The sequence below is a fragment of the Lactuca sativa genome, chromosome 4, assembly GCF_002870075.4.
Source record: "Lactuca sativa cultivar Salinas chromosome 4, Lsat_Salinas_v11, whole genome shotgun sequence".
NCBI classification, from domain to species: domain Eukaryota; kingdom Viridiplantae; phylum Streptophyta; class Magnoliopsida; order Asterales; family Asteraceae; genus Lactuca; species Lactuca sativa.
In genome coordinates this window covers 29,333,686-29,405,774 of record NC_056626.2, presented here as the reverse complement: position 1 = coordinate 29,405,774, position 72,089 = coordinate 29,333,686, and the positions used below count along the sequence as shown (strand labels likewise).

The 72,089-nt window shown below is 37.0% G+C and overlaps 1 protein-coding gene across 1 annotated transcript; it reads right to left on the bottom strand.

Annotated features, from left to right (window-relative positions):
• Positions 1-60,593: 60,593 nt before the first annotated feature.
• LOC111894408 (uncharacterized) lies at positions 60,594-62,864 on the bottom strand. Its single transcript, XM_023890481.2, has one exon. The coding sequence runs from the start codon at positions 62,862-62,864 to the stop codon at positions 60,594-60,596; it is 2,271 nt and encodes a 756-aa protein (XP_023746249.2).
• Positions 62,865-72,089: the final 9,225 nt, after the last annotated feature.

Sequence of the window (72,089 nt, the reverse complement as noted above, 5' to 3'; positions counted from 1 at the left end):
GTTTTACATCTGTGAGCATGACGGCAGAGACTTCGAATACGAGGAAGTTTGGAAGGTTGTTAGAGATAAACAGTATTTCAAGTAGACCGCTCTAATTTGTGTTAAGAATAACCCATGGACTTGTGTTTTACGTTAATGCTTTGTTCGTATTATGTCGTTGTTTTTCATGTAATTGTTGTGATGTTTTTAATGGTTCATGGAATCCTTGTTACTAATGTATTCTAATATATTGTGATAACTAATGCAATGGTCATTTATTAACTCAAGTTAATGATACGAGTTGCTCACATAATAAACTAAAATAGATTTTAAACAAACGAAATACATACGAAATACATCAGAAAAACATGAAAATAACCTAGTACTCAAATAATAAACTAAAATAGATTTTAAACAAACGGGATATATTTCAAGATATTCCAAGGGGCTTCAAACTGGAATTCCAACCCGTTACTTAATGACTTGTATTCCTCCTTAGCAGCTTCCAAGATGATATCCTCAGTAGCATTTAAACGTGTGTCGTCAATTTTGGTATAAAGATCGTTGAATAATAGAACTTCAGTTTTCATTTCATACCATCTTGCTAAGATGTCTAGTTCGTCACGATCGTTTCTTGTAGCCATTCGGTTTTCAGCATTGAAAATATTTGTTAAACGGCTCCAAAACATTGGATCGTTCAACTTGCTTGTCTCGTACACATGAATATAAGCATGTGTAAGAACCAAGAACTCTTCATTGCTCCATGATATAGAAGTCATTTGGATTGAAACAAAGAGAGTAGAATCTAAAAAACAATATTTGAACAACTATATTGGTTAATTTAATAAAGTATTGCATGTAACTTAAGGTCAATTTATAGTAGTTTCTACACAAAATCGCAGTCCAATCTTCTAATATGTCTGCAATTCATAGTCAAAATTAACTGACGAATGCAGTGTACTATACTTATAACACAACAGATCACTGTTCGAGTTGACAATTCATCCCCGGTTGAATGACAACACAATACATTGCTGTTTGAGTTGACAAGTCATTGCACCAGGAAAGTAACGAGTCGTTATAAATAGATTTCAATATCCATTGTAACTGTATTCTATTACTTCCCTCCTTGCAATTATGGACTCACCACGTATATGGAGGAACGCAGAGGAGGTCGCTTTGGTTCAAGCTTGGATTACAACTGTAGAAGTGGATTTTCCACCGGGTCCCCCACAAGTTCGTGCTGGATCATTTTGGTCTCGTGTCTGTCATTTGTTTCACCATTTAATGAACCGCACTCAATATCGAAGAAGAAGAGATGTCAAAGCGAAGTTTCTGGATATGAAAATGAAGGTGAAACAATTTCAACGTATTTATAACGAGTTGGATAACGAACATGCAAATACGGATGAAGACATTCTACGGCAGGTGGCTTTGGAACTATACCGTTTTCAATATGATGGTAGCGAGTTTACCCACTTAGATGCATGAAATCTTTTAAAGAATGTCCCTTATTTTTAATATGCATGTTGGTTAAGTTAATTGTTTTTCGTTATTTAAGTTGTTTGTTGTTGTATGTGTCTAGTCGTTACTATTTAATAAACGTCCATTTCTTTTAATGTATGTTGTTTCCTCAATAGCCAATATTTAGAACGCAATAAAAAATAAATGGGGTACATAAATAACTAACACATAATACGACATAAAAAATAAACTGGGTACATGGATAACTAATACGTAACACAGCACTAAAATAAAAACGGGGTACATAAAAAACTAATACATAATACTACATAAAACATAAAGGTGCTACATGAATAACTACTGCATTGAGGGAGGTAACAGGACCACCGTTTCATTTGGTATTTCCCAATGCTCATATGATGGTATACCATTCACCAACTCAGATCCATATGCAACTCGATACACATAATTAGTGAACTTGTAATCAACCATTCTCTGAATGGACTCAGATGTACGGGTTCTTAGACATGCTATAGCGTGGCCACATGGTATACCGCTTTTTTGCCATTTACCACAACTACATACCCTTCGTTCAAGTTGTACGTTGCTGGTGGCAAAAGTGTCATCGACTTCAAATGTATCCCCATACAAACGTCTTGCATTACAATTATAAGACTTGTTTAGACTTTTTTGAACCTTACTCTCAACGTAAGGGGTCAACCCACCAGACAACCTCCCTGTAAAATTTGATATTTTAATAAAAATAGCAGCACAATAAAAAAACAAAATATAACAATCTCCCTTACCAGCCAGTTCGGCCCGTTCAGCATACTTTGATTTTATCGACGTGGTGGTTAACTCAATTATCGTTGTTATAGGAAACTCACGTGAGGATATAATTTGCAAAATTTCAGGGACGTCAATCGATTTAACATTGTAACGTATTTTTGGGAAAAATGCTCTTGTCCATTTTGAAATCGGTATATCGTCAAGCCAGTAAATTGAACTCATAAGCAAGGTGCAGAAAGGTGGTTGCCTACATGTACTTTGCAACCTTTCCAAACACAATTAAAAATCATCAACGCTATATGCATTACATGACTTCCAAAACAACGATTCGACTTCCGTATTGTTATGTCCGACAGACTCACGTATCTTTCGAGCTATATCTTTAGGACAATATCCATGATAGGAATCCGGGTAGGCACTCTCAACACCAAAGTCTATGTTACCACACAGGTTGCTTATGAAACCAACCTCTATGTCCTCACCTAAACAATCTCTTAACCTCATCATGAACCATCTCCATGATTCTTCACACTGTAAGGTTCCCAAACCAATTGCTAAGAGTAGTGGTTCATGATTTCCATCTAAAGCCACTGCAAAGTACATTGTTGTCAGAAAGCTCCCAAGAAGGGGTAAATAACCCACATATATCAGCGGTATCATGCACCTAAGGAAGGTACAAATCTACATAAAAACGAACACATATTAGTGATAAGTAACAAGTAATCGAGATACATTACCATGAAATATTGTATAACTCAATAAAAGAAGTATGTTATACCACGCAACCTAAAGCCACAAAACAGAATTGAAAGCGGTTGGTATCGGTTTTCTTAATGGCTGTGAAGGTATTAGGATTTGTTCTTTGAAGGTTATGCAAGAAAATTGGTAGTTGAGAAAAGGTTCTTTCGCTGTAACTACTCATTTTCAATACCGATGATTGTCCTCTACAATGATCACACAAATGCAATTATAAATAGAAAATATTGTATCTCTACTGATCAAAATTCATAGTTTAACCTTTTAAATTCATAGTTGAACATTTTGAATTCATAGTCAAACCAGTTCATTTCATAGTCAAATTTCACTGACCGACATGACAATACTACAGAATGTACTTGTCTGCATTTCATAGTTGAACTTTTTGAATTCATAGTCAAACCAGTTCATTTCATAGTCAAATTTCACTGACCGACATGACAATACTACAGAATGTACTTGTCTGCATTTCATAGTTGAACTTTTTGAATTCATAGTCAAACCAGTTCATTTCATAGTCAAAAAGAATTGTCGGTAATATGATTTATTCTATAAATGGGTGTCACTCATTATGAAAAAATTTAACTGAGAAAGTAACTCCGATTTAAAAGAATAAGAAGGCTAATGGCATACTGCAATTGCGGAGGAGAACGTATCCTTAGGATTTCGGGTACAGCTAAAAACCCAGGAAGATTGTTTTACGCTTGCCCGTATTTGGTATCATGTTCTTACCATCATTCAAATTTAAACCCTCGTGTTTACATCACACAAATTTATTTTCTTACTGTGAATATTAAATTTAACAGGGACCAAAATGCGGGTTTATCAGTTGGGTTGATGAAGAGAAGGACCAATCTTCTATGGTAATAGCTAAAGTAGCTAACTCTAATAAGCTCTTTCAATCAGAAAATAAGAAGTTAAAGATAGCGTTGGTTTGTAGTTGGGTGTTGTTCTTGGCAGTTCTTGTTTACAAGTTGTAAGCTTTTCAATATTGTTTTTATGGTTTTGAAGTTGTTAGGTCAATAAATTGTTGTATTTGTAACGTTAAAACAAATGTTGTAGTCGTTCTTATGTTGTATGTATTGATAAGTAATTAGTAGGTCATTAAATTGTTGTAATTGTCGTAACGTTATATTTTTTGTCATCCGTTGAGTAAACTCTAAAAATAAACTAATAATGAAATCCAACATTAATTTGTATATACATTTATATAATCCAACTACATAGGAGCAAGACTAGACCCCCAAATAATTTTTGCCATCCGGAGACGGAACTCTAAAGCTGCATTCTTTGGGTCAATAAGAACACGTATTGATTGACCTGAAACCAATTGCTCCATAAACATACAAAGAAAACACCGCAATCTCCCAAATGACTACTTTGTTGGGGAACGTTTTCTTCATAAATGAATTGCATATTCAATGGAATCCTTGGGATGTTCCTCCGGGCCCAATACTTAATCTTGTCCAAATAATTTGCCACCCGACGTTCAAATTTGGAAAAGATTCCTTCGGATTGGAATTTTTCATAAGCACCTCTACCAAGACTGACATAAATATGCACTTCCATTGACGCTAATCGTAGTTCCCCAAATAGTCAATGATTAGGGGATGAATGAATCGGCAATAAGACCTGTATAAGGATCAGAAAATAAAATTATGTTTATTTACATCACAATACAAAAACATAACAAAAAAACGATATTATTTTCAATATAAACTATTAAGTTTACCGTATCAACATCCCACCAAGCAACCATGAAGTTGGGGTACGTAGCAATACCAGCAATAAACGCCCTCCAGTCCTGTCCTTCTTCCAAAGCATGAGAAACAAAAAAATTTGGAGGCATTATTGTATGTCGGTCGCTCTCAAACAGTCTCTCCATCAAAAGTCGGTACCAAATGGTTATATGTTGCACACATGATACTTTTGTTATTGACTAAAAAACAATTAACTTTTAAAAGAATTAATTAACAATTTATTTACCGCTGACTCCAACCATCCGTCGTGTGTATGCCCAAACAATGAGCTCCAAAAATCTCTATCTAACACGAAATTAAACAAACGATGCTGCACATCATATGAATGCAATACATAATTTTGGATGACATCCTCACCGCCTGCTACGTAAGGTTGCAGGCGCAACATGGAGAAGTCATGAGCAACACCAAAAACTGGAGGAGGAACGGGGCTTGTTGATTTCATATCAATCTTCTTTTTTGTTCTTCTTTTTTGCTTCGGTGTCGTGTGCAACTAAAAACAATATTCAAATGTTTAAATCTATATCTTTCAGATAATTCACATAAACATAAAATCATCAGTTTATAAATAAAACGAATACCTCGGTGTAAGGAGGGCACAAATATTGTGATGGTTTTCGACTCCTCGGTTTATCGGGTGTAACTTCTTTGTCATCATCATCATCATGAAAATAATCTACATTTCCCGTTATTATTAGTTCGTCTTCGTCCGGCACATCATCATCAAATTTGTTCCCTGCATTGTCATTCCTCTCCTCCCACTCCTACATTAAAAATAATATTTTATACTTAATAACGAAATACACATAATTTAATAAGCAATAATATCTAAATAAACAAAATATTTATATTAATGTAACTATAATAACCTCTTTAACTTCACTATAATCGTTTACATCAAACACATCATCATCAAATTTGTTCCCCGCATACTGATTACTCTCCTCCAACACCTACATTAAAAATATAACTTTTTACTTAATAACGAAAGACACTTTATTAAAAAGTAATTATTAAAATCGTAAAGGTAACATCTATAACAACCTTGTCGTCTTGAGTATCACCAAAAACATTTTGAGTTGTATTGTTTTTATTCATCACTTCATCTTGCACAACCTATATTTTCAAATATAAAATATGAACACAGGTATTCATATATGTTAATAAAATTTAATAAATAATGTAGCGTGTAACTAACCTGTTCATCATAATTTCTTTGTGACACTGTCGTATCATCAAAAAGAATGTCGTTCCAAAATTGGTCATTATTCACTTCTTCAACAAAAACCTCTGTAGGTTGTCGGTTCATAAACACATGCTGTTCCAGTGCATGTAGCCATTTCAACACCTCGTCTAGCTTGTGTTTCCCACTGCCCCGACCTCTACCATGAGAGCGACCACTGGACGACATACTAGACGAAGATTCGTCTTGTCTCCTAAAATGGTCTCGTACTGGGGATGGAACTGCTTTCCCTTCACCATATACATACTCTTGAAATGACATATAATAAAAAGATGTCATCTCACCATCACCCGGTAACATGTTTTGTCTTGATGGTAGCCCCTCCTAAAAAATTAAACATATTAAAAATGCATATAAAAGTATAATAATCAACTTTATTAATAATAAACGAAATATTTTTAAACCTGCATCTTTGACCAAATCTTGTTCACGTCAACCCATTTCAAGTTTTTTGTTCCACTCCATCTTTTCATCCGAGGCAATTCTTTATTTTTTCTCGATGCAAATCCACATGCACGAACAGCCGGAATCATCTCATATATCCATATCTACAATTTTTTACAATTACAGTAATAAAAGTTAAAATTAAAATAAAAAACATAACAATAAAACAATTTAAATATAAGAAAATTTTTATACCCTTATTGGAGCCGTAAATCCTGAGACGGAATACTTTAAAGTTTGACCACGCTCAGAAAGTGATAAATAATTATGTATCTTATTCCATGTATCCTCAAGGTCAACATAAGTAAAATCCCAGAGATAGCTACCCCAAGCGAAGCTAACAAAACAAAAAAACAAAATTGATTATTATATAAATTATAACTTTAATAAAATAGAACTTTTAACGTAAAGAAAATATACCTATTCCAGAGATCCAAATTCTCAGCCAAATAAAACCAATCTTGTGGCACCCGATCGTTAACTTCTTTGCCCAAAAAACCTTCACACAAAATGTATATCAGACATACTCTAACTGCATCAAAGTCGTCAAGTGCTAGGAATGTTTGATTTAAAATTAAACTTTTCAGGTCGCCGATTTTCACCGAACTATTAGTATGGTCCGGAAATAGCCGTTCACGCAGTAAACATCTTTTTTTACTGCTTATTAATTTTTCCGACCCTGCTCTCCCAATGTTTTTTGGATACTCCCCAAAATTGAAGCCGATAATCAAACAAAACTCTTCCGGCCCATAAACCATTTTGGTATTGCCTACTCGAAAATATAAACGTTTTATTCCATCTGGAGATAAAACAGGGTCCGCCCGGATCTGATGAAGGAACATTTTATGAAACAATAAAGTGTCCCCTTGTAAACGAGGGACATCAATAAAATAGCCAAAGACGGTATCTCTGAAAATAGTACGTCGGACATCATCTAAAACTTCAAATACTTCCCATATGTTACCACCAGAGCCTTTTAGATTCGCAAAGGCTTTCGTATTCATTAAACTAAAATGATGCTGCAAAAAAAACACAAAAACAAATTAGATAACTAAAAAATATATTTTTTTTAAATATATGATTACGAACTGCAAATACAATTTCTTAATTACTAATATATATATTTCCGATAAAAAACAATAACATACACATATATAAACAATTTTCCAAGTTATACAACAAATATATTTACGATAGAAAACAATATCATACATAATTATATAAATATTTTATTAAACATATTTTCAACTTAAACGACAAATATATCAACGACAAATTTTCAACTTAAACGACAAATATATAAACAATTTTCCAAGTTATACAACAAATATATTTACGATAGAAAACAATATCATACATAATTATATAAATATTTTATTAAACATATTTTCAACTTAAACGACAAATATATCAACGACAAATTTTCAACTTAAACAAATTTTCAACTTAAACGACAAATATATAAACAATTTTTATCTTTCTAATTAAAACTAACATTTTATAACCATATAAACAAAAAAATTTAAAAATAAAACGACAACCAAACTAACAATTTTGCAAGTTATACGACAACTTTATACAAATTTTCAACTTACACGACAAATACAAACAATTTCTAACAATATATATACGACAAATTTTCAACTTATACAAATGTTATACTTATACGACAAATACAAACAATTTCTAACAATATATATACGACAAATTTTCAACTAATACAAATGTTATACTTATACGACAAATATATATACAAACGACTATTTTGCACTTTATATAAACAATTATACGATAAGAATATACAAGATTTCAGGTTATACAACAACTAAAAAAACAACAAAAATAACACAACAAATAATACAACAAATGTGAGATTGTTGACATTAAAAGAGTTAAAATCTAACCATATTTGCGGGATTGTTGACATAATCCTCCATTTTCTTCAAAAACTAGCAAAAATTCCGAGAGAAGCCCAAAGTTAGAGAGAGTTTTTGTGTAGAGAATGGTGAAAAATGAAAAAAAAAAAAAAAAAAAAAAAACGTTTTTATAGTCAAAACGAGGGCATTTCGCAGATGAGGAAGCAATTTCGCAGATGGGGCTTCTCATCTGCGAAATGGGTGGCCAATTTTGTAATTTCGATTTTTTTTGGCTATTTTTGTAATACAATTAGTGTAAATGGCTATTTTTGTCATTTTCTCTTTTTTTTATTATTATAAATGACATGTATGCAGGTAGGTATCGAAAAAAATTAGTTGTTACATAGAATAGATCTTTTGGGTTAGAATACATACTTTTGAGGACTTACAAGTGGAAAGTATCATTTAATTTATTATTTTGTATATTGTAAAAAGTTGTAAATATTATAAATGTTTTCCTATGATTGTTTTTGCTAGTTGCAACTCCCATGAAATACGTTCTCATATACCGGGGAAAAAGTTTTAAATGTGACCAATTTCCGAAATATGAAATGTTTTGAGGAGAAACACAATATAAGTATAACCTAAAGAACCTACTTCCATCAAGCTATTGTAGTCTTCTTACTCCTTCTTTGGAGTGTTTTTTCTTAGGCTATGAAAATAAAAGATAAGAGTAGTTTTTTTTTCTTTTTTGTTTAAATAGTGGACAAATCCGGCTCATGTCGCAGCTATAAAGCAGGGAAGGATAGTAGAATTGGTATCAGATTGGATTGGATTGGATTCTCAACTGGTACGGGATTACACAAAGACAATTCTTGAATGTGGTGGATTTTCTTAATTTTACTGCAGGTTGGGGTAATTGTCCAAAAACACAAGATACTCCTACCCATATTCTATGGATTCATTTGACGGATATGGAAGGCAAGAAATGAGAAAGTATTTAACAAGGTGGCTCAATCCCCTATGGAAGACAAGAAATGAGAAAGTATTTAACAAGGTGACCCAATCCCCTATGTTGTCGTGGATGACATAATCTCATTAGTATACACCTGGTACAAAACATAAGGGAAAAACAACGAATATAGTTGGATTGATTGGTGTTGCTTTCTTTTTACTTATTTGTACCGAATGTCTTGTCTTCTCTTTTATTGCCCCCGTCTAGTGTCTCGCTAGTCGCGGGTTTGTTAATAATATTCGTTGTTTCCAAAAAAAAAAAGGTATAGAAACCATTGTGACCTTTTGCAAAAACGACTTGGGTCTTTTGTTTAAGTTTAGACTACATTTTGGAAAAAAAAAAAAAACTTATGACATTTGTGTAAATTTCGATAAAATTGCAAAATTGGTCTATGGTTTGCAAAATTATATGGTTTTGGTCCAAAAACTTTTGGTCGTGTACCAATGGTTTAAAACTGGATCTTTTTATTGGTTTTATTCTCTATCTACTTAAAAAAGACTAATATACCCTTTATATTTGTATTTTTAATTTTTGTTAATGCTTTTACTAAATTAAAAATAAAGAAGGGCCCACGTCTGGAAACTTGAGATACACAATCAAGCACTTATATACACACAATCAAGAACATAAACTCACGTTCATTGTTCTTCATCGTTGCAACCTAATCCCACCACCCCACAATTTCAGTTTTCCTTCTCCTTTTTTTGAATCCATGGAAGTAAAAGCAATGGAAAAGACGAAGCCGGTGGGGAACAATATTAATCTTTGTTGGTGTTTTGATGAACTTTCACCTTCCCCTCAAAATCCAAAAAATTGGAAATCAAAATCGAGCAGAGATATAAGCATACATGATTGGGGCGAGTATTGTTCATCATCGATAAAAAAGTTCAGAGATTAACCATTCGCCTCTATCTAGCTCTGATACCTCTTACCGACTCTAACCTCCCTCCTACCTTCAGCGGTAGTTAGAGCCATGGAAATGAAGAAATTATGAGTCGATGCCTCTGATAATCGCAACAAAGCATCCACTGACGATGATAGTATACACACTTCTGTCGCCTCTTTACTCCCTCCATATTCCCCCCAAAGGATAGATTTCAGATTCACACATTTCGGTTCTTAGAAAATAAAAGCATACACACAAATCACTTTTTGGGGATGAATAAGAATAAATCAATTTATGTGGATGAATAAAAAAATCAATTTCCAAAACGAAACCTGCACATACATACTCGATTATAGATAAAAAATTTGGGTTTTCTGTTGAGATGCAAAAACAATTTTAGATTTACAAGTGTGTGTTTATTCTAGAGCATGTGTGTGTTTTTAAGAACAAACGGAAAAATTTTGGAGGTAGAAGGTGTGTGTGTGTGTTTTTGTACATGTGTTCATAAGTGTGTATATATGTGTGTTCTTGATTTTTGAAGAACTAAGCATAAATCTGGATGAGAGAGAGAGAGAGAGAGAGAGAGAGAGAGAGAGAGAGAGAGAGAGAGAGAGAGAGAGAGAGAGAGAGAGAGAGAGAGAGAGAGAGAGAGAGAGAGAGAGAGAGAGAGAGAGAGAGAGAGAGAGAGAGAGAGAGAGAGAGAGAGAGAGAGAGAGAGAGAGAGAGAGAGAGAGAGAGAGAGAGAGAGATTTTTGGGATTTTTTAATTAAAAGAATAAGAAAATAATTAAATGAGAATACACAAAAGCTATGTGGGGTAAAAATCATACAAAAATATCAACCATAAGGACCAAATGTGTACTTGAAATTGGACCACTCATGCTGTCATGCATAACCAAACTTTTTGGGATCAAAATCGGATAATTTTGACAAACCCAAGGACCATTTTTACAATTTTGTCAAATATTTTCCCTTACAATGATTGTTAGAATAATGACTTTCTCTTAGGTGTTTTTGCTTTTTATTAAAAAAATAAAAAATAAAAAAAACTTTTCAGACCTCTTATTGATGTGCAATACACAGCACGTTTAATCTCGCAATTGTTTGTTTTTTAGAAGTCTTCAGAGTTAAAAACTTATGCGTCTGTTCTGTTTGGCGCAACACTTGTATTGCCTCTTCTAAAATCTTCTTTTTTTTTTTTGCTGAAATCTTGATTATATGTTGTTGAAATCTTATTTTAACTTTTTTTCGTTTTTTTTTTTGTTTATTCTTGTTGATTTTTTTTGTTTCATTTTTTTATATTGAATAATGATAATTTCTTGAGGAAATATCATTATTTTTTGTTAAAATATCTTTACTTTTTGTTGAAATATTATTATTTTTTGTTGAATATCATAATTTTTTGCTAAAATGTCATACATTATTAAATTTTCGCTATTAAAAAAACTATTTTTGTTTATAAAATCAGTTTACTTTAAATTTTTAATATCTGCAGCCGCATGCAGATGATAAAAAAAACAAACACGCTTCTTATTACAGTCTGCAGCTGTTTGGTCCACCTCTTCTACTGCAGAGGTGGTCCACAAATTTCATGAATTTTTGCTTCAAAAAACAAACAACACCTTAGTCTATATTAGCCCTTAAAAGACAATTAGTCGTATACGCAAATTAGTGTTATTATGATTTTTTTCAATAATAATCTTCACAATTTTATTTTGAAATTCATTCATTAAATATATCTATTTTAATAAACCGTTAAATATGTATGCATCAACAAACAAACAAACATCAACTTACATGTCTATATGTCTTAATCGCATACATCACTACTGTTTCTTTACTTAATTACTTTTCTTTTTTCTATTATAAGAAACAAATAAAAAAGGATAAAATGCTGGTTGATGTTATTTATAAGACAAAATTGCAAAAATGGTTAATATGATATGCTTCTTTTCAGAGGTTTAGTCAAAACATCGACTGTTTTGGTTTTATGGTCCTTTTGACTTAGTTTGTATGTGAAAATTGTCCCCCAACTTAACTCCCGTTAAGTTGTTACTGTTAACCCCCTCATGCGCCTCCCACGTGAGGGTATTTCCCTCTTTTCTCATTTGAAGGACCATTTTTGCAAAGTGAATGTCCCACCTCTGACCTCCCTCCCCCTTTCTTCTCTAAGTGTCGCACCTGCAAAACACACCAAAACCCTTGATAATTTTGAAGGTAATCAGAGAAATAGATGATAAAGTTTGGATTTTTTATGTAGGTCTCGATGGGGTTTTAGTTAATTTCAAAACCCTTTTTAGAATTTGATTTCTTTCATATGTTTCATCGGATTTCCCAAACAGATGAATACAAAAATCAAGATTTAAGTTATAGATAAAGGACTCAGATCCAAAGTAAACGATAGAAGTTTATAATTGCACCTAACGACATCGTTTACTTGTTTCTCCAACATCACCCAGACTTTGATTCATCAGCAAAACACAAATCCACCATTATTATCTTGTTCATAAAAAATAGGAATATCTTCGGGGGTGTTTGGGATTGCTTTTTTGGTGTAAAAAGTCCTTTGTGACAAAATGATTTTTTGACTTATAGCTTTTTCCCCAAAAAATGTTTTAAAATGTGTTTGGATTAACTTTTGAGGAAGTAAGAGCTAAAAAGCCAAAAGTCACAAAGTCATGACTTTTAAAACAACTCCTTTTTCTTCTTGTCTAAAAGTCATTCTAAAAGAACTTTTAGATTTGCCAAAACACCTTTTCAAACTTTTGGCTTTTTGAAAAAGCCAAAAATCCAAAGTCCTTTGAAAAGTAATCTCAACAAAATCGGCTTCTTTAGTTCCTGAATTACACATACTCCTACTCAAATAGTACTTGATTTTGAAGTCGGAAAATCTTTCCATGGACATTTTCAGGATTTCTACGAACCTAACATGCTCGTTTTCTCCTTTTAGTTCTTCAATAGCTTCAACGTTTACATTTGGAACCGCTACCTTCAGTTGAGCAGCCAATAAAGGTAGTTTAGGATCACTTGTATCTGGGTTAAACCCCACATATGTTCCCAAAGGACTGTTTTCCACATCATTTCCAGGTAATTGTGGGGAACATCTAGGCTTGATGTTCATCGGGAGATGTAGAACAGATGGCTTAAATTGTTTTTTTGTGGTGTGTGATTTCAATCATTTTTTTTGGTCTGCGATTTCTTCATGTGTTTTTCCCTCACTCAATTTCTTCCACCATGTACGTGACATCCCCAATTTCACGGTAAAAAAAGACCGATTTGTTTATGCTCTATCTAAAAATCAGAGTATCCTTTTGAAAAATAATATTGCGGAATTTATTCCCAAAATATGACAAAGATATTATCAAAGTATTTCCAAAGAAATGTACTTTCATTATATTAAAAATGGTGGGATGTCATTGTCAATATAATATATAAGCATAAACGGAAATAACACAGGCCTTCAAACATTTATTGTTCTATTGACCTATAATCCATAAATCTCTCATCTAATCATCACATATGTGCTTTTATTCCACTACCTGTAATACAAAAAACTGAGTGGGTAAGGCTTGGGAGGCTGGTGAGCACATAGGGTTTCCAACCAACAATAATTAAATTCTTTATTTTTATCAAATCGTTCAACCCGATTACCCATTCTCGTTATCCACAATTTATGTCTCTAAAGCATCTAATTTAAGGGACCTATCCTAAGGATTATCTTCGAGGTAGACAATAATGCTTTGGGGATTCCTCAACAATATATGCCAGTAAGGCAACCATAAGGGGGATGTAATACACCCGGTGAACACTTAGTTCAAAAACACCTACATGTTGCGAGCCTGCTAGCGTTCCATTGGAGTGTCTAGAATAGTTTATGGTCGTTTTCTATACTCCGCTAGATGACTGGATCAGCTTTAAAGTCAAGGTCTCTCATCATTTATTTCATCTTTCATCTTTTATCATCTATATCATCTTTTATTTACCCATCTTTACCCAATATTTTTATAGGTATAAAATACATATATAGTTTAAATCAAGTAAACATGTATAAATAGTTCATCTAGCATAGATATCAGGAACACAGATAAAAAGAACATATAGCATGTAATTTTTTTAAAGACTTTATATCTATGTGTAAGATGAATGTAACTATGCACTCACTTGTTAAAGTGACGATTCCAAATCCGGACAACGCTTCGCTTCTAGTAATAGCTTTTTCCTTTGACGAAACCTAGTAACATTATCACTAAGTCTAAGTCTAATATTTATTGCGACTAATTATTAATCTAGATTCGTCATTAATTCAAAGTCTACTTCATGATTTATCAAGTAAGGATTACCTTGACATGACAGTCGGAAGGCATGATCATTTCGACATATAGCCTTTTTGAAATCCAACAACCAAACCAATGTAACCATTCTAGAGACCTCACCCGTAAGTAGATAAATCAGTATAACGAATTGGAATCACTGATCAATCTTGTTTATAGGTTCATAATAACAATAATGAACTTAAACATAAGTTATACTTAAAGTACGATAAGCATAACTCAACCTACAAGTGCTTTAGCGAGAGACGGGACTCTACGGAGCTTCGCTACTAACACCTAGGAAGTGCTAGAGAAAAGCATTGAGGGTTTTTTTTTTGGGGGGGGGGGGGGGGGATGAGAGAGAGTTGGATGAGAAGGTGTAAGGAACTGAGTGATTTGTGGCTTCTATTTATAGGCTGGAAAAGCCAAGTACGTGGAGGCGTACTCCAATACGTTGGGCGTACTAAGGCCACATGTTGCAATCTGGTGGCAAGCCGTGGGGAAGAAGGTGTGTTGCTAGATTATGCCACGTCTCACCGACAGGTTAATCCAAAAATTAATTATTTTGTAAAATTCATAACCTTTGTATATGAGCTCTGTTTTTGTCGTTCTTTATATCCACGAATAGCTATTGACGTGATCTATAACTTTCATTTAGACTCCATCGGCTATTTTGACTTTTCTTAAAGTTATATTTTAACAAGCTTAGACAGTTAAAATCCATTAAAAATTCATAACTTTGTAATCCGACGTCCGTTTTCGACTGTCATTATATCATTGAGCTCCTATTAACGAGATATTCATTCTAGTTTAGGTTGTGTCGGCTAATAATTGATCGATCTAAAATTCGGTTTCCGAGTTGTATACTACTACACTGAATCTTAGAAAAATTGTAGCTTCCTCAAATGAAGTCAAATTTGGGTGTTCTCTATATGCATGTTCTCGGTTTAACATCTACTATGACTTTCGTTTAGACCGCTAAGGCTAAAAAGTATTTTGTTAAAAATTTACTTTCTACAATACGCAGAGCCGTGTCAGTTTAATGGCGAAACTTCGACGAGTCATAACTTTTTCGTTATAAGTCATATTTCAACATTCCTTATATTCCGGAATCCTTGTTACATCTACCTCAACTTTCTTCAAAGATATTGCGTCTAATTATTATTTTGTTTTAGACGCGTACTTTATTCTTATTTTTTTATATCGTTATAAACATGTATATTGCACATAATTTACACGTAAATCACATAATACTCAAATAATTTCTTATTCATTATATCAAATATGTTATAATTGTTGACCCTAACTATTACATTATTTTATTAATGCTTAGCCATAAACACGGGCATTACAATGTATTCGTCTATGTTTTATGTCTTCTGTTTGGTTATATTTCTCTTGCCTTTTGTTCTATTGAATTTAAAAAATTGATACAAGAAAACAATTGTTTTTTTTGGATGAATAACAAGTTGAAAGAAGCTATGGAAGATAAAGTGCTTATGATTATTGTGCCCAAGGAAGAAGTGAAGAAGCAAGATGTTAAGTCCATTGAAATCTCTGGTTAAAAAAATCATCGGTCTATAAAGTTCAACATAATTAAGGGTGTATATTGTTTGAGTCTAGTTGGCACTTGGAAATGTTTGTACCTTTAAGGTTACTTCCCCTACCATGTGTTTTCTGAAATGCATAGCAGGACTGATATGCCAATAGCATGAAAAACCAAATCTTTAAGGTCCTATTTGGTATCAAGTATCAAGTAATCATCATGGGTGATTGAGAAGAAATTCGAAAAATCTTATTTGGTGGGTTGAAGAAGTAGTTGCTGAAGATGTAGTGGCAAGAGGGAATGAGTGTTTGTCCATCCTACGTCCTTTGGTGTTTAGAAGCCTTGGTCGTGCATTTTTTGAAACAAAAACATGATTTTTTTTCTCTTTCTTTTATGTATTTAGCAATCAGTTATGTTCTTCAACTCCACAAAGGGTTTTGGTGTGTTTTACAGGTGGGACTCTTGGAGAAGAAAGAGGGAGGGATGTGGGACATTTGCTTTGCAAAAATAGTCTTTCAAATGAGAAAAGATGGAAATACCCTTATGTGGGAGGCACATGAGAGGGTTAATAGCAACAACTTAATAGAAGTTAAGTCGGGGGACCAGTTTCACATGCAAAATAGGCCAAAAAGACCAGAAAGCCAAAAAAGTAGACGTTTGGACTACACCTCATAAAAAATACATACCAAAAGGACCATTTTGTAGTTTTGTCTATTTATAAAGTATACACCATAATATTCTATGTATATGCTTTATATATATTTAGTTTATTTCTGTATTGAAACGTCCTTAACGTTGGGTTTCGATCATTTCTTGTTACCGATTAATAACCCATTACAAATATAAGGCTATGTTTCATCTATTAGAGTTAGTGTAGGCAAATCTTTATAGCCACAAGGGTTCGGTAATATCAAATTTTAAACATGAATTAATGGGTTGCCCACCATATCTTTGACATTTCTTTCCAATTCAATATGACACAAGTGGTTTATAATGTTTAGTTTTAATTTCTTCAGCTAACAATCATGCGTTGATTTATTTTATATAGATATGTTAATCTTGGCAACTGGGTATTTTAAAAGATATATATATATATATATATATATATATATATATATATATATATATATATATATATATATAGGGGAAAACGAGCAACCACGATTAGCAAGTAACTAAGACGTGGTCTTTAGTACAAGGCATACGGAAAACAATACAGTTACATGATAGTTCTCCTCATTTTATTGATAGTGGTCTTAAGCAAGTAACTAAGACGTGGTCTTAAGCAACCACGATTAGCAAGTAACTAAAACGAGCAACCACAGACTTTTAATGGAGCCATTTTAGGCCATGGAACCGTAATACCTATATACATAATGAGTTTGGAATCAATAGTTCTCCTCATTTTATTGACAATGTATCGTACATCCAGGTTTTACGTAAAACAAAAACCAATTGAGAATTGGGTTGGCAGTTCCATTGAACCGATGGATGAGTATAGATCCAACAGTTCTGTTATTGCAATAGAATCATTGGTTCCTGTTTCTGCTTCCACCTAAAGCCAGATGTTGTGTAGCATCCCAAAAATCCAAGCCAAAAATTTCATTTTTAACTCATTAATAAAACCATAATTATCTTTCAACATATAAAAATCATAAATTGTGTATCTCAAGAATAACATAGCATCAGTCAAATATATCAGAGTATAAACATCCCAGGTTGAACAAATGGTGTGTGCACTGTAATCTTGCTGAGCTACTCTTTTGAAAACTGAGTACCTGAACCCAAAACTGAAAACTGTAAGCACGAAGCTTAGTGAGTCTCCCCAAACTACCACATACCATACATATAATCACATAACTTGGGCCTAGCCCACTGCATTGGGCCCTGCCCGGCATCGGACCGTAATCCGATACAAATATAGACATTTCCACAATGCATATAACATAAGTATAACTCTAGGACTACTCCCAATTGCATCGGGACGAATCCCGACATCGGCTTACCCGACATCAGACTCCTGCCCGGCATCGGGCTCACCCCGGCATTCGACCGCATCGGGCATCGGGCTCACCCCGGCATCAGGCTTACCCCGACACATACACAACACATCATATATCATATAACATAATCACATAATCTGCATCGGGCTTGCCCCGGCATCGGACTGAAGCCCGGAACATATAACATATAACATATAAACTAGCATACATCGGGCTTGCCCCGAACACATAACACATGGAATAATAACTAACATACATCGGGCTTGCCCAACATCGGGCTTACCTTAGAACACATAACACACAACATGTAAATTAACATACATTGGGCTTGCCCCGGGATCGGACCGAGGTCCGGAACACATAGCACATATCATATAACGTGCATGAATCACAAAGACATCACGCACACTTAACTACTTCTTGAGACCGCCCGACATCAAACCGAAGTCCGGAAACATATAAACTACGTCGGGCTTACCCATGCATACTACAACTACTTAAACGGGCCGACATTGTGGCCTTAGACCCGTTCCTACTGGAAGAGGACTCACATCACACTGCTGAAGTCCCGCTGACAAAACCGTGGTTGCTGGATGACAGATTCCCGGTTCTTTCAATATCAAAATAACGCCCAATTAATAATTGGGTTCCAACTCATACCCATAAGTTCATGCTTGGGGTAAAAGACTACTTTACCCCTATCTTAGCTTAACTCAATGTAACGCCCGTGTTTTTAGGCTAGGCATTAATATTGACATAATGGTCTAGGTTAAAATTGTAACTCATTTAGAAGAAATGAAAAGGAATTACGTGAATTTTATGTGAATTATGTGTTTTATACTTAATTATTAGGATTTAATTAATTAAGAATAAAAATGAGTGTCAAAAATTAAATTTTAGATAAACCCGATATCTATTAAGAAACTTATAGTGGGTGTGACAAGGATTACGGATATATAAAGAATGCCGAAATCCGAGTTATAACGAAGAAGTTATGACCTGTCGAAGTTTCACGATAATCCGGCACCGTGCCGACTGTCGTAAAAAGTGAGTTTTTGATAAACTACTTTTTAGCCTTAGTGATTCCGGGGACGGAATCATTCTAAGGGGGAGAGAGTTGTAACGCCCGTGTTTCTAGGCTAGGCATTAATATTGACATAATGGTCTAGGTTAACCATTGTAACTCATTTAGAAGAAATGAAAAGGAATTATGTGAATTTTATGTGAATTATGTATTTATGCTTAATTATTAGGATTTAATTAATTAACCATAAAAATGAGCGTCAAAAATTAAATTTTAGATAAAGTCGATATCTATTAAGAAACTTGTAGTGGGCGTGACAAGGATTACGGATATATAAAGAATGTCGAAATCCGAGTTATAACGAATAAGTTATGACCTGTCGAAGTTTCACGATAAACCGGTACCGTGCCGAATGTCGTAAAAAGTGAGTTTTTGATAAAATACTTTTTAGCCTTAGTGATCTAAACGAAACTCGTAGTGTTCGTTAAACCGAGAAGTTCGATAAAAAGAACGCCAAAATTTGACTTCGTATGAGGAAGTTATGATTTTTCGAAGTTTCAGCTTAGCAGTAGACAGCTAAAAACTCGAATTTTAGATCGAGTGATTTTTAGCCGACACGACCTAAATGATAATCGAAGGTCTCGTCGTTAGTAGCGGAACGGTAAAAAGTCTGAAGAAAACGAACGTCGGATGAAGAAGTTATGAAGTTTTAACGGATTTCTTGTCCCGATCTGTTAAAAATAATAATATAAAAATTAAAATTAAAACTAGCCAACGAAGTCTAAACAAAAGTTGTACAGCGTAATTTTACATACGCGTGCATATAAAGAACGTCAAAAACGGAGCTCGTATGCGAAAGTTAAGAATATTAGAAGATTCTGGCACAAAATTCGAGAAATTTCGCATAGATAAGCTTCACCTGGAAATGCCACGTCACCCTCGTTGCATGCTTGCCACGTGTCTGAACTGTTGAGTCACTGGAGGCCAGCTGGCAAGGCGTGTCGCACCCTCCTCCCACCGAAGGTTCGGTCTAATAAGAGGTTGGCCCGTGTCCGATCTCGGTGTGTCATGAGCAACGTGTCCGAACCGAGGAGCTTTCCGAAGCGGTCCAATCAAAAGCCTCCAGCGAGGCCCTCGCACGTACAGCCCATGTGCGAGCACCTGCGCACCCTCGCCTGCGGACCCCACCTCCCTAGCCGACCTTCGGACCCTATAAATAGAAGGGGTATGCGAGCCTTCTCTGGTAGTTTTGGAGTTTTGCCACTTTTAACCCCTTTTTCCATATTTTCTTCATCTTAACATTCCCCAAAGCCCCGGTATCGATTATAACCCCCGGAATACGCCACGAAGTGCCCGAGAAGCCCTGAAAATTATCTTTTCGGTTTCGAAGCCTGACCCTCGCAGAGCCCAGTTTCTCAATAAAACTCCCGGTTTTATTAGAAACGATCGTTTTAGGAAACGAATTGCTGCCCGGTTTTCATTAAATCAAGTGAGTGTGTAGTTACTTTCACCTTGGACATAGATATGAAGTATTTTACATAAAATACGTTCTGTGTGAATATATATTGTTTATTTATTTGAGATGGGTGTTAAAGGAATGATTTATACAGGTTTTTAAATAATTTAAATTGTATATGTATTTTTATCTACGAAAAATGTTGGGTAAAACATGGGTAGATGAAATAGCGGGTGTGATAAAAGGTGAGTTGGATAGATGAGATGATCAGTGATAGAGATCATGAGTTGAGAGTGAGTGGTGAAATGAGATCATGAGTTGATAGTGAGGGGTGAAGCCCTTACCCAAACGTGTGGCGTGAGTGGTGCAATATGAGAAAAGCCCTTACCCAAACGTGGTCCCCTGTCATTCAGCAGAGTATGGATGACAACCATGGACAATTCTAGACAGTCTGTGGAACACTAGCAGGCCCGCAACCTGTAGGTGTAATGAGCTATATGTTCATTTGTTGTACTCTAAAAACCCATTGACATGTATTGCAGTGGGGAATACCTGTAAATAATACTGTCGACAAATGAGAGCTATGGACTTAGCACATGTTGAATAAACCTTGGCAGCTATGGACTTAGTGCCCATTGTATAAACCCCGGTGACGAGGTGACTTTGTGTCTATTCCTTAGGATGAATCCTTAGGAAGGAGTGATAGTTGATTCTTAGGGTAAACCCTTAAGAAATAAATAAGATAATGGGGTTGGGGTAATTCGGTTGATTGATTGATGTTTAAGCAGATTAAATTATGTATTGTAGGTTGAAAACCCTATATGCTCACCAGGCTTCCAAGCCTGACCCACTCAGATGTATATATTATAGGTAGAGGACCCCGAGCATAGTCGAATGATGATTATGAGTGATTTTGTATTATAGGCAAGTAGTTATAAATAACTGTTGTAAGGCTTTTAATGTCTTGTTTATGCTTTTGATCTGTATCGGAACATGACATCCCGAGGTTTTGATATAAAAGGAAATGATATATTTCTTAAAGAAAGGTTTTGACAAACTTTTTTCATATTTTGTTTTGGGGACTATTTCCGCAACATCTTTTATAAAGATTTCATTGATTTGATTTTAAAAAGCATAAATTAAATCGGTCTTTTTTGGCAGAGAAATTAGGGGATGTCATAGTTGGTATCAGAGCATTAGTTTAAGCGAACTAAGAAATTGTATGATTTCTAGACTTAAACTTAGAATGCTAAGTGATGATTGTGAGATGAGTGTCTACCATAATTTAGACACAAGCACTAGTTTATTTTAGGAAAGATGCCTAAGATGCTTTATGTGCTAAATGCTATATGCTTGCCATATATGCCATTATTTATTTGGATCTATGGTCTGTTGCCGATCGGATATGGAAACGTTATGTGTGTAGGATTCTAAACGTATGACTACGATATTAAACGTTTCGGAGTAATAATGAAGATTTAACGCCCACTGAAAATAAAGATCTAAATTCACCGCCAACAAGGTTGAAGTTGACAAAAAGAGGAAACTTGAGGGGTCTTCAAGGCCCAACAAGAGCAACATATCCTGAAAGTATGGAAAAAGAAGAGATAAAGGAAATTGGTGCGGGAAGTGCAAAAATAAACACTCTGGGAATTGTGACGGGAAGGTGAAGTGTTTTAGGTGTGGAGAAATAGGACATTACGCCAATGAGTGTACGATTCCCAAGGGGGTGTGTTATGTATGTAAAGAAGAAGGCCATATTTCTAAGAACTATTCGAAGAACAATGAAGTAACAAGGCCAAGTGCACCACCAACGCCAAGGTAATTTCAGAATATCCTTGACGAAGCAATTAATAATGCTAGGAAGTAGAAGTAAAGACTTGATACCCGAAGATCAAGTTACGAAGTAGTAATGTGAATAGTAACAAGTGGTTTAGCCTATTAGAGGCATAGTATAGGTTAAACTTGAACCTTTGTGTAATCGTTTCAAGGAAATAATATAAACCCTGGTTTTGTCATCTAATGAATGGAATGGTTGGTGTAAATTTTGAAGGTGTCCCAATCGTTTGGAATTTCCATCACCAACCAAGTTGAAGCAAAATTGATGATTGAAGATACGCATGGAAGAAGTCCTAGTAGAGTCTAGGAAAATTTTATGATTAATTGGACACATTCATATGTGTTGAATTGTTTTGTGATTTTAGGACTTGGGGACTGTGACATCGTACTTGGGACGAGTATGAGTAGGTGTGAATAGTAGTAGAGATCTATACTACTGGAAGCACATGACTCACGCTTGGATCAAGGAAAGTCACAAGGTTACCAAGAAACTCGTAATTGATTCCGTCTTATTCTAGTAATTCGTTACCATCGTTTCAGTAATGACTAAGAAGATGATTGTTATTTCGACCCTAGTGGTCATATCAAATTAAGTCCGACTACGATGAGTTTATTATGTGGTTCAGAGAACCAAGTTTCATGTAGCATTTGACTTAAGCCACAAGATTGAAGTGAAAGATGATCAAAGCGATCAATTGAAGTATCGCACTCATTGTTAAAGAAGTTGGTAGTTAGAAATGATACATGTTAAACTGTGATTGTATCACATTAGAACATGAAGGATGGTATAGTTTGCTCAGAAATTTGTCCCTATGAGATCTGAGTCTAAGTAGTGCAATATACAATGCGAGATCATTAGAACATGACCCATCGGTCTGTTACAATAAATGAAGGAAAGTACTTATTCCAAGAAGAAGAAAGAGTCTTCGATAAGGATTTATTTTGTAACTCGAAGGTTACGATTGAAAGTCCTACGGAGATTTGAAGCTTTTTAGGATTCATCGGATATTACCGAAGGTTTATCCAAGGCTTTTCTTCGATCGCGACTCCATTGACAGCTTTGACCCACAAAGGAGCTATTTATACTTGGAATGAGAAGCATAAGGAAGTTTTGAGAAGTTAAAGAAGAAGTTGTGTGAAGCACCGATTCTTTCGTTACCTGAAGGAGTTGATGACTTCACAATTTATAGTGATGCCTATGGAGTTGGGTTAGGGTGTGTTCCGACCCAAAGGGATAAAGTGATAGTGTGTGCATCGAGGCAATTGAAAGAGCATGAAAAGAACTACCCCACTCATGATTTGGAGTTGGCAGCGGTAGTATTCGCCTTAAAGGTATGGAGAAGGAATTGAATATGAGGCAATGGCGCTGGCTAGAGTTACTCAAGGACTACGACTGTGAGATACATTACCACCCTGGTAAAGCAAATGTTGTTGCAAATACTCTCAGTCGGAAGGTAAATCTTGAAAAGAAAAAGCCAAGAGCGTTGAGAATTGAAGTTGTCTCGACAATTGTGAAAGCTCAAGAGGAAGCTTTAGAGAGAAATGACCGAAAGGAGGAACGTTTGGGCAAAACGTTGGTGTTTGATGCAAACGGTCAAGGACTGAAGGTATTCAAAGATAGGATTTGGGTACCTAAGGCGGGAGGAGTAAGAGATCCTCTGATGGAAGAAGCTCACAAAACCATGTACTCGATTCATCCTGGCAGTACGAAAATGTATAGGGATCTACAACCCTATTACTGGTGGCCGACGATGAAGCTCGATGTTGCAAAGTATGTGGCCGAGTGTGTAACTTGTGCTAGGGTTAAGGCACAACATCAGAAACCGTATGGGAGTTTAGAACCTTTGCCTATACCCATGGGAAAATGGGAAGACATCACTGTGGATTTTGTGAGTAAATTGCCCAGAGCAAGGAACGGTCACGACATGATTTAGGTGGTCGTTGATCGCTTCACTAAGAGTGCGTATTTCATAGCAGCCAACGAGAAATGGTCTATGGATAAACTTGCGAATTCTTACGTGAAGGAAATTGTGAGGCTTCACGGTGTTCCGTTAACGATTGTATCCGATCGTGACAGTCGTTTTACCTCAAGGTGTTGGAGGAGTCTGTAAGAGGAATTGGGTACCAAGTTGTGTTTGGATACAACTTAACATCCGCAAACCGATGGTCAGAGCGAATAAACGATTCAAACGTTGAAGGATATGCTGAGAGCATGTACCCTGGAATTCCAAGGTAACTGGGATGAACATTTACCTTTAGTAGAATTTTTCTAGGGTAATAGTGTCCACTCAAGCGTCAAGATGGCACCTTATCACGCTTTGTGTGGGGAAAAATGTTGAATGTCGTCATGTTGGCTGGAAGCTGAGGAAAAGCAGTTTATGGGACTTGAAATAGTCCATTAGACTGCTGAGAAGTTGAAAGTGATTAGGGAAAGGATGTTAGTTGCTCAAGATCGACAAAAGAGCTATGGTGACAAGAAAAGACGACCGATGACCTTCAAAGTTGGGGATTCGGTTTTGCTTAAAGTCTCACCGTGGAAGGGACTTATAAGATTCAGGAAACGAGGAAAGTTGCGCCCAAGGTTTATTGGACCATTTAAAAGTTCTTTAGAGGATCGGGAATCAAGATTACAAGCTAGAATTACCTGAAGAACTCGAGGGTATTAAAAATACCTTTCATGTGTGTTATTTGAGGTAGTTCACGGGAGGTGTGCCCGACATAATTCCCATTTCTGAATTAAGGTTGGATGAGAGCAAAAGGTTAATTGGAGAACATGAGGCAATCGTTGACCGTAAGACTAAGAAGTTGTAACGTAAGATAGTCGATTTAGTGCTTGTGCGTTGGAAACATATAAATGGGCCAAATCCCACCTGGGAAACGGAGAGTGACATAGTGAGTCGCTACCCGTAGTTGTTTGTTGTTGTGTGATTCCGGGGACGGAAGCATTCTAAGGGGGAGAGAGTTGTAACGCCCGTGTTTCTAGGCTAGGCATTAATATTGACATAATGGTCTAGGTTAACCATTGTAACTCATTTAGAAGAAATGAAAAGGAATTGTGTGAATTTTATGTGAATTATGTATTTATGCTTAATTATTAGGATTTAATTAATTAAGCATAAAAATGAGCGTCAAAAATTAAATTTTAGATAAAGTCGATATCTATTAAGAAACTTGTAGTGGGCGTGACAAGGATTACGGATATATAAAGAATGTCGAAATCCGAGTTATAACGAATAAGTTATGACCTGTCGAAGTTTCATGATAAACCGGTACCGTGCCGAATGTCGTAAAAAGTGAGTTTTTGATAAACTACTTTTTAGCCTTAGTGATCTAAACGAAACTCGTAGTGTTCGTTAAACCGAGAAGTTCGATAAAAAGAACGCCAAAATTTGACTTCGTATGAGGAAGTTATGATTTTTCGAAGTTTCAGCTTAGCAGTAGACAGCTAAAAACTCGAATTTTAGATCGAGTGATTTTTAGCCGACACGACCTAAACGATAATCGAAGGTCTCGTCATTAGTAGCGGAACGGTAAAAAGTCTGAAGAAAATGAACGTCGGATGAAGAAGTTATGAAGTTTTAACGGATTTCTTGTCCCGGTCTGTTAAAAATAATAATATAAAAATTAAAATTAAAACTAGCCAACGAAGTCTAAACAAAAGTTGTACAGCGTAATTTTACATACGCGTGCATATAAAGAACGTCAAAAACGGAGCTCGTATGCGAAAGTTAAGAATTTTAGAAGATTTTGGCACAAAATTCGAGAAATTTCGCATAGATAAGCTTCACCTGGAAATGCCACGTCACCCTCGTTGCATGCTTGCCACGTGTCTGAACTGTTGAGTCACCGGAGGCCAGCTGGCAAGGCGTGTCGCACCCTCCTCCCACCGAAGGTTCGGTCTAATAAGAGGTTGGCCCGTGTCCGATCTCGGTGTGTCATCAGCAACGTGTCCGAACCGAGGAGCTTTCCGAAGCGGTCCAATCAAAAGCCTCCAGCGAGGCCCTCGCACGTACAGCCCATGTGCGAGCACCTGCGCACCCTCGCCTGCGGACCCCACCTCCCTAGCCGACCTTCGGACCCTATAAATAGAAGGGGTATGCGAGCCTTCTCTGGTAGTTTTGGAGTTTTGCCACTTTTAACCCCTTTTTCCATATTTTCTTCATCTTAACATTCCCCAAAGCCCCGGTATCGATTATAACCCCCGGAATACGCCACGAAGTGCCCGAGAAGCCCTGAAAATTATCTTTTCAGTTTCGAAGCCCGACCCTCGCAGAGCCCAGTTTCTCAATAAAACTCCCGGTTTTATTAGAAACGATCGTTTTAGGAAACGAATTGCTGCCCGATTTTCATTAAATCAAGTGAGTGTGTAGTTACTTTCACCTTGGACATAGATATGAAGTATTTTACATAAAATACGTTCTGTGTGAATATATATTGTTTATTTATTTGAGATGGGTGTTAAAGGAATGATTTATACAGGTTTTTAAATAATTTAAACTGTATATGTATTTTTGTCTACGAAAAATGTTGGGTAAAACATGGGTAGATGAAATAGCGGGTGTGATAAAAGGTGAGTTGGATAGATGAGATGATCAGTGATAGAGATCATGAGTTGAGAGTGAGTGGTGAAATGAGATCATGAGTTGATAGTGAGGGGTGAAGCCCTTACCCAAACGTGTGGCGTGAGTGGTGCAATATGAGAAAAGCCCTTACCCAAACGTGGGCCCCCGTCATTCAGCAGAGTATGGATGACAACCATGGACTATTCTAGACAGTCTGTGGAACACTAGCAGGCCCGCAACCTGTAGGTGTAATGAGCTATATGTTCATTTGTTGTACTCTAAAAACCCATTGACATATATTGCAGGGGGGAATACCTGTAAATAATACTGTCGATAAATGAGAGCTATGGACTTAGCACATGTTGAATAAACCTTGGCAGCTATGGACTTAGTGCCCGTTGTATAAACCCCGGTGACGAGGTGACTTTGTGTCTATTCCTTAGGATGATTCCTTAGGAAGCTGTGACATCCCCAAAATCACGGCCAGAAAAGACCGTTTTGCTTATGCTTTGTTTAAACCCCGGTGACGAGGTGACTTTGGACGTTCTTTTTATCGATGTTCTTAGTTTAACATATTCTACGACTTTCGTTTAGATTGCTAAGGCTAAATCTCGCTCTATCGTAAATTCTCTATTTACGCTTCCCGGTATCGTGTCGGTTCTGTTGCGAAACTTCGACGGGTCATAACTTCTTCGTTATAACTCGGATTTCAGCGTTCCTTATATCCCCGGAATCCTTGTTTCAACCAATACAACTTTATGTAAAGATATCGGGCTTATCTCACACTTTAATTTTGATGCTTATTTTTATTCTTTATTAATTATACATTTATAATTAAATAATAAACACATAAACACACATAATTCACATAATACTCAAATATTTCATCTTTATTACTTCAAAAAGAGTTACAATAGTTGACCTAGACTATTACATTGACAATTATGCTTAGCCTTGAAACCCAGGCGTTACAAAAGGAGTGATAGTTGATTCTTAGGGTAAACCCTTAAGAAATAAATAAGATAATGGGGTTGGGGTAATTCGATTGATTGATTGATGTTTAAGCATATTAAATTATGTATTGTGGGTTGAAAACCCTATATACTCAGCAGGCTTCCAAGCCTGACCCACTCATATGTATATATTACAGGTAGAGGACCCTGAGCATAGTCGAATGATGATTATGAGTGATTTTGTATTATAGGCCAGTAGTTATAAATAACTGTTGTAAGACTAATAATGTCTTGTTTATGATTTTGATCTGTATCGGAACATGACATCCCGAGGTTTTGATATAAAAGGAAATGATATATTTCTTAAAGAAAGGTTTTGACATACTTTTATCATATTTTGTTTTGGGGACCAATTCCGCAACATCTTTTATAAAGATTTCTCTGATTTGATTTTAAAAAGTATAAATTAAATCGGTCTTTTCTGGCCGAGAAATTAGGGGATGTCACACTCAAGCCCAAATCCCAATCCAAAGGCCCAAAAGTCTAATAATAGACCATGGCCCATCTATGGCATAATTTTCCCAATTGGGCCCAAGTCTTTATATGGTCTTGATTAAAGGCCCAATCATTCATTCTTGGTCCAATGGTTGACATTTTCATAGTCCAACATCTCATAGTCATCAAGGCCAGACTATGGCCCATCTATGGCCCAATTTTCCAATTTGGGCTCAAACTCCTTACGTGGGCCTTACACTAAGTCCATTAGATTATTCTAGTCCATTTGCTTGCTTTTGGATGGTCCATTTTTATCCCAATCACCAAGGCCCAATCGGAAGGCCCAACTCAAAGTCCAAGTGAAATTAGGGTTTCACATGAAATAATAATTAGGGGTAAGTGTTTCTCACTTAACCCATTAAGGACTTAATCCATTAAGTCCTTTACTCTACTAAATAAGTGATATGTGATAATTGGGCTTAATACACAATCCAATCCCAATGGCTCAAAAGTGGGTCCAAATAAGTCCAAGGCCGAAATACTCACAATTAGGGTTTTCCACCCCAAACATGGCCCAATAGGCCCAAAACTAATCTCTAAGCCCATTACGGTTCGCTAGTGGGGGCACCACCCACTACCACCTCAGGTAGTGGTGGTCAATGGCAGTACTCGGCGGCGGCGGCCACCTTACGGTGGTAGTTATGGTTCTTTTCATTACATTTTCTGCTAATTACAATTAAAAGTTTTTAATCCACAAATAAACACACACACACACACTAACTATTCTAACACACACGCACAGCCACTCTAGTGGTGGCCGGCAGCGGTACAAGGTGGCAGCCACCACTTCTCGGTGGTGGTGGTGGCTTTTCCCATGAACTCCAGCTAGACAAAACACACACACACACACACACTTCAGATTGCATACAACACTCCAACCACCCACTTGGTGGCTCAAGGGGACAACAACGATGGTTTTTGGGATGGCAACCACCACCTTACGGTGGTGGCGATGGTTTCTGTTGATTCCTAGACAAGCAGCAACAGACCCATGAGCATACAACTCTCGAGCCGATAACACTTCATCTTCAACGGAACTACAACATCAGTGTCATTGGATGGTGGTGGTGGTAGATCGCGGTTGACGGCAGAACAGGAGGGAACGCAAAGAGGATGGCGATGCCAAGCCACGACGGCAGCAGCAACGGCGGATGTCGGGACGAATTCCGAAGCGGGTGGTGGTCACAAGCCATCTCTGGCCATACATGACATAGCAGGTGGCATCAGGTGGCGGAATGGTGGCCTTCGCGAATGAGGCAACAGGCGGAGACGAGAGTTGTCGAACTCGGTGATGCCATTGACAGTTGAGGGGCTTCTATGGTGATAGCGACGATCGGAGGTGAAGGAGGAGGGTGGGGAAATGGCAACCGATGCTTAGGGGGTTGGCGGCTGCAACACATGACTTAGGGTTAGGGTTTCATAAGCTATATACCACGACCAAATAGAAACTTTCCCATAATTACAGTTCTAGTCCCTCCCCATGGGATCTTTTCAATTTAAACCCAATATTTATCCTTTTGCACCTTATTCCATAATTTTCTTTCATCATAAGTCCTAATAATTACTGAACATACCCCCGTTTCTAAAATTCTTCTCAAATCAACTCTGTAATTTACTAAACAGCCCTCTACTATCAAAATTCTTCACAAATTAATCCAGGAATTACATTTATTAATTTATTTAAATAAACGGGGCGTTACATGCTGAGAGACGATCTTCAAGGTAACAACATTTAATTGTCTCTAGATTATACTCCTATAACTTTGGAAAATGAGCCTGAAACGGGGGTTTTCCACACCATGTATCTTTACAAAATAGGATATTCTCCCCACACCCCGAAATGAATCTAAAAAGCTCGTTACGGTCAAGGTTATGATCATCAATGTGGTTGATCGCTTTGTGAATGTTATGCCAAACACCATTGGATGCTTTCCTTGTAATATATATCGTTGGTTTCTTTTGGAGATTATGAATACTTATAATTACTTCCCTCCATAAATTGCCTTCTTCGTTCAATAGCCTTTACCACCATTTTGTGATAATGACTATATTTTGATCTTTTAAAGTTCTGACACCAAGACCTCCGTCATTTTTAGATGCTATTATTCTGGACCAATCCACCCAATGAATCTTTGACTTGACATCATCTATGCCCCAAAGGAATTTTCGTCTTATTTTTTCAAGGGTGTCGATGATAACACCCTGTGGTGCTTTGAACAAAGACATGTAATAATTTGGGAGGCTAGATAGAACAAATTTTATTTGAGTTAGACGCCCACCGAATGATAAAGCTTTCACTTTCCATTTGATAATTTAGAATGAAATTTATTGATAGTGGCTGCCACTTTTTCTTTAGAGCCATGTTTTCCCCCATAGGGACCGCCAAATAGGTAAATGGGAAAGAGCCTTCCATACAGCCTAGAACCATTTTCATACGTCTGATCTTCTAGTTGGATAACCTATTTCGAATAAGCAGGATTTGAGAAAAATCCACCTAAAGGCCCGAAGAAATGTGGAAACACTTGAGGATGCGAGATAGGGTTTTCATACTTTCGTTGCACCATTCTCCCACGAAGATGGCTTCATCGACGTAGAATAGGTGCGAGATCATGGGCCCCTGTTGGGTAACTTAATACCCTGAATTTGAGAGTTTTTGCTTGCACTTTTTACAGCCACGTTCAAACCTTCCAACGCTAGAATGAACAGGAATGGAGATAGGGGATCTCCCTGTCAAACACCTCTTGAAGTGGGAAACTCCTCCGTCGGTGATCCACTGACTAACATAGACATCATCGATGAGGCTAGACAACATGGAATCCATTTCCTCCAAGTGACTCAAAAACTCATCTGCATCATAATCGTTTCAAGGTAATTCCAGTTTAAACAGAAAAAATGCTTTTTCGAAATCAATTTAGAGAAGAAAAATATTCTTTTTGAATGTTTTAGCCCATGAGAAAAGTCCATTAATAACTAGAGGCTCATCTAGAATATTTCGCCTAGGGATGAACGCATATTCGACTTCGTTGACCACCGAACCAAGGTATGTAGTCTGAGAGCGTAAGGGGGTTGGTCACTTGGAGGATCAATGTAATAAAATCCAGAGCCATGCAAGCGTGGTGTTCGAAATGTTTAACAAAATTGATGATATCACCGCTCATTAGATCCTAGTTGTCTTTAATAAGCTTGAAATTTAAACCGTCGGGTCTGGGAGCTTTTTCGTTACCACAACATCAAACAGTATTTCTGATTTCATCAGGTAAAATGGGTAGTTCTAACGAGCATAGTTGTTGCAAAGACGGTTGTTTGAAAAGCAGGTTGATAAGAAACGGCGGGAGGGCCAACTTTCTTTAAATTTGTCGGAGAAGAACCGAAAAGCTACTTGTTTGATTAAGAGTAAATTACACGAATGGTCCTTATGGTTTAGGGTAATTTGCACGTTTGGTCCCTAACTTATTTTTTTAACTCGGAAGGTCCCTACTGTTTGTTTTTGTTACGCGCTTGGTCCCTGTTTTACCTAAAAACCATATTTTCCATTGATTTTTTAATTTATTTAAATAAACACATCACCAACCTAATCCCCCTCAACTTACCTTACGTACCCCACAATTTTTCTCTATTTAAATAATAGTATTTTTAGGTAAGATAGGGACCAAGAGCGTAACAAAAACAAACAGTAGGGACCAATGGCGTAACAAAAACAAACTATAGGGACTTTCCGAGTTAAAAAAATAAATTAGGGACCAAATGCGCAAATTACACCAAACCATAGGGACCATTCGTGTAATTTACTCTTTGATTAATTTAGGGTCAGTTGTCTAGGAGCCGTTAACAATTAAGCCGTGTATTTTGTTTTTCCTGTTTTAAGTTTTTAAGCATCCATGGAAAAACATAGAGTTTTCGTCACCGTCCAATGTCCACTTGATTTTTTGCCTTCTGTTGTAGATCAAGTTTGGCAATGTGCTCAAGCTCCAACAATTTACAATAATTTTTACGTATAAATTGATAGCAAGTTGTATCGCTAAATCTTTATGGATTAGAAAACTATTAAAAAAAAAAAAAAAAAAAAAAAAAACTAAAACTACATGCATAGAAAACCAAAAATATGAAATGCTAGTTCTATAAACACTTCCTACCATCCAAAATCAAACGTCAACCGGTCTGCATATTGTTTTTCTTTCGGGCAAGATTAAATGGCAATTTTTCTTGATTCCAACATAGGCATATAGTTTAATCAATTTACATCATTGCCAACTAAAAAAATAAATTATCTTCCACTTTTAATTCAATATAAATCAAGATGGTTTATAAGTCCTTGAATTTATTTGACTTCTTCAAAATTGCAATGTACTTTGCTAAATCATCACTTTGTTTAGAAGGTGTTTGCTTGTCAAAGGATCACCTTTACTTGCGATGAAATAAGAAATTGCACCTTTACTTTATACTTTTGATTATCCCATAATTTGGTTCTTTATAAAAGTAAAATAAATTGTCTTTTTTTGCCCTTTCAAGGGACTCTTTATATCATGTCGTCTCTCATTTTATAATTATGGCCTCTTTAACATCTCTAGTGATTAGGAGTTATGAAAAAAAATAACTAAAATGACGGGTTTCGTTATTCGTATGAAGGGGACATTTTTCATTAATACCTTCATATTGGTGCCATTATATATATAAAGACAAAAGATAAAACTAATAGAACACATGAAATGTCAATTATTCTATGTTTTTGTTTCTCCACCGAACTTTACACACACTTAAAGAAAAAGAGTACAAAAACCAAATATTTGAACATATAATAAAAAGAAAATCACATAAACGGTTTGCGAGTTTGTATGAAATTTTCACTTCTAGTCTACTTTTTGCCTAATTAACCATGATAACCATTTGGTTTTATTACAAAAGTGGTTCCTAAGGTGGACAGTCATCTATGGGTTGAAGGCAGGAGGCAATGGTACCACAAGGTGGCGAATTCGAGAAAGAAATAATATTGTTCGAATGGTATTTTGCAAGTTATCAACCTGCTTTCTTCCTTCTCTCTCTAGCCAAACTCTCTCTTTTCTCTTGTACTTTATGTTTCTTTATTTGTACCATATGTTGTTTTGTATTTTTTTTTTCCAATTAAATAGGTTTAAAATATATAATTTTAATGTGTTGTGAGTTGAAAAAGATAAAAAATACAAAAATAAACAACTGATCTACTCTAATAAATGAAAATGATTTTGCCACATATCCTTCTCTCATAAGATTAGTCACATGTCATTTTGTCATAATTTAAGATATATTTATTTTCCACTTGTCATTACTTTAATTTTCATTTTCAATATATCATTAATTTACTTTTCAAAAATTAAACCTACCATAATGACTATCAAATTTTAAATTTTAAATTTTAAATTTCAAATTCAATTCCAAATAAATTTACAGTTTAAACCTTTATGTTTAATATTTTATTATAATTAACCCGTTTAGTACACACTAAACACATAATTTTAATTAATTTATTATTTGCATGTTTTTTTCTCATAATTTTCACTTATTTCAATTTTAAATTCAAATAAAATTTCTATTTAATCGTTCGTACTTAACATTTTGTTTTAATCAACCCGTATATTATACGGGTCTCACAACTAGTATGACAATAAGTTGAATGACTTCGGAGGGATCCACTCCCTCCACCCTAACATTAAAAAAAATTTGCCTAATGTAATTTTTTCTAACATTTTCTTTTATTTTATTCGATTAAATATTTAATAAATGTGATTCCACAACTACACCCCCACCGCTCTACATACACTCTCTCTCTACATACACTCTCTCTTCCATTGTTGATGAACCTTTCAAAACTCTCTCTCTCTCTCTCTCTCACACACACACACACACACACACACATATATATATATATATATATATATATATATATATATATATATATATATATATATTTCAAGATTATTGTTTCAGATTAATTTAAACTGCATGAATATGATGTTTATATTAACATGTAACCTCACACATCTTTCTATGGTTTCTTAACGAGCTTCTACCATGGTTTCTTAAGGAGCTTTTTGGGAGACATCTAAGAAATCATATGGGAAATGTCAAGGGCTATATTAGAAAATATACGGTTACAAATATGAATATTTATTAAATCTCTTTCAAATTTGGTAAATTTTTTGGAGAGAGAGAGAGAGAGAGAGGAATTTGGATGAATTGTTTTGGGAAAGTTCACATGATGTACCCTTTGAAAAGATCATCATGACCACAAACACGACACCACTACTTTCTTCATTGTTACACTTGATAATTGAACAACATTCATAACATTCATGTTTAAAGAAAGAAAGAGCTAGTATTCTTCACGGGAAAGTATGGAGGCTACAAAGCAAGAGGAATAGAAAAAATAACAAAATCCTAAGGCTAATGAGCTAAACCCTAATGGGTTAATGGACTAAAAAAAGGAGCCTATCTAATCTAACCCCCCCCCCCCCCCCCTTCAAACTCACAATGCCACAATAATAAGCATTGAGAATTTGTCACACAAAAAACAAAATCAAGACACCGATAGAGCCTTCGTAAAAGTATTAGTAAGCTGCAAGGTTGATGGAAAAAACATAAGCGATATGGTCCCGAGCTGTAAGTAATGATGGGTGAAGTGGCAATCAATCTCAATTCGCTCAAGGAAAACAATATTCTTCACAATTTTTATTGTGCTTTTGCTATCACAATGCATGGGAGTATGCAGATAAATATGAATCCCCATATATGCAAGTAGCCATCATCTCACATGTGGTTACAACCATAGCACGATACTTAGCCTCCATGGTAGATCTAGAGACAACGTCCTGTTTCTTGCTCTTTCATGAAATTAGAGACTCTCTAATAAAGACGTAAAATCCGGTGGTGGATTTAAGATCACGTCGATCACCATCCCAATCAACATCCTTATAGGAACATAACTTAAGAGATGATGTTGAGGGAAACAAGAGGGTCTGAAACTGAGTGCCATAAAGATATATCAGAATGTGGAGTACAACTCCCCAATAAACAGAAGTAAGAGCAGTAAAAAACTGACTGACAACCTGAACAACATGAGCTATATCCAGATGAGTAATTGTAAGATAAACCAAACTACCCACAATAGTCTGATAAAGATTCAAATTTGATAAAGTTACACCATCGATAGGAGAGTATCATGCATTGGTTTCAAGAGAAGTATCTACAGTCTGGTTGTCAAAGTGGCACACCCGTGTAAACAAGTCATATATATATTTTGTCGGAGAAATAAGATACCCTTTCTTAGAGCGAGCTACCTAAATACCTAGGAAATAGCGCAGTAAGCCCAAATCCTTTATAGAAAACTGATGAGCTAGATCATGCTTCAAAGACTTAATAAAACCATAGTTATCATCAGTAATAATCATGTCATCCATATATAAGGACAAAAGAATCCGTACTGCACTCATACATCTAATAAGAAAAGTGGAATCATGATTGCTCTGGACTAATCCGAGAGAGTTAACTATTATTGAGAATTTCTCAAACCAAGCACGAGGTGCTTGCTTGAGACCATATAAGGCTCTGTGAAGCCGACAAACTTCACTCGAATTGTGGTGAATACCTGGGGGAGGAGACATATTAACCTCTTCGTGAAGGTCACCATTTAGAAAGACATTCTTCACATTCATTTGAAAGATCTTCCACTGTCGAACTAATGCAACAACAATCATAGTACAAATGTAACACCCCAATTTCCATTTAATTACAATGGTTATAATTATGGGTGATAGAATTAAAGTGTGAGGTTATAAATTTGTATCCTTGAATTTTAATAGTTAATTTTATAATTCAAGACTAAATATAGAGGAGTGTATAATTAAATTATAATTACTTGAAGGTCAAATCAATGATAGTTGGAACTATACAAAACTAAAATGAGAGTTGGGGACTTATAAGTCCAAATATAGCAAAAAGGGATCAATGGGGTTGTTTTTAATAGAGGGAGTTAATGAAAAGGTTTTGGGTTGAATTAGCCTAGGGCGGAACTTAATAAGCTACTTAAGAACCCTTAAACATAATCTAAATCACTAATAATCACTTGCTTGAGAATTTACGTTTTTTGAAAACCTAGCTACAATGTTCGAACGATCCCCGTAGATCTGCCGTTGGATCTTCACAAAATTCTACGTGATGGTTCCTAAGACATATATGAAGGTCTCCACTGAAGGGATTTATATTTAAAGGTCAGGAGTGTGAGTTACATATCATTGATCATGGAATAAGTTTTAGGGTTGTTGAAAATGTTTTAGGGTGAAAGGCTTGTATGGATTTTTCATTCTCAACAACCTAGGTATGATTTATTTCTCATTGATCAAAAAATTCTTGTAGGACCTATGGATGATTTGTTTCAGACCTGGAGGGTCTTAATCGAATTTGGGACTTAATAGGTTGGGTGGATTGAACCATTACCAAAGTTTTATCTTTGTGAAAAATCCACAGTTTTATCCCGTTTATGTAAAAATAATAGAAAATTGATGGATCATCATTTTCGGTCGAAACTAGTTCCAAAGCTTCGCATATGAGTCTACTCCATTTCATTAATTTTGACTGAAAGTTGTAAATGCCTCTAACTAGGTTGAAAACGACCATTTACTCAGACTGGTCTGAAATGAGCTACTATGTGAGGCAATTTTGTAAAATTCGCCAAAAATTGTAGAAATCGTATGAGGGCGTGAGTAGTCCTTGAAGAGGTATCGTCATGAAATACCTACATGTAATACATATTTTGTAAAATATGGAGTTTAAGAAGGGAAAAACAGTACCTGAACAGACCATGATTTTGATGTAAAAATATGAAACTTAACTCGTAAGCTATTTGTATATTTGGGGTATCAAAGTTGCCATAACTTAACTCTATTTGCTATTATTAGGAAGTTTGAAGGTTGACACGGTGTAATGGGTACCGGGTGATACAGGCATATTTAGTTATAAAATTCATGCATTATCTTAATACTTTATGTTGTTTTTGTCTCATTTAATGAACAAAAGGTGCTTAATTAGTTTAGAATTTCATTTTTCAGCAACAATGACATGCTCGGATGGAAAAGGAAGTGGAACTAGCGATTGGAGGCTTGGATCTTGGATTTTGAAGAAAGAATGATGTTGATGGACAGCTTGAACCTTAGTCAGTGTTTTGGCCATATCTCATGAACCGTAACTCCGATTGAAAAGATTCAGAATGTTCTGAAAACTAGACACAATTTCGGACAACTTTCGTGTTTTGAGAAAATGATTATTCCAAATGGACTCGATGAGTTGGGTCTCAACTCGACGATTCACGTTGAACTTTCGCACTTTTGGACGCTGACTTGCCGTACACGATATAAGGGGCATTCCTGCCCGATACCCTAACATACAGAAAAACCCTTGGAGGCCAATTGTCGACAAAAGGTGTTTCTGGAGCGTGGGAAGCTAAGGAATCAACCCTACATTCAATTTTAAGGAGAATCAAGGCAAAATCAAGTTTACTCTTTACCTAATCTCTTGTTTTAACTATGTTTTTACCAATTGATTTCGTTTTTGAGCTTGTTTCTGTTGTAATCATGAGCTAAAACTCATACCTTCTGTTTAGGATAGATGATTTTGTGATTATGGTTTGATTTTGTGGTTGGATTAATTTAATTTGGTGAACTTTGTTTTATTAAGCTTATTAAAGAACCTTATGCATTAACCATAACTATTTTCTATTAATTATCAAGTAATTAAGCTGCATGAACATCTCTTAATTGCTAACCTCATGTGATTTATGTGAAAATATAGTTATGTGCCCAGGATTAGCGAACGTGAAACTAGGATTAACTAGAAAGTGGGTAAATTAATGTGTGAGATTGTGTGACGAACCATCAACAAGACGTTAATTGAATAAGTAATTTGATTAACTAATTACAAGTCTTATTTAACCTGAATCAATAAACTAGGAAACTCATTGGTTTAATCAACTGATCACTGCTTGAATTAATTTGTTTTCTAAGGATCAGTAATAGCGAACGTGAACCTAATCACACTAATCGGTAGCCAATGTCGGTTAATCCATTACACTTGTCATAAAATCAACCATATGAATAAATGATTCAAACCTAAACAGAAGTCTCCTTAATTATTGAATTTAGTTGATTTTTATTTGCTTAGCTATTAGTTTCTTAGTTTAAGTTTTAGTTAATTGTTTAAGTTTCTAGTCTTGAAAACTAGATAAAACCCCCTTTCTATTACTTGTTTTATTTAGATAATATTAGCATTTATTTTAATTGTTTACCGTTCCCTGTGTTCGATACCATACTTACATGAACTAAACTGCTAATCGATAGGTACACTGCCTTTCGTGTGTTTGTCTTTGTGTTCAAGTTAGTAGGATTAAAACTAGTGCATTTTACACACATCACCAGGCTACTTTGGAGGGTGATTTTACAGTTGGAGATGAGTTCCTCACTTCATAACCTTAGGGTATTATATGTCTACTGTTAGGTCGGGTGATACTAGGAACTATATGACTAATAGTTAATATGATACTTATTGTATGAATTATCTTTGATGGTCTTATTGTTACATGGATTGTATATACATTATATATTTGGGGTCGAAGGCCATAATGCCAAACAAATTAACTAAAGGCCTTGTATCGACTCAGACTAACCGAAGGCCATTATGTCGAGTCAGGGGGACTGAAGGTGGAGACACCGAGTCTGTGGACTAAAGGCATAATGTTGAATCCTTATTTGGGGGTTGTTGAAGATATATTCCTAAATAGGCATGGGTTGTGTGATTTTGATGTTATACTATATGTATGATTTTATGATTGTTAATGGCATGATAAGTATGAGTAGGGTATAATGCTTCTGTTGTTATGTTGTGTTGGAATTCACTAAGCTTTGTGCTTACCCTTTCATTTATAAATGAGTATTACAGGTACATTATGTACGAATAAGGGTACGGGCTTAGCTTGACTGTACACCGGCATGGTTGAAGATTGAGTCATTGTCACAGACACTTGATATGAGTTTTTTTTACTAGTATTATTTCGCTATTGACTGAGTCATAAATGGATTTATTTTTTAAAAGTATGTTTTGAAATATTAATTTGGATGTTGAAATTAATGGTTTTGGTTAAGTAATGGATTGAATGGGAATTTTAATAAATGTAACTGTTTTAAAAAATTTAATTTTATTTGAAATTTTGGGACATTACAAGTTGGTATATGTCCAATACCATACCCCAAAAATACACATATAACAAATTTTGTCCCCAATTTGTTCCGCTCAACATGAGGACTCAGAACAAATCAAATGCATCCAAAAACTCATAGAGCAGAGTAGTCTGGTAGGTGACCAGGGACTTGCATAGCAGGGATATGACTAATCATATCAACAGTAGTTAAATTTGCTTTTGCCCAAAAGGTAATAGGGACTTGCGCGGACAAAAGCAATGAGTGGGTCATCTCAACAATATGATGGTGTTTCCATTCTACCACAACGTTTTGCCGGTGAGTGTTAGTACACAAGGATTGATGTATGGTACAATTAGAAGCAAGTAACCGGGTAAAATCGTTAGAGGTATATTCTCCCCTAAGTCACACCTAAAACGCTTTATCATAGTTGAATGTTGTGTTTTAACAAAAGCTCTAAAATTATTGTAAATACCAAGGAAATCATATATGTGTTTCATAATATAAATCCAGGTATAGCAAGTATAATCATCTATTAGGGATGTCAACGGGGGCAAACGGGACGGGGATTGCATCCCCCGCCCCCGCCCCCGCCCCCGAAATCTCCATCCTTTCCACCCCCGCCCCCACCCCCGAATTCACTTTCTGCTCCCCGCCCCCGCCCCCGTTCCCCTGCCCCCGATTGATTTTGGGCTACCTTATTTGGGCTAAAATAAGTTCTTGTTTGGGTTAAAAGAAACTATTTTTTGGGTAACAAATAAATATTTATATCATAATTTTACATACAAACAACTTAAAAACATGTTTTTTATTGAATTTTTGTTTGTAAAAATCATTTTATTATTTATTATATTTATATAACTAATATATGTCAATTTATATAATTTATTAACGGGGCCCCCACGGGGGTTTCGGGACGGGACTACCAACCCCCGCCCCCGCCCCTGAAATTAAAACGGGGGTTAACCTTGCCCCCGTCCCCGCCCCCGCCCCCGATTTTTTTCAACAAATGCCCCCATACGGGACGGGGGGCCCCACGTGATCGGGGTCCCACGGGACTTTTTGACATCCCTATCATCTATGACAGATACATAATAGGTCGAGCGACCCATTGTAGAAACTGGTGCAAGTTCAAAAACACATCAGAATTAATAATATCAAAATGAGCAATAGAACAAGATATACTTTTACTGAAAGGTAAAACAATTTTTTTTTCCAGTTTACAACCACTACAATCCGAAATATTACAAGTGTTTAAATGACCCAAAACACCAATAGATCATAGAAGCATAAACGTGATACAAACACATGTCCTAAACGAGAATGACAAAGAAAGAACTGAGATAACAAAAGACTCAAATCAAACGAACACAAGTCAATGCTAGAGGCAGCAACAACAGACACTTTGATTCCAAGACATAAATTTCCTTCACCCTATGGCAAATCCCAATAAGATTTTGGGTGTGTTGATCATTTATAACACACACCAAATCAGAAAACAACACCTAATTACCCGACTTATACAACTGACTGACCAAAGCAAGATTCATTGTGAGTTTGGGAATAACATCGAGGGGAGAAATTGATGGGTTTTAGGTAAAACAAATAAACTAGAAAACAATTCCTAAGTTCACATGCAACCTACTTTGGATCTATGTTTTAACTATTGAACATACAACTTTGAATTGCAAAACAAGAACCCTAGAGGAGAGATGCTAATTTCGAAATTAACAAACTAGAGTTTAACATTAACATACCTTTCAATTGTTATAGCAAACAATTAATAATTCCCTTGATCTTGATCTTGATCTTCTTGGAAGCTTAGCACCACAAGTGTAATGCCTCTAATGGAATCACACCCAAACTAGCAAGAAGGAAAGTAGAAGAGAGAGGAGAGAGGGAGTATGCAAAATTTCAGCCCTTAGAGTTTCTTCAAAAGAAAGAGTGACCAAAACATGAACCAGGAGGCTCCTTATATAGCTGAGGGATCTAGGGTTTAGGGGAAACCCTAGTTATCCTTTGCTTAGGGCCTAAGCAAACCCAAGGGCCTTATCCAAGCCCCTATGGACGAAATTATTAGGGTTTCCCCTAAAGATTTCGTCCACCCTTATCCAAGGGGGTTCTAGAGCCTTCCACTCAACTATTAGATAATTGCAAACTAGTCCCTGCACTTTATAATTAATTCTTTTAACCCCAAAATTAATTCTAATTCATTTTTGGCTAACAATTAATTAAACAAAATGATTTCTTATTAATATATTAATCTTTTAACATATTAATAAATTTATTTATATTAATTTATTAATCTTATAATAAATTAATATCTCTCCTTTCATAATTTCCTTGTCTGGTTGCTAGGTTTGAGGGCAACCCAAAAGGACTGTGCTGCTATCAATTCAAGTACATACCAATTATAGTTATGGGCTCAGACACCTAATCCAACAGTCTCCCACTTGGATAAGTCTGTAACTATAATTGCTAGTATGCCTTCTAAATTTGACCAGCAAATTGTAGCTTCCAAAAAGCTGCTACCGAACTCTGACCTAGTCAGTTACGCGTCCTAAGATAAGTGATCATATAATCCTTCATTCTGCTAGATATCCCTAGACAAAAGACATGGAATGCAATCAACCTCTTTGTCCAGAATCTATGTTTCCCAATTCCTGATTTGTGATGATGTAGGACTTCTAATTGAACACATCAATTTAGTCTTGGCTGGACCCAGCACATAAGTCAACACCAAATCACCGAGGGGGCAACAGATATCGCTTTTCCGGTTAGGGCAAAAGGAACGAATAAATGTTGACTCGTATGCTTGTATCTTTTACTCTTCAAATGATACATGACAATACGTTTTATAACACCAAGTTACTGATGCGTTTTCGTATCACCAATGCATGATCGACTTGTAAATTACAACTCATATATCTTCGTTTCAAGATTATAAGATATTATCGTCTCAGTATTACTTGTGATGAATTCCATGAAGTAATACTCTGAGCGAGGGTTTATCCAATACTCAAATCTCAATTTCTGAGTACTCATGAACGTTGCAGCAAATCTATTGCCATGTCTATCCTTAGACAATCTGCAATCCAATTCATGACAGTCTTAATTCACTACTTACTTCCAAAAGTACGAGCGACTGTGGAGTTTGAATAATCTTAATATTCGGGAAGTAAAACATGCAAAAATGAAACACAATAATAAACAATTGACAAAAGGTAGAACCCAATCTTATAAATAATACTTTATTATTTAATCACCAAAAGTCAATTACATTTACTTTGTTACAAGTTTCAGAAAACTAATCTAACTACTAAAACTAATATCATCTTTCAGTCCTATGCTCCGAGCATGCTAAATATGCTTAGCCCTACTCAGACCCTTTGTGAGGGGATCTGTTGGGATATCTTCAGATGACATCCTCTTCACTATAAGATGGCCTTCTTCTACTCTATGTCTGATGAAATGGTACTTTCTGTCGATATGTATGGTTTTACCATGATCTCTCGGTTCCTTTGTCAAGGAAACCGCTCCTTCATTATCGCAGAACAGTTCCATAGGCTCCTGGATGGTTGGAACAACTCCGAGATCCCCGATGAAGTTCCTCAACCAAGCTGCTTCTTTCGACGCTTCACTTGCTGCTATGTACTCTGATTCACAAGTAGAATCAGCCACCGTATCTTGCTTGGAACTCTTCCAAGTAACTGCTCCTCCATTCAGTAAAAATACCCAGCCCGACTGAGAACGGAAGTTATCTCTATCCGTCTGAAAGCTGGCACCACTGTAACCATCTACTCTCAAAGTATCATTGCCACCAAGCACAAGGACCCAGTCCTTCGTCCTTCACAAATACTTGAGTATATTCTTTACGGCTATCCAATGAGCTCTACCCGGGTTTCCTTTATAGCGACTGACCATGCTCAAAGCAAAGGCCACATCAGGGCGAGTACATGTCATTGCGTACATGATCGATCCGACAGCGGAAGCATAAGGTACACGACTCATGTCATCTATTTCCTCATCTATACTCGGGCATTAAGTCTTACTCAATTTGGTATTGCTCTGGATAGGTAAATCTCCCTTCTTGGAATTTTCCATACTAAACCTCTTTAGTACCTTATCCAAGTATGTGCTCTGACTAAGTCCAATTAGTCTCTTCTTTCTATCTCTCAATATTCTAATCCCAAGAGTATAAGCGGCTTCTCCTAGGTCTTTCATGGCAAAACACTTTCCAAGCCAAGACTTAACTTCAATGAGTAATATGTCATCGACATATAACACCAGAAAAGTTACTATACTCCCACTAGCCTTGATATACACACAAAACTCATCTTCACTTCTAGAGAAACCAAACTCTTTGACTTTCTCATGGAAGCAAAGATTCTAGCTGCGAGATGATTGTTTCAATCCATAAATGGATTTCTCAAGCTTGCATACTCTATTGGGAAACTTTGCATCAACAAAACCATCTGGCTGACTCATGTAAACATCCTCAGCCAACTTCCTGTTAAGGAAGGCAGTCTTGACATCCATCTTCCAGATTTCATAGTCATGAAAGGCAGCTATGGCGAGCAATATCCTAATAGATTTAATCTTAGCTACTGGAGAAAAAGTCTCATCATAGTCAACCCCTGGGGTTTGAGTGAAACCTTTTGCAACCAGTCGAGCCTTGAATGTATGCACATTCCCATCCATTTCTGTCTTCTTCTTGAAGATCCATTTGCACCCAACTGTCTTACGACCTGGTGCACAATCAACCAAATTCCAAACTTGGTTGTCATACATGGACTTAATCTCGCTGTCCATTGCCTCTTTCCACTTGGAAGCCTCTGGGTCTGCCATTGCTTCCTTATAAGTGACTGGTTCATCTAAGTTTACCAGTGTTCTATCACTTATGAATGTGTCACCATCTGAAGTAATATGAAAACCATACAACTCAGGCGGCACACTCACCCTAGTGGATCTTCGAAGAGGTAATGATTTATCAATCGGTTCAACAGAAATTGTTTCCTCTGGTTGAGTGCTAGTGTCATCTAAGGTTCCTTCATTGGTTGACTCTTGAATCTCTTCAAGGTCAATGGTACTCCCACTGTCCTCTTTGAATATGAGCTCTCTTTCCAGAAAGACTCCTATTCGAGTTACAAACACCACGTTCTCACTACGTCTGTAGAACAAATATCCAAAAGACTGCTTTGGGTAACCAATGAAAACACATTTCTCACTTCTAGCTGCTAGCTTGTCGTAAGTCTCTCGTCTTACGAAAGCTCCACAACCCCAGACTTTATTATGTGCTAATGAGGGGACTTTCCCTATCCACATTTCGTGATGTGTTTTGGCAACCTTCTTTGTAGGGACAAGATTGAGGATGTGGGCGGCTATCTCTAAGTCATACCCCCAAAAGTGAATAGGAAGCGAGGCACGACTCATCATACAACGAACCATGTCTAACAAGGTTCGATTACGCCTCTCAGCTACACCATTTAATTGTAGTGTCCTAGGAGGAGTCAATTGTGAGACTATCCCACATTCTTTCAGATAGTCGTTGAACTCGGTACTAAGATACTCCCTACCTCTATCGGATCTAAGTATCCTTATCTTTTTGCCCAATTGATTTTCAACTTCATTCTTAAACTCTTTGAACTTTTCAAAGGTTTCTGACTTATGTTTGATCAAGTAGATGTAACCATATCTGCTATAATCGTCAGTAAAAGTCACATAGAATCGATTAGCATCCCTTGTGGTTGATCTGAAGGGCCCACACACATATGTGTGTATGAGATCCAACAGACCTTCACCTCTTTCACAAGACCCTGTGAATGGTGATTTGTCATCTTTCCCAAAAGACAAGACTCACACATATCATCTGATTTTAGGTCAAATGATTCCAACACTCCATCCTTTTGGAGTTGGGCTATGCGTTTCTTGTTAATGTGTCCAAGACGACAATGCCACAAGCATGCCTTGTCTACACTATTAGACAAGTCAATATTAAGTACACTATTTCCTAAGCTATAAACACAAGTCACTGTTTTATACACGCCATCACAAGGTAAAGCTTCAAACATAAAAACACCATTCTTATAAACAGAAATTGAACCATTCAAATCATTAAAAGAATATTTAAAACCTTGTTTGAACAATGCATGAAATGAAATAATGTTTCTCGTCATCTCAGACGAATAGCAACAATTTATTAAGTCTAATCTAACATCGTTACTAAGAAAAAGTTGATAAACTCCGATCTTGGTTACTGGTGATGACTTCTTGTTTCACATGATCAAGTTTATCCTAACTCGCTCTATCTCCTCACTTTCCCTTAGCCCCTGCAAATCAGAACAGATGTGAAAACCACATCCTTGTATCAAGGACCCATGAATGAGGAGATAATGAGTTTTTAGATGAAATAGTGTAAATACCTGCCGAGGATGGCTTCACTTTGCCATCCTTGATATCTTGCAGATATTGTGGGCAAGATCTCTTCCAATGCCCCTTTTGATTGCAGTAAAAGCAAACAGCCTCTTTTGGATCAGAAACATGGGGAGTGGAACCATTGGGCTTAGCCTTTGGGCCATTACTAGATGACACAGCTTGAGCCTTGCTCTTCCAGTTTTGCTTGGGAGGACCTTTCCTCTTCTTCCCCTTTCCTTTTCCAATGGCCAAGACAGGGGCACTTGCAGGTGTGGAGGGTATACTTTTACCATTCATCCCTGCCTCAGATGTCTGCAACAAGTTGTGCAATTGGGCCAATGTCTGCTCAGTGTTGTTCAAATGGTAAGTTAAGATAAACTGACCATAACAATCAGGCAATGAGTTCAAGACCATGTCAATGGCCAATTCCTCATCGAAGTGAATGTTGAGCTTGACCAAACGCTCTATGTAGCGTTGCATTCTTTGCACATGAGATACAATCGATTCCCCCTCTTTCATCTTGCAAGCCATGAGTGACTGACTACCTCAAACTTTTCTTGACGAGCTCGCTTATGGTACTTTTCCATAAGGTCCTTGTTCATCTCAAAAGGCCAGTAGTCCTTATAGTACCTCTGCAATTTTGGGGACATGGTTGCAACCATGATGCATGCCACTTTGGTAGCATCATCATAGTGTTTCTTGTAGGCAGCATACTCTTCGGGAGTGGCTTTGGACTCATCAAGTTCTCTGAGCTCCTTTTCAAGGACATACTCTTTGTCCTCGAATCTAAGCGCCATCTTGATGTTACGCATCCAATCGTTATAGTTCGAGCCATCCATAACGACTTTGGAGCAGATGTTGAGTAAAGAGAAGTTGTGGCTGGAGGATGATGAAGCAGAAGTGTTTCCAGGAGTAGACATCTGAAAAGAAGGATAGTTATAGTTAGATTTCAAGACACCTCAATATAATAACCCAAAGATATCATATCAAGGTTAGGATCCAACTATGACGATTTACAACTTAGAAATGGGATGCCGAGATCCAAGTTCAAATCTCATACGGTAGGTGAATGACGATTCACCAATTCCACCATTAGACAAGATAAACGAAGTGAAATTCCTAATTCTTTTGAGATACATTAAAACTAGTTAATGGCATGTTTTAATCTTGGATTATGCTCTACTATTTGTGACTGGGATACCGAGGATCACAAACTAGATGTGAATAACCATGCAAATGTGCTTGGTAACCTTATTGTCTTTATCATTAACTATTGATGTGCCGGTAAACCATACACGCTCCATCAAAATGATAATTATAAGATACCCATTACTACTCTTTATTAGTGCCTTTTAGTGTTCCGGTTAACCACACACGCTCCACTAACGACCAATAAAGCATAATGTGCAATTTCATGGATTAGCATACTTTTCACATTTTTTCTAAAGTAACTAGAGTTGGGATTTTGAAAATAATGTTCTAGTACTTTCTTTAATAGCATTATACTTTTAATGAGAAGTAGTTGTCCTATCAAATTCGTTCTGCTAACGACCTTCCACTAATCAAGGAAGCGGTGGGTGAGAGTGGACACCTATTCAACTACCATTTTATAGGCAGTTTCCTTATACCCCCCTTATAGACTAGCTTCGTGAATGAGACATACTAGCGATTTGACTGACCATATTCTTATACATATATAATATTTAACTTTTAATTATAATATTTATATATATATATATATATATATATATATATATATATATATATATAAGGTGTGTTTTAAAACATTTTAAAACTCCAAGGGTTTATATAGATTTTCGAAATTTAAACTATTAAATTTTTAAATTTAAATAAACCAATTAATTAGATTTAATATTTATCTATTAATTAACTTTTAATTAATTTATTAAATCTTGTAAGGATTATCTAATTAAATTAAACAATTAATTTAATCCTAATCCATATCCCTTCTAGATTTCAAAAATATGAAGATAGGATAATTTCCTTATTTATCTCAATTATCCAATAAGGCAACTATTATCCAAAACAAAGAAACCCTAATCTTTATAGCATATTTCGAAATTTTAAGGGAGGAGGCTAGGGTTTTCAAAACCCTAACCCTAATTTCGATTAGGGTTCTTTGGTGGCTAGGGTTTTCGAAAACCCTTTGATCCACAACCCTAAAAATCGAAAAAATGGCCTTTAGGGTTTAATAGCTATAAACCCTAATTTGCAATTCAACAATTATAACAATTCAATTTAAAACAAACAATGGCTATGATACCACTGATGGGTTTTGGGTAAAACAAATAAACTAGAAAACAATTCCTAAGTTTACATGCAACCTACTTTGGATCTATGTTTTAACTATTGAACATACAACTTTGAATTGCAAAACAAGAACCCTAGAGGAGAGAGGCTAATTTCAAAATTAACAAACTAGGGTTTAACATTAACATACCTTTCAATTGTTATAGCAAACAATTGATAATTCCCTTGATCTTGATCTTGATCTTCTTGGAAGCTTAGCACCACAAGTGTAATGCCTCTAATGGAATCACACCCAAACTAGCAAGAAGAAAAGTACAAGAGAGACGAGAGAGGGAGTATGGAAAATTTCGGCCCTTAGGGTTTCTTCAAAAGAAAGAGTGACCAAAACATGAACCTGGAGGCTCCTTATATAGCTGAGGGATCTAGGGTTTAGGGGAAACCCTAGTTATCCTTTGCTTAGGGCCTAAGCAAACCCAAGGGCCTTATCCAAGCCCCTATGGACGAAATTATTAGGGTTTCCCCTAAAGATTCCATCCACCCTTATCCAAGGGGGTTCTAGAGCCTTCCACTCAACTATTAGATAATTGCAAACTAGTCCCTGCACTTTATAATTAATTCTTTTAACCCCAAAATTAATTCTAATTAATTTCTGGCTAACAATTAATTAAACAAAATGATTTCTTATTAATATATTAATCTTTTAACATATTAAAAAATTCATTTATATTAATTTATTAATCTTATAATAAATTAATATCTCTCATTTCATAATTTCCTTGTCCGATTGCTAGGTTTGAGGGCAACCCAAAAGGACTGTGCTGCTATCAATTCAAGTACATACCAATTATAGTTATGGACTTAGACACCTAATCCAACAGAAATATGGTGGTTACAATAAGACCTAACATGCTTACCTGTCATAGATGTATCACTAGAGTACATAACATAAATAGATGAAATTTGTGACAAAGAATTAAACCATGACAAATTTAGGAGACATGTGATTGATTACACCAGAATCTAAAATCCACTAAGATGCAGGAATACCTGAGGTACCAGATGAAATAGGACCGGAATGAGTCATAGATGCAGACATGACAGTTGGATTAGAAGTGAAATATTGTCTAAAACTCTCAAAAACCTTGGGATCCAACACAGAAGGTGATGTGTTACTTACAGACTCGGTGTCAACTGATTGCGTAGCAACAACAATAGTAAACTGTGGAAGGCGAGGTGTCCATGGAGGAGCACCAAAGGAACGTGGCTGAAACTTTTAATGAGCAGACTTATGCGGTTGTCCATGATGACTAGGCTTATTCTTGTTAAGTAACAATGGACATTGATCTATCCAACGATTTTTCTTTTGTTTGAAGAAGGCATACTCATGATAACCAACCCTTTGAGTTTGTCAAGACTGATTAGTGGGAACAAAAAACACAACATGAGTGGAAGTACGAGTGGGAGTTACATTAGACCCTTTATCCGCATGAGATTTGATACGAGTCTCCTCTGCAATCAGATCATGAATAACGGAATCCGTTAAGGGAAGAGGGAATGATGAAGAATCGTTTCACATAGGCCTTCAAAATCATAACACAATGCCATTAAAATTGGACCAAATGTTGTTCTTCCCTCTTAGCAATATAAGGCGTAAAATCTTTTAATTGATCCCATAAATCTAACATAGCATCATAGAAATCTTGAATTATAACAACCCAAAAACTAGGAGAAAATTTTTCATTTTAAAATAAAGTTTACAATCATGAGTTTGATTCCAAAATCCAATACATAATCATCATCATATCAATCATCAAAGTGATAATAACAGTGAATGCAGAAAATGGTGGAGAGTGAATGTTGCGCCATCAAGACGGGTCATTCCCCTTAGAACCGGAAGTACCTGAAATCACCATATAAACTGTAAGCTAACGCTTAGTGACTTTTCCCAAAATAACACATACCAGTCATACAAATCAGCCCAACCTTGGGGTTCATTCCAACCCAAAAGCAAGTATGGGCCCCACCCGGGGGCCTCGCCTTGAGGTATATTTCAACCCAAACATATCACAGTGGGCCCCGCCCTAGGGTATATTTCAACCCGTCATGTCGTATTGGGCCCCGCCCTGGGGTGTGTTTCAACCCAGTCACAACATGTATCGCACAATAACTAGCATACTACATAGCCAGATAATGGGCCGGCCTTGGTGCCTTCGACCCATAATACATGGAAGAAACTCACCTCAATGTGCTGATAATAATAACTGCTCGACTACCGCTTCGGCAATCTCACACTGATTGAACACAAATCACCCTAATCAGAATTAGGTCAAAACCTAAATTATGGGTCCAAAGTCGCTAAGTCCAAACTCCTAAAATGAGGCCCAAAATCCTTTCCCTTTAATGGGCCTAACCATAACCGGTCCATTGATAACAAAGGGCTATATAGCCCACAAGGCCAAAAACGATACTCTGGTGGCCCAACGTGCAACCTTAAACTCCTATGGTCCAAAACGATACCCAACACCGCAGCCCACTGCTGAGTACGCAGGGTGTACTCAGCTTGTACGCTAAGCTTAAACGCTTAAGGGCCAGTACGCTACACATGCAAGCTTGTACACCTAGCGTACTCCTCAGATGTGCCAACTTTGCTTTTTTTAGCTCTTAATTGGTTAATACATTAGCCCCAAGACTCAGATCTGATCTCCTTAAAGTGGTTTATCACGTAAAGTTACCAACTTTACGTGCATGCAAGGCTTAGTAAGGTCCTAGAGCTCAAAAGAGCTTGATAAATGACTTAATACTTGCATGGAGGTCACAAACACCATAAAGTTTGTACCTTTAAGCTTTAGGAATCCACTAAACGTCCAGATCTACAATATTGACATCTCAAATGGTCTAAACTCTTCAAGACCAACTTAAAGGGACTAAAATGACTAAAACAAGCTTAAGAAGAGATCTAAGAAATAGATAACCAAGGTATGAACTTTATACCTCCAGAAGCTCCCCAAGATGATGTGTATGCTGGATTAGGGGTGTCGAACGGGTAAAATTTTTGGGTTTCGGTAAGAACGGGTCGGGTAGAACGTGTATTTCCTTAAGAAAATAATACCCGATACCCGACCTATATTATAATTCGGGTTTTCGAGTTTCGGGTATTCAATTTTGAGGTCGGGTCAGGTATAGCTGAAAATTTCTTAAATGATACTTATTGATAATTTATTTTTTTATTTTTTTATTTTTACATGTTGGTTTGTTTAATAAAGAATCGGGTAGGAAAATACTCCATACAATTAACAAGTATATATATAATAACAATACAAATCATTATAATATGTTATGTACTTTTTTAATTCCATTCTGTGCGATAGTGAGAAACTGAGAATTGTGATGACGATTCAGGACTTCAGCTTCAGTGTCGTATTCCCTTTGCAAGTTTGTGTCGACTGTCGAGCTGTCGTCCATAAGAATGAAACGAAGGGTTTTGTTTTATTTGAAGTGTGCGTACGTGACTTGTTAGGGGTGTCAGACCCAAAAAATAATAGGGGTATGATATACTCCTGAGTAACACTACTCTATTGCACTAAAAAGTAGCATAGGCAAGTAGGGTCGATCCACAGAGACACGGGACAATCAATCCATACCCTTTTTGCGTAAGGTACTTGTTCACCAGCAGTAATAAGGGGGGTTTAGAATGCAATGATTAGACAAATAAAGTAAAATCACAAGTAATTGGCTGAATGAGTAAATTAAATTCAAATATTATAAAGACTCCAACTTCATGTATGACAGTTCAACGATGTGAATCCAAGATGACAAGACTTTTGTCTCATTCTATCTAAATTGGTATTTGAAAGTGTTAACAAGCTCTAACACTTTCCATTCACCACATTAATTAACCAAAACAAGCTCTTTGATTAATCCTAACCTTACTAACCTAATCTAAACAAGCTCTTAGAATTAGATTGGAAGATTGCATGAAGTTTTATGTGAATGTTCCCAACAACACCCAATACTCATCATAAGCTCGGGAGTGTAAAAGTGTATGAATAAGATTTACACTAAATTCATTCAATAGAGATCAATTTAATGCTTGTTACTTGTTCAATTTCACAAAACAATTACGGATTTTGTAAAAGAGATAACTGGAGTGACCTAACCCTAATTCAAATGACCAATAAGAATCACAATTAGAATCAAACATTCGATTGAAGCAAAATCAAATTCATTAGATAGAAATTAAGAACAAACATCAAGTCATCAGATTAGATTCACAACTAGAAAGTCAAAAGATGAGTTGGAAAAATTAGGATTCTAGCCACACATGACTAGAACAAAACCAGAAATCTAGAAGATGAAATCAAGAATTAAAATGCTTACAAATATGCAATCAAAATGTTTCCAAATGTTTAACGGATAATCCTTGCTAAAAAGTTCAACTCCTTCTCCCAAAAATGCTTTTTCTCTGCTCTGCTTCCCCCCAAAATGGCCTAATTCCCGTAATAAGAAAAGAGGAAAAACTGCCAAAAAGACAGTTTTTAAGTCGAACACGCCCTGTTTTGAAATAGAGCAAATCAACACGGGTCGTGTTGAGTGTAAACCAACCCTTCAGTTCTCGATTCCAAATTTGAAGTACGATGCTCACAAATGCCCAACTAGCCCGACACGCCCCGTGTCCATATAGGCTGGATGGACACGGGTCGTGTTCATCGAAGTAAAAAAAATGCTTGAAAGTCAAACATGCCCTGTGTTGGATTCTAAGGCAAACCCAACACGCCCCGTGTTGCCCTCTGGATGCTCGTCCAAACTTGATTTTTCTAATTCTTCCGATTCTCGCCTAATCGTCCTACAATCTTCACCAACGCTCCCTAGCACCTCCAAAAGCGCGCTCCAACCTCCGGTTCACCTGAAAAGGACATGAAAGAGTGCAAATAAGGTTGTTCAAGAAATTAACCTAGATATGCTAAAATGCAATAAAAACAACGAAATTATGCTAAGGACATACATAAAAAAGGGCTAAAAGTTGTGCAAAAAGGTGCACAAAATGCACCTAACAGATCTCCCCAAGCTTAGACCTTTCGTGTCCTCAAGAAAGAACAAGAAACAGACAAAACTTCTGGATGACAAAAAGAAACTTAGAACGAAAAGGGGATGAAGGATCCTAACGGTTAAGAATGAATGCATGCAATGTAATGCCATGAAAATTTAAGGTATGTACAAAATGCACTTGAGAAACAAAATGAAGCAAAAGAAAAGAAGATTAAGAACAAACACAAAATATGTACCTTTGTAACTAAATAAAGGTACGATCAGACTTTACATCGACAGGGCTTCGATCATTGATACCTTGGCAACCATCCCGTTTCCTTCCACATATCACAGACTCTCAATGTGAGGAAGACCCGAAATGGTGTAACCCAATAATCCAACCAAAGTTTTATTTAATCTTTATACCTTACTAAGCTTTATGGGCGAAAATAACATAGTCCGGATTTCATGTCCTTAAGACTAGATGGCCAAGAATCAGAATCGACGCATCCTTAAGAACCCATCACGGCGAATCAACTTTCGCTGAAACAGTGAGCCCATCCTAAGGGGCCAAGCTCCTATGCTTTCACTTGTTCGTGAGCCACAAGTATCATATCACGCAGTTCGTCATTCGCCAGATTTGACTTGAATTGGCTTTTGATTTGATTGAACTTTGATTTGTACTTCGTTTTGAATTTGGATTCTTCAATCTTCATTTTTGGAATTTCTTTAGATTTCTTCGTTTTCGCATTTGAAAATCTGATTAGGGTACTAGATATGACAGTTGTACCCTTCCTTCTTTCTTGACTGTGTGGGTCTGATACTTAAGCTCTCTGTTACCGCGGGGGTAACGCGTGTCAACAAATAGGTCCGTGTTCTGTGGGTTCAGAGTTACCGATAAAGATTCTTTTTAAACATTCAAAAGCAAATCATCCTAAAGTTGTTATTACCGCCCAAAAAACGTTTCAATATAAATTCTTTTTATTATCTAAGGCTAGGGTCTCGAATTACGGTGTTTGGGTCTCCTAGTTATGACAGCTGATTCTACGCTTCCGGTAACTATCCGGTCGCCTCAGAATTCTTTCATTTCATGGAGCAATTGTATGTAAAGAGTGTCATCATCTCGTACACTTTTTTCTTTTTTTTTTCTTTTTTTTTTTCTTTTTTTTTAAGAAAAACAAATTCAAGGAAAATGAAAATAAGAAAATAAAATAGAAAAGAGAAAATAAGAGAGAATAAAATAAAATAAAAATTTTGAAAAAAATGAAATAAAAATTTTGAAAATAAGAAAATGCATGCATGAGTATGAGTGAACCTAATATACAAGTCTACCCCTCCCCAAGCTTAAAGATAAGCATCGTCCCCGATGCTTAGAGAGGTGGAACAACCTAAAACGGAGGTGGAGGAGGAGGATAGTAGTTGGGGTTTCAGGTCCAAGCCCAGAAGTCCTCCTCATGTTTGCGTTGACGCTCTTGATCCCGAGCGTACTGAGTGGTGAAGGTGGAAAAATTCTGGGTCAGGCTTGTAATATCTTGCTGGTAGGTGTCGAGGCGGGTATGGATTGACTGGAATTCATCCATATACTGCTGATGATAAGGCGGGGGTGCAGCAAAATGAGATGAGCTGGCACCACTGGTGGGAGAAGCATGGTGGGGCTCCTCCTCCTCTCCATCATCATTACCATCTTCCTCATTTGCTTCACTTTTCTCATCTACCTCGGTGGAGTATGAGTGGGGGAAGATGTATGGAATGATTTGCCAATCGGTCATGTGAATGGGATTTCAAAAATCAAGAATGCCTTTATTTTCTGGTGTGATGAGGAGCTTTGGATCATGATTTTGACCCACGGTCCAATGGTGTGTGCCATCGCTTGCCGAACGGAAGAGTCGCATGGACTCAAGGACAGTAGTGGTGAAATAAGGCTCACCCGGCAGTGGCTGATGGGGAGCGGGGTATGGGGCTCGGATTTGGGCGCTCTTGGCGAGCATGCTGACAATACCCCCACAAACAATCTTTCCCGATCAGGATGTGCTCAGGCAGATGAGCTTGTGGCACACTAACCGACCATAATGAGGAATGAGGTTATTCTCGGGATGGGTCATTGCATAGAGGATTTTGAGTTCTAGCGCGCTGATGGTGCTTCGCTCCTCTCTAGGGGTGACGAGCGAAGCAATGGTTCTATGGGCTACCTTCATCACGGGATGGATAAGTGATGAGGCTTTGGCAGCGCTAGAGACATATGGGTGTTGTTGGGTGAGTTGGGTCCACCATGTCAAGTCAAAGTATCCTTGAATTGGGTCAGTGGGGCCAAATGTGTTTTCCATTGGGGCCCCCATAATGGCATTGATTTGATCCAAAGAGATCTCATAGTCTTGATTCATTAGACGGAAGTAGAGGATCCCATGGTCCAAATAAACTGAGGATAGAAACTCAGCTGTTGGGACTTTATAGCTCAATTCATGGACCCTCAACAAGCCGTGCCACCCTATGTTGCGAAACAGGGTTTTGACTTGATTGTAAACATGCAACTCTTTTAGAGATGGAACATGCACGAATTTTTGGATGACATGACCCCGTTTAAAGAATGAGTCAAGTTTACCCTGTTGAACTGGGCCAAGACATACGACACCACAATGAGATGGGTCGGCTGGGGTGTTGGGGACCTAGGTGGAGGTGATGGGGATCTAGATGGAGGTGATGGAGTCCTAGGCTTCCGACGGCGGGCGGATGATTTGGTTTGTCTTGGTCTTTTGGAAGATGCAGCTTCCATAGTCAAATTTAGGACAAATTAAAAGTCAATAGGTCAAAATGTCAAAAAGTCAACTGTTGACGGGTCCAGTCAACTTCGAATTTGGCTACCAAAATTTCGCGGGAAATTTGGTTTTCAAATATTTCCTACTAAGAATCAAGTCCAAATAGACCACAATTTCAAGTAATTTGACTCAAGAACACAAAATCCAAAAGTTAAGAGTTGGGAGGAATTTACCGAATCGGGTGTGGGATTTTGTTGTTCTTGACGGAAAAGATCTTCCTTAAGCTCCCCAAGCTTGCCCTTTTGAAGATTAAGACACTGAAACACCAAAATCACGTGAGATTTTCGGATCTAGGGCTTGTCAAAACCCCCAAATCCACCATTAAAATGCAAGAAAATGGTGTTTAAGATGGAGAAGATGAAGTGTAGATGATGAAAATCAAACCTTTTCGTAGATGGAAGCCAGAATCTTGAAGAAATTGAAAGGTTTTAATGAAAATCGGACCTAAGGTTTTTTGTTGGGAGAGAGGGGCTGTTAGAAAGTGAAAGTGGGGATAAATGAGGTCAAGTACCGATTTTTTTTCTTTAAAAAGGGCCAGAACTGCTGCGCGGACACGACCCGTGTCGCCGCAGGCCTAATGGACACGCCCCGTGTTGAGGGGTTTATGTTGAGTTAAGGACGAACACGACCCGTGTTGGGTCTAGGCCAAAACCAACACGACCCGTGTTGGTCTCTGGAAGAATTTGGGGTACTTTTTGCACGGACACGACCCGTGTCCATTATAGGCCAAAACCAACACGACCCGTGTTGGTCTCTGGAAGAATTTGGGTCTTTTTTACATGAACACGGCCCGTGTTCCATTAAGGCTAAGAGGGACACGACCTGTGTTGGTCCCTGGATGCTAATCCCCACTTTTTGAACTTGAAAATTTCCCTCTCTTTGAAATGAAATACTTTTGCATTCCTAGGTCCGTTTGGTGATTTTAAATCATGTTTAAATGCATTTGTACCATTGAAAACCAAAAAAAAACTCAAAGAAATGGAAATTGTTTTTTAAATAAAAGACAGAAATACCCCCGGGTTGCCTCCCGGTTAGCAGCCCTTGTTTTAAGTTGTTGGCTCGACTTTTCCCCCAAGTGTGCTTCAGTCTTGGTATGTGGGGTTCTCCAACTCGTCAACCTCTTCATTCTTCACCTCAAATCCTTCATAAAATGGCTTCAGCCTGTGACCATTGACTTTGAATGTTTTACCCGTTTGCTTGCTTGTGATTTCCAGCGCACCATGGTCAAACACCCTTGTGACCACGAAAGGACCAACCCATCTCGATCTCAACTTTCCTAAAATTAGCTTGAATCTTGAGTGGTAAAGCAACACCTTTTGTCCTTGTATAAAAGTCTTCCGGGAGATCGCCCTGTCATGGTATGCTTTTGTTTTCTCCTTATAGATCAGGTTGCTTTCGTATGCATCATTCCGAATCTCCTCTAGCTCTTGGATATCAAGTTTCCTTTTATTTCCCACCTCATCTTCACTCATGTTGAATTTCTTTACCGCCCAAAAAGCTTTATGCTCAAGCTCAACTGGAAGATGGCATGCTTTACCAAACACAAGCCTATATGGGGACATACCAATGGGAGTTTTAAAGGCGGTACGGTATGCCCATAAGGCATCATCTAGCCTTAAGCTCCAATTTTGCGGTTTGGGTTGACCGTTTTCTCCGAGATACTTTTGATTTGCTTGTTTGAGACTTCTGCTTGTCCATTGGTTTGGGGATGATAAGCTGTTGAGACTTTGTATGTCACTCCATATCTCTTCAAAACAGCTTCTAGCATCCGATTGCAGAAATGGGTCCCACGGTCACTTATGAGCGCCTTTGGTGTGCCAAACCATGAGAAAATCTATACCTTAAGGAAACCGACCACAACTTTGGAATCATTAGTATGGGTGGCCTTAGCCTCCACCCATTTGGACACATAGTCCACCACTAACAAAATATAAGAACAACCAAAAGAGGGCGGAAATGGTCCCATAAAGTCAATACCCCATACATCAAAAATCTCACATACTAGAATAGGGGTAAGGGGCATTTGATTTCTAGAGCTTAAAGATCCGGATTTTTGGCACTTTTCACAATGTGCACAAAGAACATAGGAATCATGGAAAATAGAAGGCCAACAGAATCCGCTATCTAAAACTTTCCTAGCTGTCCTTTGGGGTCCAAAGTGACTACCACAAGCATAAGAATGACAAAAATTAAGGATAGATTGTACCTTTTTTTGCTCAACACACCTGCGAATTACTTGGTCCGCACAATACTTCCAAAGGTAAGGCTCGTCCCATATGTATCGTTTGGCTTCCTTCTTGATTTTGTCTCTTTGCCAACGGGATGAATCCGGGGGAAATTGACTTGTGACCAAGTAATTGACGATATCTGCATACCATGGTGCTTCTTTGGCTGCAAATAGATGCACATCTGGAAATGTGTCACAGATTGGTATACCATCTTCGGGCGATACAATGCGACTTAGATGATCCGCAACCAGATTTTCCTTTCCACTCTTGTCCTTGATCTCAATATCGAACTCTTGCAAAAGCAACATCCACCGTATTAACCTCGGCTTTGAATCTTTCTTTGTAAGCAAGTGCTTTATGGCTGCATGGTCCGAATATATGATCACTTTAGTTCCAAGGAGGTATTGTCGGAACTTCTCTAAAGCAAAGACAATAGCAAGCAACTCTTTCTCTATTGTGGTGTAGTTGCCTTGTGCCCTATCAGGGGTCTTTGATGCATAGTAGATGACATGATGTGCTCGGTCAACCTTTTGTCCCAAAACCGCCCCAACCGCGGTATTGCTAGCATCGCACATGATCTCAAATGGAAGATCCCAATTTGGCGGTTGAATAATAGGGGCGGATGTCAACAAGTCTTTCAAAAGATCAAATGCCTTCTTACATTCATCACCAAACTCAAAATCGGCCTCCTTTTGTAGAAGTTGACACATCGGCACCGTGATCTTGGAAAATCCTTTATAAACCACCGATAAAAACCTGCATGGCCAAGAAAAGAACATACTTCCCGAACATTTTTCGGGTATGGTAAGCTCTTAATAACATCTGTTTTGGCCTTGTCAACTTCTAAACCTTTTTGAGACACCACATGTCCAAGTATCAATCCCTTGTCAACCATAAAATGACATTTTTCATAATTAAGGACTAAGTTCGTGTCAATGCATCTTTGTAAGATTTTGGTGAGATTTTGCAAACATTCATTAAAAGAATTTCCATAAACAGTAAAATCGTCCATGAAAACTTCTATGATATTTTCATCATATTCTGAAAATATGCTCACCATACATCTTTGGAAGGTCGCGGGTGCATTGCACAAGCCGAAGGGCATGCGTCTATACGCAAAGGTGCCGAAGGGACATGTGAATGTGGTTTTCTCTTGGTCCTCCGGGGCAACTGGAATTTGATGAAAACCAGAGAAACCATCAAGGCAGCAATAGTGGGATTTCCCGGCCAATCGTTCTAACATTTGATCGATGAATGGCAAAGGAAGGTGGTCTTTGTGGATGGAAGCATTCAACTTCCTATAATCGATACAAACTCTCCACCCGTTTTGCACACGGGTGGGTACCAATTCCCCCTCGGAGTTTTTGACAACGGTGACTCCGACTTTTTTCGGGACTACTTGCACAAGACTCACCTACTTACTATCAGAAATGGGGCAGATTACACCTGCATCCAATAGCTTCATGATCTCCTTTTTAACCACCTCCATCATAGGTGGATTCAACCTCCTTAGTGCTTCACGGGTTGGCTTGAAGTCCTTTTTCATCAGTTTTTTGTGCATGCATAACGATGGGCTCGACCCTTTTATATATGCAATGGTCCAACCAATAGCCTCCTTGTATTTCTTCAAAATTCCAACTAACTCTTTTTCTTCTTCTCGTGCCAGCTTGGTCGAAATTATCACCGGTAATGTCTCTTCCTCTCCAAGATAGGCATACTTGAGATGGTCGGGAAGAGTCTTCAACTCAAGAGTCGGTGGTTGTACTATGGATGGGAGAAGTTTCGGATTGGAACTTTTGAGCTTCATGTGGGGTGGTTCAACTCTCATGGGTTGTGCTTTCTCCAAGGAATCGATTACTTCAATCAATTCATCCTCCAATGTGTACTCGTCAGCCAAATGCTTAATACCTGTCTCATCAAAGTGTTTGCTCAAGATGGTGGTTAGCACATCTTGGCTTGATATCTCAAATCAATCATTAGTACATGAATCAATAACATCTATGAAGTTTAAAGAATGAATATCGCTAGGATAACGCATGGCTTCAAAGATATTAAAGTTAATCACCTCACCATCGAACTCCATTGACAAAGTACCATTGGCTACATTTATTTTTGTTTTTGCGGTACTCATAAAAGGTCTCCCCAAAAGGATGGAGCTCGATTGTGGGGTGTTTTCATCACCCATGTCTAAAACATAAAAGTCAGCGGGAAAACAAGCTCATTAACTCGCACTAACACGTCCTCCAATACACTTTTCGGGTGTACCAAAGACCGGTCAGCAAGTTGAATGATAACTCCGGTTTTTGATAAAGGTCCAATTCCCATTGTCTTATAACTTGAATAGGGTAAGACATTAATTGATGCTCCAAGATCAAGCATGACATGTGGTACAAAAAGGTTACCCATTTTGCAAGGAACCGTGAAAACACCCGGGTCCTTGCATTTTTTTGGTAGCCGCTTTTGTAACACGGCTGAGATATTTTCACCAACCTTCACAGTTTGATTTGCTTTAAGCTTTTTCTTAGATGTGCAAAGTTCCTTAAGGAACTTAGCATATCTAGGAATCTGTGTAATGACATCTAAAAGAGGGATATTGATTTCAACCTTTCGAAGCATGGCCATGATTTCGTCATCTTCCCTTTCTCTTTTGGTGCTTGCCAGCCTTGAAGGAAATGGAGCTGGTGTGACTTTCACTTCAGATTCTGTTAGCTTCCTAGACTTTGGAGTACTCTTCTTTTCCTTTTCTTTGATAGCCTCTTCCACCTCAATCTCTTTCTCTTCTTCTTCTTCATCCGGCATCCTTGGACTTTCATAGCTTTTCCCACCTCTTAGAGTAATTGCACACACATTGTGTTTTGGGTTCTTCTCCGTTTGAGAGGGTAGCTTGCCTTGCGACTCCATCTTACTCACGAACTGAGCAAGTTGTGATACTTGTTGCTCCAAGCTTTTTATGCTTGCCTTGGTTTCTTGTTGAAAGCATTGAGTGCTTATGGCAAGGCTTTTCACTATGTCCTCTAAGGACATACTTGAAGAACTTGCTTGTGTAGGGGGTTGTTGTGGGTACCTTGGTTGGTAATTTTGAGGTTGGAAGGGTGGTCGTTGTTGATTTTGAAGAAATGGTGGTCTTGGTTGATATTGATGCGATTGATTTTGCTGATAATTCCCTTGTTGATTGCCTCCCCACCCTTGATTATTGTTCCATCGCTGATCACCTCTTGGTTGCTCATAACCTCTCTGATTTGCCCCAGAATAGCCTCCCATGACTTTCGCTTCTTCATAATCTTCTTCTTGGAGTTGTGGGCACATATCGGTTGGATGCCCCACTTGGGTGCAAATACCGCATGGGTGGGGTGTGGGTTGCACACCTTTGTCTTTGGCCAACATCATGACTACTTTCATGAGCTCGGACAATTGAGCTTCAATCTGAGGAGTTTGAACTTCTTTTACACCCCGGGGTGCATCCGTATACCATTCTTCGTCATGGCTTGAATGTTTGGAATCTTCGGCCATGCTCTTGATTAGATTTCGGATCTCAGTTGGGGTCTTATCGGGCAAAGATCCGCCACTAGAAGCATTGAGAAGCCTTCTTTCCATGGGGGTCATACCTTCAATGAAATACTGTAGGAGCTGATACTCGGTGATCCCGTGCTTTGGACAACGAGCACAAAGTTTCTTGAATCGATCCCAATATGTGTGAAAAGCTTCTCTCTTGTTCTGCTTGATTCCAATGATTTCCCTCCGTAGGGCGGAAGCTTTCATCTCGGGAAAGTACTTATCCAAAAACAACCTTGCAAGATCTACCCAAGTAGTTACCGTCCCCGGTGGGAGGTCATAAAGCCAATCTTTGGCTACGTCTTGCACCACAAAGGGGAATGCCCTAAGCTTGATTTGGTCCTCCGTGACATTGTGTGGTTTCATACCCACACATACTACATGGAACTCGGTGAGGAACTTGTGAGGATCTTCATTCTCCAAACCTCTAAAAGTTGGGAGTAAGTGGATAAGCCCAAATTTTAGTTCCAAGTTGGTGACGGCTGGGTATGTGATGCAAAGAGGTTGTTGAGTCACCTCTTGTCTTGACCATTGACGGAGAGTTTGTTCGGGTGGTGGGTTTGGAGGACCTTGATTCCCTCCAGGGTTATCTGCCATGGCTTGAGAATTGGGTGATGTTTCTGTAGGTGAACTGTTTAGGATATTATGAACAGGTGAAGAGGGTGGAGTGATATTTATTGGTGAGGCTAGTTGTGGTGAGAGTGATGGGCTTTTTGTTTCTGATGCGGATACACTTGAGAGGGGTATGTCCTCCCAAATGTTGATGACCGGGGGATCGGATGATGAAGAAGTACCGGAAACCGGTTGCCTCTTACGAAGCTTGGCTTGCTTCCTTAACTTCTTTGTAGTCTTCTCTATCTCCGAATCAATTGGGAATGGCTTACCTATACGAAAAGATATAGACATAAATTAGTAACACCGTGTCCCTGGCAACGACGCCAATTTGTTAGGGGTGTCAGACCCAACAAATAATAGGGGTACGATATACTCCTGAGTAACACTACTCTATTGCACTAAAAAGTAGCACAGGCAAGTAGGGTCGATCCACAGAGACACGAGACAATTAGTCCATACCCTTTTTGCGTAAGGTACTTGTTCACCAACAGTAATAAGGGGGGTTTAGAATGCAATGATTAGACAAATAAAGTAAAATGAAAAGTAATTGGCTGAATGAGTAAATTAAATTCAGATATTATAAAGACTCCAACTTCATGTATGACAGTTCAACGATGTGAATCCAAGATGACAAGTCTTTTGTCTCATTCTATCTAAATTGGTACTTGAAAGTGTTAACAAGCTCTAACACTTTCCATTCACCACATTAATTAACCAAAACAAGCTCTTTGATTAATCCTAACCTTACTAACCTAATCTAAACAAGCTCTTAGAATTAGATTGGAAGATTGCATGAAGCTTTATGTGAATGTTCCCAAAAACACCCAATACTCATCATAAGCTCGGGAGTGTAAAAGTGTATGAATAAGATTTACACTAAATTCATTCAATAGAGATCAATTTAATGCTTGTTACTTGTTCAATTTCACAAAACAATTACGGATTTTGTAAAAGAGATAACTGGAGTGACCTAACCCTAATTCAAATGACCAATAAGAATCACAATTAGAATCAAACATTCGATTGAAGCAAAATCAAATTCATTAGATAGAAATTAAGAACAAACATCAAGTCATCAGATTAGATTCACAACTAGAAAGTCAAAAGATGAGTTGGAAAAATTAGGATTCTAGCCACACATGACTAGAACAAAACCAGAAATCTAGAAGATGAAATCAAGAATTAAAATGCGTACAAATATGAAATCAAAATGTTTCCAAATGTTTAACGGACAATCCTTGCTAAAAACTTCAACTCCTTCTTCCCAAAAATGCTTTTTCTCTGCTCTGCTTCCCCCCAAAATGGCCTAATTCCCGTAATAAGAAAAGAGGAAAAACTGCCAAAAAGACATTTTTTATGTCGAACACGCCCCATGTTGAAATAGAGCAAATCAACACGCGTCGTGTTGAGTGTAAACCAACCCTTCAATTCTCGATTCCAAATTTGAAGTACGATGCTCAAAAATGCCCAGCTAGCCCGACACACCCCGTGTCCATATAGGCTGGATGAACACGGGTTGTGTTCATCGAAGTAAAAAAATGCTTGATAGTCAAACACTCCCCGTGTTGGATTCTAAGGCAAACCCAACACGCCCCGTGTTGCCCTCTGGATGCTCGTCCAAACTTGATTTTTCTAATTCTTCCGATTCTCGCCCAATCGTCCCGCAATCTTCACCAACGCTCCCTAGCACCTCCAAAAGTGCGCTCTAACCTCCGGTTCACCTGAAAAGGACATGAAAGAGTGCAAATAAGGTTGTTCAAGAAATTAAACTAGATATGCTAAAATGCAATAAAAACAACGAAATTATGCTAAGGACATACATAAAAAAGGGCTAAAAGTTGTGCAAAAAGGTGCACAAAATCCACCTAACATTACTGCATTGTATATTTGGTATTATTTAAAAAACGAATTCGGTATTCGGGTATACTTGAAAATAAATATTCATACCTAAAACCCGACCTATATTATTATCGGGTTAACCTATTACCCGAATGTTCATACCTGTTACCCATTCTACCCGACCCATTCTACCCGAATTCGGAATGGGTCGGGTGGGTAGAACGGGTTTCGGATTTTTTCGACAGGCCTATGCTGGATCTAGAAGCTCAACCACGTCTAATACTTGCACCACAAGATCTTCTTCTTGAAAATACACAAAAAATGGATCTTTTTGTTACATTAAGCTCAAAAGCATCTCTAATGGATATTTTGGGTTTTTAGGGACGTTTAAAGGTAAGGTGGATGATAAAGGTGAGGGTCCAAAGGCCATAAATAGGTTTAAATAGGGGACAAGACCGAAGATTATGGTTTTAGACACAGGCCGCGTATGCCTCGCGTACATCCTCGTACGCCCTGCGTACGAGGCTTAGTTGGACGCTCATACGCACCTCAGTACGCTAAGCGTACATGCACGTACGCCCAACGTATGAGGAGGTCTTCTTGCCAACTTAGTTTTCAAAAAAACTTAAAAGGGAATTACCTGAATTTGGATGTTACATGAATACTCATACCATTTTGTTGAAGGACATGAATGTCATATTCTAACTGATATTATTTATCAAAGTTGGACTAAGTATACAATATTTCCAAATGATTCCAAACTTCCTTTGTTGTCTCATACTTAGCCAATTTCACACCATTAGATTGTATAACATAAGTATTAATCTAAGTAATAACCTTGAAGTTATCCATTTCTCTAGTATCAACCAACAAATCGAAATTCTTCACTTAAGGCCCTAAAGGTTTAGCTTTAACCCCGATGATATAGCTCCACATAGCCTTCCCACGAAAGAAGTTTCTAAAAACATAGCTCCAATACATGTAACTTTTTTCATCTAATTGAGTACTGATTGACTGAAGGGAATCATCAGTTCCAGTCATGTTGGCAACAAATAGATAACCACAGCAAAAATCATAGAATATGAACAACAACAAACCAACACAAACATAAAATTGAACAACCATAAATCAAACAACAAACAAATAAACATCAACAACAACAACAAACGAACAACAACATCAAATTGATCTGCACCACAAATGACTCCTACAAAACCTTCAACCAACGTTTCAAAGGTCATGGATTGATTCAACTACGAAACAATACTAATATAACAACATTCATAACATTCATGTTTAAAGAGAGAAAGAGGTAGTATTTGTGACATCCCCAATTTCACGACCAAAAAAGACTGATTTGTTTATGTTTATTTAAAAATCAGAGCATCATTTTTGAAGAATAATATTGCGCAATTTGTTCCCAAAAAACATGATAATGATATTATCAAAGCATTTACAAGAAAATGTATTTGATTTATATTAAAACGTTGGAATGTCATCGTGAATATAGAAACATAAACATAACAAAATATTACAAGCATTACGGTAATTAAACTAGTGGCCTAATACTCCTTGAATCTCTCAGCATCATGTATCTTTAATATCGCTACATGTGATACAATAAACTGAGTGGGTCAGGTTGGAAAACCTGGTGAGTACATAAAGAATTTCAATCCCACAATGTTATCACACACACACACACACACATATATATATATATATATATATATATATATATATATATATAGTAAAGCTGTAAATGTTTAAAAATGCAGTAAAATTGTAAATGTTTAAAAATGCATAACTTTCGTATATGTGCTCCATTTTTATGTTATTTATATTCACATGTAGGTATTTCAGAGTACTACAACTTTTCTTTTGATCCTATTGGCTAATTCTCAACCGATTTTAAATTTAACAGTCTGAGAAGATTACATTGTTAACGACCGTGTAAAATTCATAACTTTTACATACGGACTTTGTTTTCGACTATCTTTTTATCGTTGAACTCCTATTAATGAGATCTTTAATTCTCATTTAGATCCTTTTGGCTAAAAATTGACCAATCTAAAATTTGGTTTCTGAGTTGTATACTGCTACTCTGAAACTTCGAAAAATCATAACTTCCTCTTATAAAGGCAGATTTGGACGTTGTCTATATGCGAGCTCTCGGTTTAACGAATACTATGACTTTCGTTTTGATCACTAAGGCTAAAAAGTAATTTATCAATAATTGACTTTCTACGATACGTAGAGTCGTGTCGGTTTAATCGCGAAACTTTGAAGAAGCATAACTTCTTCATATGAAGTTGGATTTTAGCGTTATTTATATGTACAGAATCCTTATCACATACCCTATAACTTTTTTTAAGATTATTTTTACTAAATAATCTTCTATCAGAAAGTCATTTTTGATGCTTATTATCTCTAAATTGACTGGCCCGCATCTGCGGCTGTTAGAATTATCTCCCCTTAGGATGATTAGATCCCTAAATCATCAACAAAATGTGGCTTGTATAATGACTCCATAAGTTATCTTTTCATCCTAGGTAATAACCGTAACTCTTATGTCGTTTCAAATGAGTATCTAACTATTGGACTTCATGACTATTGGCGGTGCTCAGTCTTGCATCTGTTCTTCGTACTATGATGGACTTTCAGCCGTAACGTTCGAGTTACAAAATCGATCCTTATTAGTGACTGCCACTCCTTCTTAAGCAGAGTTAACTTAAGATAAGTTCTTTACTTTCATTACCGTAACAAACCGATGGGTCATGTTCTAATAACATCTCATCGTATGATGCAACGCTTAGACTCTGGTCTTTTTGAGTTAGATTCTAGAATGGAAGATACCTTCCTTCATGTTCAAATGTGGTATAATCACATTCTAGCATGGAACACTTGTAGCTACAAGATTTTTAGTTTCACGGTGATTGCAATACTTCTATTAATCACTTCGATTATCTTTCACTTTAATCTTCTGGCTTAGGTCAGATGCTACATCAAACTTGGTTTTCTAACATACTTATCTTATCTGGATTTGATTTGATATGACCACTAGGGTCGGAATACCAATTATCTTCTTGGTCATTACCAAAATGATGGTAACGACAGATATGAACAAGACAGAATCAATTACTTGCGCCTTAGTAACCTTGTGAATTTCCCTGATCCAAGTGCGAGTCATGTGCTTTCGGTAGTATAGGCCTCTACTACCTTTCACACTTACTAATACTTGTCCCAAGTATTGCCTCTCAATTTTCCAAGCCAACACACAAGAAAAATCATATAACAACATAACGTATCAGATTTCATAACTAAGGTTTATATTATATATTGAAATGATTACATAGATATTCAAATTCACCCGACACTATGCCTCTTATATTAGGCTACACCACATGATACTATCTATATGGATACTTTCGATATTCAGGTATATATAGATCCTTACTCTTGATCCCTTGCATCGTCACCTACTTCATCAAGGATCATCTGGAATGCTTGTGCCTTTGGCTTCGGCGACATCTTTGGATTTGTAGCTCCTTCCCTCTTTGGGCGGTCTTGCTTGAAGTGTCATTCTTCACCATAATTAAAGCATACTTATCTCTTGTCCACACATTCTTTGGCATAGTGTCCATTCTTACCGCATTTGAAGCAAGTCACCTCTTTAAAGCATTTTCCAATGTGTTTCCTTCTGCACTTGTCACACCACTTTTCTTCATTGCTATCCCCATACTTATTGTTGTTGGGGCCGGACTTTGGGAACCTATTTTCTTGTCGGATATTGAAGACCCCTCAAACTTCCTCTTCTCCCCTACCTCAGCTCTTTCTAGACCCTTTTCCTAAGTTGGGTCTCCATATTCTTGGCTGCTCTAACGATTGTCTTCAAAGTAGTTGCCATTTTTACCGTTGCACCAAAGTCCGTTGACAATTCGTTAGCAAACCTCTATATCTTGAGAGTTCAGTAGGTACCAAGTAGGGGAATAGCTTCATCTTCTTGGTGAATGCGGTGGTGTACTCATCAATACTCATCCTCCCCTTCTTCAGGTTCTGAAACTTGTTGTTTAGGTCTATCCGATCTACCTCCGAGCATTACTACATTTTCAACTTCTCCAAGAATGCTTCCCAAGACATCCTCATGGCTTCTCCTTATGGCGTTGTATCTGCCAACAACTTCCACCAAGTTAAAACCTCGATCTTTAGTTGTCTGATTGCAAAGATGGTTTTCTACTTATTGCTTCAGTTCCCGCTTTCAAATTCCATCTCCATCTCGAAGATCTAATCCATAATCTCCACTGGCTTTGGCACCCAAGAAGTTCTTATACATACGCCCATCCTTGTCAATCTCTCTGTCTGGGTCGTTCTTCCTTACCACTTATGGTTCAACTTGACTCATAGTTCGGCTGTAATTTCCCTCTTCTGACAGTTCTTCGTTTTGTTCAGGCTACACAATAGGCAAAGCAAGTTCATCCCTATTGTTGAAGTAGACACATTGTCTCTTTCATCTGACCATCCAACATCGTTTGTATCATTTCCAACATGATAGGTTATAGTGCAGTTACTACCTCTGGTGCACGCTCAATTACTTGTGGCTCAGGCTGTTGATTACTGTTTATTAATCCGCTTCGAGTTCTCACCATGTCGATCTATACACCAAATCAGACGTTCGGCGTGCATTGACAAAAATTAAGACAGGGAAAGCTTTATTTACGATAGACGTATAAATCTCTTTATCACTCCGAAAAGTTAAATGCCAATTCTAATACTATAATTAAACGTTTATAAATCTGAACACATAAAATTTCCAGATCTGGTCGACAATAGACTATAGATCCGATAGCATCATAAAGCATATAAGGCATTCTTTTTAGTTGTAACATAAATCATTTAACACATAAAACACTTTAGACATCTTCCCTAAATAAGCTAGTGCTTGTGTCTATTCAGACATACTTCCTAAATATAACATACACTCATCTCACAATCATTGCTTACCATTTCTAAGTTTAACTCTAGAAATCCTATAGATTCCTAGTCCGCTTAAACTAATGCTTTGATAAACTGAGACATCCCTTATTTCACGGCCTGAAAAGACCGATTTGTTTATGCTTTTTTAAAAATCAAAGTATACTTTTTTAAGAATAATATTGCAGAATTTGTTCCTTAAATCATGATAATGATATTATCAAAGCATTCTGAGGAAATGTATTTTATATATATTAAAACGTTGTGATGTCATCATTAATACAGAAACATAAGCACAACGAAATATTACAAGTCTTGCAATAATTACACTTGTGGCCTAATACTCCTTGAATCTCTCAGTAGAATGTATCTTTAATATTATTACATGTGATACAATCCTACAATGTTAACATATATATATATATATATATATATATATATATATATATATATATATATATATATATATATATATATATATATATATTAGAGCTTGCAAGATACAAATAAACCTCATATAAGCTATTTACCCTACCTCGTCGATCTTCACAACGACACGATCCATACTCCCATATCAAGTATTAACGACTATGTCTAATCCATGCTCTCGGAATAATTACAAATAACTATGCCCACTCCATAATCTCGGACTAGGGACGAATGAACATGTCTAATCCATGCTCTCAGATTATTGACAAATAACCATGCCCAATTCATACTCTTGGACTAAGGACGATGACTATGTCTAATCCATACTCAGAGATCAAAGACAAATTTGTGAGTTCTACCCTCCGTGTATATCTCACCCGCATTCATAAGGAGATACTACCCGATATTCATCTTAATTAATTTAGGTTTATTCTGTAAGTCCTAAATCATCATATATTATCAGATATGTTCTTAAAACGTATTCCAGGCAATATCAAGTATCTCACACATAAACATATATTTAATACTTGTATTAGCACTTGTATTAAAATCATGTTCATGAAAGGGACTATGCACTCACCTGTTCAAGTGACGATTCGAAATTTGGACAACGCTTCGCTTCTAACAACTGTCTTTTTCTTTGACATAACCTAGTATCATTATCATTAAGTCTTACTCTAATATTTATTGCGAGTTATGAGTCTATATTCATAATTAATCCCAATGTCTACGTCAAGATCTATCAAGTAAGGATCAATCAGGCATGACAATTGGGAGGCAAGATCATTTCGGCATATAGCTTTTCTGAAATCCAACAACCAAGCGAACGTGACCATTTTAGAAACCTCTCCCGTAAGTAGATCAATCAATATAATGACTTGGATTTACTGATAAATCTTCTTTATAGGTTCATAATAAATATAATGAACTTAAACATAAGTTATACTTAAAGTACGATAAGCATAACTCGACTTGCAGGTGGTTTAGCGCGAGACCGGACTCTGCGTGGGCAGAACTTCTAAACCGAACTCTACTTCTCGAGGCTTTCTAACGCTCCGGAGCTTCGCTATTGGCCCTTAGGAAGTGCTAGAACAAGGCCTAAGGACCTTGGGTGGTTTGGGAGAGAATGAAATGGAAAGGTGTGAAGAAATGAGTGAAATTCAACTCTATTTATAGGCTGCCCAGGGGCCTCTCACATCTTGAGACATGTCTCTAACGTTGTGAGCATGCGTAGGCACCAAGGCTTCGCCTCTGGTGCTGACATGTGGTTCCGGATGTAGTAAAACTGTAAATGTTCAAAAATGCATAACTTTCATATACGTGCTCTGTTTTTTATGTTATTTATATTCACATGTAGGTATTTCAGAGTAATATAACTTTTTTTTGATCCCATTGACTAATTCTCAACCGATTTTAAATTTAACAGTCTGTGAAGATTACATTGTTAACGACCGTGTAAAATTCATAACTTCTACATGCAGACTCCTTTTTCGACTATCTTTTTATCGTTGAACTCCTATTAATGAGATCTTCAATTCTCATTTAGATCCTTTTGGCTAAAAATTGACCAATCTAAAATTTGGTTTCTGAGTTGTATACTGTGTTAGAAATGGGATAATAATATCTGCCCCTTAGACCCCGCCAGGGGCTACCGCCCCTTGGACCCCACTCCCAGGGGCGCTGCCCCCGGACCCCCGTTCGGTCAGGGGCTTCGCCCATAAATGACAGTCTACTTTTAATCTTGAATAAATTTAAACAAGTGTACACTCCACACCTTCCTTACTTGTTTAATATTTATCAAGATACTTTTGGTCACACCAAATAATCTCATTACACTTAAATCACATTAGTGAAACAAATCACCAACATACTGCTACGCTGAAACTTCGAAAAATCATAATTTCCTCTTATAAAGGCGGTTTTGGACGTTGTCTATATGCGAGCTCTCGGTTTAACGAATACTATGACTTTCGTTTTGATCACTAAGGCTAAAAAGTAATTTATCAAAAATTGACTTTCTACGATACACAGAGCCGTGTCGGTTTAATCGCGAAACTTTGAATAAGCATAACTTCTTCATATGAAGTTGGATTTTAGCGTTATTTATATGTACAAAATCCTTATCACATACTATTTTTCCTAAATAATCTTCTATCAAAAAGTCATTTTTGATGCTTGTTATCTCTAAATTGACTGGCCCGAATCTGCGGGCGTTACAATATTATTCATTGGAAAGTATGGATGCTACAAATCAAGAGGAGTAGAATAAATAACAAAACC

Bases quoted from the DNA above. Each gene is read 5' to 3' on its own strand.
- LOC111894408 (XM_023890481.2), bottom strand. From the start codon at position 62,864: ATGTCTATATCTTTTCGTATAGGTAAGCCATTCCCAATTGATTCGGAG.